A 72089-nucleotide genomic window follows, 5' to 3' on the forward strand; every position below is an offset into this window, starting at 1 on the left:
AGGGACAAGTCCTGGAGAAACAGAGATATATGACATTTCAGACAGAGACTTCAGAGTAGTTTTGAAGAAACACAAAGAAGGAATTCAGAATCTATAAAATAAATTTAATAAAGAAATTTAAATAATTAAAAAGAACCAAGCAGAAATTCTAGAGGTGGAAAATGCAATTGACATGCTGAGGTATCCATCAGATTATCTTAATAGCACAGTTTTTCAAGTAGAAACAACTAGTGAGCCTGAAGACAGGCTATTTGAAAATTACACAGTCAGAGGAGACAAAAGGAAAAAGAATAAAAAACACTGAAGCATGCACACAAGATCTAGAAAATAGCCTCAAAAGGGCAAGTTTAAGAGTTAATGGCCTTAAACTCTTAAGAGATATGGTAAACAGTTTATTCAAAGGGATAATATCCAAGAACTTCCCAAACCTAGATAAAGATGTCAATATTTAAGTACGAGAAGGTTATCGAACACTGTGCAGAGTTAAACCAAATAACTCTACCTCAACGTATGTAATAATCAAGCTCCCAAAAATCAAGAATAAAGAAACAATTCTAAAAGCATCAAGAGAAGAGAAACAAATAGCATACAATTGAACTCTAGTATGTCTGCAGCAGACTTTTCGGTTCATTGTTCACAATAGCCAAGAAGATTTGAAAGCAACCTAAATGTTCATCAACAGATGAATGGATAAAGAAAATCTGGCACTAACACACAATGAAGTACTATTCAAACATAAAAAATAATGAGATTCTGTCATTTGCAACAACATGGATAAAACTGGAGATCATCATGTTAAGTGAAATAAGCCAGGCACCGAAAGACACACATTGCATATTCTCACTTATTCATGGAATCCAAAAATTGTAACAATTGAACTCATAGAGATAGCAAATATTAGAATGGTTACCAGAGGCTGGGAATTGTAATGGGGGAGTGGTAAGAAGATGAATATACTTAATGGGTACAAAAAATCGTTAGGATCTAGTGTTTTCTAGCATGACAGGGTGACTATAGTTAATAATAATATAATTGTACTTTTAAAAATAACAGACTCTAACTGGATTGTTTGTAACACAAAGATTAATGCTTGAGGGGATGGTTCCCTAATATTCCTTGATGTGATTATTAGTCATTGCATACCTATATCAAAATATCTCATATATCCTATAAATATATACACCTACTCTGTACTGACAAAAATTAGAATTAAAAAATTACAATAAAAATGGAAATCAATGCTAATCCCTTAAAATAACAGAATTACATCAAAATTAAACAACTTGCTTCTTGTTTATTTTTTCTTGTCTTTTTTTCTTTTTTTTCTTTTTTTTTTTTTTGAGATGGAATCTTGTACTGTTGCCCAGGTTGGAGTCCAGTGACACAATCTCAGCTCACTGCAACCTCTGTCTCTCAGGTTTAAGCAATTCTCCTGTCTGAGCCTCCCGAGTAGCAGGGACTACAGGCACATGCCACCATGCCTGTCTAATTTTTGCATTTTTAGTAGAGACGGGGTTTCACCATATTGGTCAGGCTGGTCTCGAACTCCTGACCTCAGGTGATCCACCCGCCTCAGCCTCCCAAAGTGCTGGGTTACAGGCGTGAGCCACCACACCTAGCCTAAACAACGTGCTTCTGAATGACTTTTGGGTAAACAATATAAACAAGGAATTCTTTGAAACTAACAAAAACAAAGATACAGCATTCCAGAATGCCAGGGACACAGATAAAGCATGTTAAGAGGCAAGTTATATTTTTAAACGCCCACATTAAAAAGTCAGAAAGAGCTCACATTTACAACCAAACATCATAACTAGAGGAACCAGAGAACGAAGAGCAAACAAATCCCAAAGCTAGCGGAAGACAATAAATAACCAAAATCAAACCTGAACTGAAGGAAATTGAGTTGTGTAAAATTATACAAAAGATCAATGATTCCAAGAGTTTGTTTTTTTGAAAGAATAAATAAGATTGATTATCTGCTAACTTGACTAATAAAAAAAGAGAAAATTCAAATAGAATAAAAGATGACAAAGGGGATATTATCACTGACCCCACAGAAATACAAAAAGCTCTCAAGATGACTATGAATACCTCTGTGCACACAAACTAAAAACCTAGATGAAATGGATAATTTGCTGGGAACGTACAATCTCCCAAGGTTTACATAGTAAGAAATTGAATTCCTTAGCAGACAAATAACGAGTTCCCAAATGAATCAGTAATAAAAAGCCTACCAACTAGAAAAAATCCAGGATAACATAAATTCACAACCAAATTCTACCAGATGTATAAGGAAGAGCAGGTACTATTCCTACTAAAATGATTCCAAAAACGATGAGGAGGGACTCCTCCCTAATTCATTTTATGAGGCCAGCATCATCTCGATGCTGGCAGAGACACAACAAAAAAGGAAAATTTTAGGCCTTGATGAACATAAAGGCAAAAATCTTCAGAAAATATACTAACAAAAGAAGTGAATCCAGCCTGCATCAAAAAGCTAATCTGCCACAATCGAGTATGCTTTATCCCTAGGGTACAAGGTTTCTTCAACAAATGCAAATAAAAATAAATGTGATTCATCACATAGAGCTAAAAAGCAAAAAGCACATGATCATTTCAGTAGATGCAGAAAAGTCTATTGATAATAGTAAACATTCCTGCATGTTATAAACCCTCAACAAACTGGGAATTGAAGGAACATACTTCACAATAATAAGAGATGTCTAACTCATAGCCAACATCATACTGAATGGGCAAAGGCTGAAAGCATTTCCCTTGAAAATCTGCACAAGACAAGGATGTGCTCCCTCATCACTCCTTTTCAACATAGTACTGGAAGTTCTAGGCAGAACAATCAGACAAAAGGAAGAAATAAAAGACATTTAAATAGGAAGAGAGAAAGCCAAACTATCCCTGTTTGCAGAAAATACGATTCTATGCCTAGAAAACTCTATAAGTCTGTCCAAAAGCTCCTTAATCTGGTAAAATATTTCAGCAAACTTTCAGTATACAAAATCAGTCTACAAAATAAGTAGCATTCGTATACACCAACAACATCCAAGCTGAGAGCCAAATCAATAAAGCAATCCTATTCAAAATAACCACCGAAAGAATAAAATACCTAGAAATACAGTTAACCAGCGATGTGAAAGATCTCTACACTGATAATTACAAAACTTCACTTAAAGAAATTGGAGATGACACAAACAAATGGAAAAACATTCCATGCTCATGGATAGGAAGAATCAATATTGTTAAAATGGCCATACTGCCCAAAGTAATTTACAGATTCAATACTATTCCTATCAAACTACCAATGACATTCTTCACAGAACTAGAAAAAGCTATTTTAAAATTCACGTGGAACCAAAAAAGAGCCTGAATAGGCAAGGCAATCTTACACAAATGATCAAAGCAGGAAGCATCACATTACTCAACTTCAAAGTACACTAGAATACTAGAATGATACAGTAACCAAAACTACGTAGTAATGGTACAAAAACATACATTTAGACCAATGGAACAGAATAGAGGGCCCAGCAATAATGCCACACACCTACATCCATCTGATTTTTAACGAAGTAGATAAAAACAAGCCATGGGGACAGACTTTCTATTTAATAAATGGTGATGGGATAACTGGCTAGCCATATGCAGAAGATTAAAACTGGACCCCTTTCTTACATTATATGCAAAAAACAACTCAAGATGAATTAAAGACTTAAATGTAAAATCTAAAACTATAAAGCCTTGGAAGATAGCCTAAGATATACTATTCTGGACATAGGACCTGGCAAAGATTGTATGACAAAGATACTGAAAGCAATTGCAACAAAAAAAAATTGACAAATGGGACCTTATCCTGAGGATAAGGATCAAAAAACTACCTATCACATACTATGCTTATTAGCTGGGTGATGAAATAATCTGTACAGCAAACCCCCCATCACATGCACAGCTTCTGCACAGCAAAACGAAATACCAAGAGAGTAAACAGATATCATACAATGTGGGTAAACATATTTGCAAATTATGCATCTGACAAAGGCCAAATATCCAAAATCTGTAAGGAACTTGAATGAAATCAACAAGCACAAAACAAACAACTTCATTAAAAAGTGGACAAAGGAGATGAACAGACACCTTTCAAACAAAGACTTGCACACAGCCAACATGCATATGAAAAAATGTTCAACTTCACTAATTATTAGAGAAATGCAAATCAAAACCACAATGAGATACCATCTCACACCAGTTCAAATGGCTATTATTAAAAAGTGAAAAAGTAACAGATGCTGGTGAGGTTGCAGAGAAAAGGACACTGGTGAGAATATAAGTTAATTCAGCCATTGTGGAAAGCAGTTTGGTGGTTTCTCAAAGAACTTAAAACAGAATTACCATTTGATCCAGTAATTCCATTATTCAGTATGCGCCCAAAGGAAAATAAATCATTCTACCATAAAGACACATGTATATGTATGTTCATCACAGCACTATTCACAATAACAAAGACATGGAATCAATGTAAATGCCCATCAGCAGAAGCCTGGATAAAGAAAGTTTGGTATAATATATATATACCATGGAATACTACACAGCCATTAAAAAAAAAAAAAAACAGTATCATGTCCTTTGCAGCAACATGGATGGAGTTAGAGGCCATTATCCTAAGTAAACTAACACAGAAACATAAAACCAAATACAGAATGTTCTCACTTTATAAATGCAAGCTAAACACTGAGCACATAGGTACACAAAGAAGGGAACAACAACCCAGGGGCCTGCTTGAGGGTAGAGGGTGCGAGGAGGGCAAGGATCAAAAAACTACCTATCAAATGCTATGCTTATTAGCTGGGTGATGAAATAATCTGTACAGCAAACCCCCGTCACATGCAATTTACCCATATAACAAAGCTGCATATGTACCACTGAACCTAAAATAAAAGTGAAAAATAAAAAATAAATAAATCTTTGTATGCCATAGGACAAAAACCTTATTTTAATACAACCTGAAACAAATCACATAGAAAACAAAAGAACCGAGTTTCAGAAATGGTCAGTCAAATTTACATGAATTGATTTAGAGAAGTTTCAGATAAACCTTCAAACCCCATAAGGTTTATATAAACAAAGACACTAGAGGTTTAAGTGGTGTCATTATAATAACGATGAGTTATACTAAAATACACAGGTAAATAGCTTTTGACTGTCCCTATTATAGATCATTATTTTGTAATCCTTAGAAAATGTTAATAAGCATATCAGAAATGGCATTCTTTTCTTTTGGCATTCTATCTGCTAAACTCAGAATAGAATTTAAAGCAATTATAATGAATAGATTTATCTCTTTGCAAAGCCAAAGTCATAGATAAATTCTTTTTTGTTGGATTAAGGAATGAACCAATGTTTAACTATTTAATTTTTATATAGAAAATGATACAACAGATGCTGCCAAATTGACATAACAAGTATTATTCTCTTATGATGCTTTTAAAGGCTCCAGATGCATATTTCAAATGAGTAGATGTATTGTTAAAGTTACTGATAGAGCATATGCCAATTATAGCAGCAGTATTAAAAAATATGATTGATGAAATAGGTGCATCTTACAAGAAAATTGCTAGCCTTTTTGGTATCAAAGAGTACATTTTGAAATATGAATGTATTTGAGTACTTGTATTCAGGATTTTTAGACTAAAACTTCACTTGAGTCTTGAGTCAGGATTTAAATTTGTTTTAAAATGCCACACACCATTCCACCAATCGCTTTGATTAAGTAGTAAGAAAGTATGTATTCTCAAATTTTTGATGGAAAGGTTCTCAAAATAATTGCTTCTAGCCAAGTGGCTAAAAAGAAGACTACTGGGAATGATCTCAGAGCTTCTCAGTGGGCCACAATGATTATATGTTTCCAGGAGACATCCTCAGTGACTTTCACTTTCCGGCATTTATCTCAAGGACCTGTATCATAAATCCTCCAAGAATGATCAGAAGTCTTATGCAGAGGAATAATTCAGTCATTCACATATTACTCATCTTATAACATTGAAGATTAAGAACACAGCCAAGAAAGAAGCAGACAATTATTTTAAAATGTTAAAAATGAATTCTACAAGTACTTTATTGTCAGGCCAGAATCACTTGTCCATCAATCACAAGTTACTTAATGTTTATAAACAATTCTAGTCAGCTTGAATGTATAGTGTACCAAGTTTTGAATGTTCTTAGTAAATCTTTAGAAGGTGTCTATGGAGAAGATATTCTTAGAGACAGCTATGTGAGCAACACCAAGAAGAGATAGCAGAGTATGAAGCAAGACAAAAGTATTATTAAAGAACAGACAGAGGACTATGCCATGCTGTAAAAAACATAGTCCCCCTTTCTTTCTCACCCTATTTGGTATTTTTGCCTGTATTTTGTTTCTCTCTCTCTTATTGATATCTTTACTGATATATCAACCACCTACTCTCACACCGTCTCAATGATCCATTGAAATGTGTTTTGCTGAGATCAAGATATGCAGATTGTTGCTAGATACAATGACATTTTTCCAACCCTACTAATTGATTTGCTCTGACCTTTCATTCCACACCACCTAAATGGTCATTCCATTGTTTTATGTTTAGGTTTGTTTTCTGTTTTGTTTTGTTTTCTGGGGCTTTAGATAGATAGATAGATAGATAGATAGATAGATAGATAGATAGATAGATAGATAGATAGATAGATAGACTTTTGCCTTTTTAAAGATTTTCATAACAATTATAAATAGATTAATATCAGAATATTGAAGCAAGTGAAGAAACAAAAGAAAGAAATTTAAGTGAATTTTTCTATTTGTAGATCAACTTGGCTTTTCTCCATTCTTTATAGGTCTTGTAATAATCTCCTAAAGATTCACTTAAAGTGTTAATCACGAATAGATTTCTGAAGAAGTCTTTCATTTAATGTCAAAATATGCAATTTGGAGGTATTTTAATCAACCTCTTCAGGCTTTACTTGTTTATTATAAATAGTTCTTAGCACAGGGTTCACTTTATGCCTTTTTGAGGAGAAGGACAACAAATTATTATTGTGTTGCCTGTAAAGCTTTGAGCTAAACTGACTTCCTCTAATATCATTCATTTTGTAGTTGGTAATATGTTCCTAAGATTATAAGTCATATAATTTTCATTGAAAAAATATGTAGCAAGTATGAGAAGAGAATATGATATTCTTCAGGCCTTTCATAATTTATTACATAGTTATAAGACAGACTCTCATGAGAACAGAAGAAATAGATGAAACCTTCCCTTTTTTTATATCATTTCCATGGATAGTGAGGACTTTTTTCCCATCCTGAGGATAATAAACACAGTAAGCTCCTTTTTAAGAATTTCTGTGGTCCCCCGTATTTGAATGTATGCCTTTGCTGACAATTTGTGTGAAACTAAAGTTGTAACCCGCCAAAATGAGTAGATAATATTCTATACTACCTGAAAATAAAGCAACATACTATTGTAAAAATAACTTAAAAGAAGTTTCAAGAAGCTTAAGACTGTCTTTTGGTTTTATACTCTTTCCTGGTCATGAGATGATGGCTGGGACACCAGTCATCAGTCGGGAGAAAAGGCAAAGAGCAAAATGTGCCAGCTGTTAGGCACCATTTTTAAAGATGCCTCAGAAACTTTAATGCTTACATCTCACTGATAAGAATCTAGTCACATGGTGACCCTTATCCTCAAAGGAGTTGTGGTCTTTAATTATACGCATGCCTATATAGAACGGGTAAATGGCTACAGGATAGGCAAGTAGCAATTTGCCCAATAACACTAAACATGTGTCTCAAGGTTAAGTTTACATAAATTTTTCTATTCATGTTTCACAGTGACCCTCCCTATGAGGTAGATATTGTAATCCTCATTTACAGGTAAGGAAACAGAGTATTAGATGGGTTTAATAACTTGCTTGCAGTAATATGGTTGGTAGGGACTGGAATGAGGAATTGAACTTATCTCTACTTAACACAGTTGCTGAGCTCTCCAGCACTATAGCTCACTGCTTTTGAGCTGATGTTCTCTTGTTGGCTTTCTTTCAGAAAATCAGCACTGAATTCCAAGACAAAATAACTCCTCTTAAAGACATAAAAGAAACCTTACCTGATATACAAATATAATAACTTTAAAAAAATTCACAGACCTGAGATGTTTGTAAAGGCTTTTGAATCTGCTTGCTTTACTTTTTGTTGATTTTATTAAGGAGATAAGTCACCCTGACTCGACCTAATACTGTGAAAGGTATTCAAAGATAGAAAGAACCTGTTTCCATGAAGTGATATTTTAAATACTATGTTTCTAAGAGTTGAGACATTCTGGTTAGCTTTTGTGATAAATAATAATAATAATTCTGGATCAGTTGATGGATAATTGGAGTAGCAGCTGCTATGGGTTGATTAACCCAAAACCCATTCCCAATCCTCTTCTCCTTCCCTTCCTCTGCTGTTAGGGCTGAAACAGCTTCGGACTTGCTCTTACAGTCTCCCTTCACACTGTAGGTGCCCAGGTAATACAGTTCTGATCAATGATATACTAAAAGTAGTCTCATGGGAATGTTTCTAGGAAATCTTTTGCTTTCCTGTTAAAAAGAACAGATGCAGCAGGCATCCTCTTTCCTTCTTCTTGCCTGGATTTAGACCCCAAGTTAGAATTATCACAATCATTTGCAACCACAGATATTTAGAGAAATACTGCCCTTGATATCATTGAGTGGCTAAAACAATGCCTACTTTCAGATTTCTTATTTTCTCTATCTACTCTTAATTATGTTGTGTTTTACTTTACTCAAGATGGTTTCTAACAAATATAATTAGCCATGACCTTTCAACAGGGTGCACAACAATCACTGCATTGATTTATTTCAAACATGAACAAAAACTTGGATGTATTGGCTTAGGATGGTGATATAAAAATTTCTATGTAAGCCTTTTGGACCTGGAAAGTAAATGTTATATATCAAATGTAGATAACCACAAAAGAATTACAAATATGGCCCACTACCAAATGATTACTTCGTTTGACAGGATTTTCATGTATAGTCAATGTGAACGTGAGAAAACAACAAAAACTAGATTTTCTTCATAGCATGTTATCAGCTCTTAGCTTTCTAAAATTAAACAAAATAATTGTCTTAGTCTGTTCCAGTTGCCATAACAAAATACTGTAGACTGAGTGACTTGAACTGCAGGAATTTATTTTCTCACAGTTCTGGAGCCTGGGAAGTCTAAGATCAATGTGCTATGTAATTCTGTTCTAGTGAGTCCACTTTTTCTGGCTTATAGATGTCCACTTTCTTGCTACATCCTCCCATGGGAGAGGGAGAGAGAACTTCGCTATCTTCTTCTTCTAAGGACACTAATCCCCTTATGGGAGCTCCACTCTCATGACCTCATCTAAACCTACTTACTACCTCCCAAATGCTCCATATCCAAGTGCCATCACAGTGGGGATTAGGGATTCATATATTAATTTCGGGAGGACACATTCAGTCCATAGCACCAGTCTTCTAAAACACAAAGTCTTAACAGGGGTTCTTAATTGACCCATCTTAGAAAGAAAGAAATCCAATGTATTGTCTGTTCACCAGAGGCCTGAGATTAATAATGATTCATCATGCCACTTTTTCTCCTCTCTTTTCAATCTGAGAGTGTGGGTAATGAGACTTCTTCTAACTCAAAATTTCCTTTGTCAATACAAAACGAGAATTTGTAAGCAAAAAGCAAAGAATATTCTTTTGTCTTTATTTATTGATTTTTCTCATTATGATAATTCTTTCACTTTTTTTTTCCATTTCAGATAGAACCTTTGGTTATAACTAAATTTCTTTTCAGCTTTTAAATTATGATACACATAAATAACTAGCCTTATTACTTTAATTTACAAATGTAATTTTTGTAAATTTATACTACATTTGTTCTCATTTTCTGTTTTATGTAGTTCATGTGAATAGTGGTTGAGAACTCAGTAATGAGACCACACTGATCTTGGTGAGAGAAGGATGAGATTTGAATAAAGACAGAGGGGATGACACAGATGGTGAATGTGAATGATATTTAAGAGACAGCATTGAAAGTTCTTGGTAACATATTTTCTGTGGTGATAATGGTGGAGAGAGCAAAGGAATAATTTAATATATTTCCCAGATTACTGTTTTGCCTGATGATGGAAGGCCTTGACACTACTTTGCCTAGATTTGGGTTAATTTAGATTATCGGTTCAATTTGTAGACATTGTCAGTTTCAAGTATTTGCAGGATTATCTGATAAAGATGTCCAGTAAGTAGTTATGTGGATTTAAGTTGGTAGTTTAGAAGAAACAAAAACCAAAACCAAGAACTAAGCTACATACCTCAATTTGAAAAGCAGAGCCAAAAAAAAAAAAAACAAAAAAAACAAAACAAAAACCCACTGTAGATTAATCCATAGATGTAGATGGATTTTTCCAGAGATAGTGTATAGATTCAGAAAGAGATAAGAAGTTCCCTTGTTATGGATCCTGAGTAACTCCATCGTCTCATAGGCAGATGTGTAGGTAGAGAGCAGAGAGAGTTATATAATAAAAAGCTAAGGGGTGGATTTATTTAAAAAGAAAGAGACCAAAAATATCAAATCCTGCTGAGTATTTATAAAAGGTAACTTCTAAATATTGCCTACTGAATTTGTTCATTAGAAGAACATTGCTTAACATAGCTGGTGGCACAGGCAATAAGGCAACAGAAAAAGGAAAATTATAGCAGTAATAGGGGAGTAAATGTGGGACTACTAGCTAGAGAGAAACAGAGATGAAGGAAATACAAACATTTTAAATTTAAACTTATAATATGCATGTATCTATGCTGAAAAGTGGAGCAAATGGGGAGATATTGAAAATGCCAAAGAAAATGGGAATAACGGAGGATTCTTGAAGAGGTAAAAGAGGCTGTGTGCGCTATGTATTGTGGGTAGGGTGGAGAAGGTCTGCATCAGTAATTTTGTGTGCACTGGTATGTTGTGATTAAGAAGTTGAATTATGTCCTTTATCCAAAAGGGCAATATTAAGTATTTTTAATTAAGATATCAAAGATATTTTCTTTATGTTTTTAAAAGATCATTTTAGTTAACAGTAAGGAGAATGAATTAGAGAAAGTAAAACTTGAGGCAAGAACAATAAAGGAAAGTAAGGCAGAGTAAAATGGATAGAGGTAGTAATTGTAGAAATATTAACCTGGGAAGATCAGCAGTGCATAGTATTAATAATCTACTGGTGTTGGGAGTAGAAGGTGAAGTAGATGGAAGATTTAAGGAGGATCTGAAGTTTCTAATATGGCTACCCAATGAAAGCATGATAAAATTAACTGGGAAAAATTTGAAGTTTGAATAAAGCAGTGCCACTTTAAACATACTTAATTTTGGCTGCCTATGGAATACACTAGAGGAAAAATCATTTAGTTAGTTGAAAAAGTGGCATTGGAAAGTAGACGAACAACAAAGCCAGACACCTCACTATCTGTGGCATTGTGATATAGATGATTGCTGAAAACACCGGGGTGGAAAAGTTTGCCTGGTGAGACTCAGTACAGAGAGAAAATGAGGGTGTTGCATGGAACCTTAAGGAACACTAACATTTAGAGCCAAGTGGCAAAAAGGAAATCAGTCAGCGAGTGAAAATTATACTCAGAGGACTAATAATTGAACCAGAAGAGAACAGAATCACAATAATTACATGCAATCAAAATCTGTTCAAATGCTAGAGTAAGATCAAGTTATATAATTTTGAAGTGTCCGTTCAATTTGCCACTGGAAGGCCATTTGTGGTCTGAAGTGAAGACTTTTTAGTTGAATGATGAAGGAAAACACCAGATTACATAAGGCTAAGTCATTAACAGTAGAGAAAGTGCAGACAGAGTGCAAACCACTGTTTCAGGACTTCGGCTAATAAAAACAATGAAGGAGAACACAGGAACAGGAGAGGAGTTAGCTTTCTTCCTGTGTTAGGTCATTTTTCAGGACAGTTTCGTGTAACTGCAGAAGCCTGTGTTTACTGTGTTCTGACAAGTGGCACATGCCTCAATATCAGGATCAACGATATTGCCTATTTGTGCTTCCCTCTTCAGATCTATGCTTCAAGTTAACAGTATTGAATTACAGATATTTATGCAATAGTTCAATGAGGAAACTGTGGCCAAAATATTCATAATTTACATGTTATGACTTAAAACATATGCTAGTTTGTTAGTAAAAGAGATTTGTAACTTTCTTCCGGGCTTTCTCTGTAGTCCCACAGGTAACTTAATTTGTTCACCCTAAACAAGATTGAGTATTTTAATAAAGTCTTCACTAGTGCTAAGTACACTGTGATGATGACATTTAAGAAATATCAGTTCTATTGCGGGAAATGATGAGTGTCCTGTAATTACTTGTTTTCATCAATATCTTATTATTTCTGTTGTTGCTTGTTTTCACCTGCCTGTTACTATTTCTACCTATATTAGTGACTGTTTTAGTTTAATTTTTATCTTACTGGGTTACAAGTTAAGTTTAACAATTTTATTTTTGGCCAATTGTGAAAACTAGAAAATCTTTAAATGATTATCTTTGAATATTCCAGCTGGAGATTTCATCCTTGCTCACAAACCTAACTATTCACAACTAAATTGTATCTTGAGATATTTGATATCCATATTGTAGTCCTTTTAAATGCCAGAAGTTCATCACCATGAAAATATTATGCTATTCCCATTTCTTAGAACTATTAATTGCATATTCATTTTATATTGCTACTTGGAAACTGGTGATGTTTTTAAATTAGGTTGAAAGGAGCTAAAATATTTTCTTGGGGTTTTCACACATTGAAAAAAAAGGATTTTAAATGTTGTCCATATGTAAATGCATTACATATTTATATATAATATATACTATCAATCATGTATGAAATACATATAAAATATATAATATATGTGAATAATGTGTGGCAAAGAACATGTAACTACATATTAATAGTCTAAGAAAAATATTTTATGTTCACTTGAAGTGTAAATAGGGAAATGAAAAATAGAACAATTTATTCTATCATGCCTTTCTGAGTAATATTAAAATAAGCCATAAAACAATACCTTTTCAATGCTAAAATTCTTTGATATTAGCTGAATGTTAATGTCAAACAAAAAACATTTTGGACAGAGATAAAACCTGATTGATTTTCAAGACACATTATATATCTAAACAATGTAAATTCAGATAGAGATGAAAAGATTCTAGAAGCCATTTACCTCAGGTTGGTTGGTTTGTGTAGAAACTTGACTGTGAGCAGGCTCTGGAGGTCTATGAAGCCCCATCTTGGGCTGACTGTGGAGACAAATGGTTGCAAAGAGGCAGGACAAGGAATTGGGTAGGCCATGACCATTCCTGCTGAAATCACACCAGCTGGGAATTTATTTCTGTTTGTACACTGAGCTTCTCCACAGGCTTTCATTAGTAGAAATAATTTTGCAGGTTAGACTTGTGATAATGGAGCCTCTTACCTCTCCTTCACTGGTAGAAGATTAAGTGATCTCTTCAAGGTCACTCAAGTGAGTTGCAAAGCCAAGCATAGAATGCAGGAAGGACTGGTAACCAATACCCCCTCCCCCAGTTAACTAAAACCACGTTATGCATATATACTGATTTTTTTCGTGTGTTTTTCCTTGAAATATGAACAAATTACATGGAGACTCAGGATCCACAGGATTTTAGCTTGAAGAAAACTTTTGAAATCAAGTCCAAGGCCTCTCTTCAGGCAGGAATAATTCTTACATCAGATAAAAGGGAAATGAGCACTTACTTTAATGTGTCCAGGACAGGAAGCCTGGAGGGTTCACAATATTAGAAATATTGCTAGTTAAACCCTTGTTCCTAGAACATCGACCTATCAGACCTCACTTTTCTCTTTAACATAATAATACATACAAACCATTTTCCACCTAGTAACTGTTGGCTGTTTGAACATAGACTCTCCCTGTATAATTTTCTCCTCCAAGTTGAAAATTCCTTATTCTTCCAACTATTCATTAGGTTTTCTGACCAGGAAAGAATATATGGGATTGTTTCTTTCTGTTTTCTGTGCAATATATATTCAAAACTGCAGTCTAGGACTCTCATGGGGGAATACTTAGGGGTGAGAATGGGCATGTAGCCAGTTACACACATATTAAACTCTCACTACAAAAAATATTTTTTCTTTTCATGTGCACTGTTAAACATTTTGCTGCCTCTCAACCTATATTTGTTTGGCTGATTTTATAACCTAAATATAGAAGTTCTTAGCTCTTTTTAATAAATTTAATCTTGTTTGTTTCAGTTTGTATACCATGCTATACCTATTTTTTGAAATACAGTCATGACATTTATTATGTATACTGTGTTTATATTTTTAAGTCACCTTCAAATTTGGTAAGCTTGACTTTATTTTTTATACAAGTTGTAGATAAACATTGAAAAGCACCACTATGTTAAGAGTAAAACCTACACACACACACACACACACACACACACACACTAGGTAGGAATAAAACCACTACTATTCATTCATTTTCTAAACTTTATGAATTAACCAAATTGCATTTTTGGGTATCCTGTAAGATATCATCTTTTTCATTATCATATTTTAAAATACTTCATAAATGTCATGGCTGAAATTAGAACACACAGAGTCTACTATATGGCCCTGAACTGTTAATCTAGTTAACTTTAAAAGAAGAAATAATAATATTTTTGGTATATCACAATTCTGTGAATAGTTTTGACTTATTTGTTACAACCATTCTCCCAATACTTCTTTAATGTAGATAAGCAGCTACTATAATTTTTATTTTTCAAACAGGCAGACTGGGTCTAAATTCCATTTTCTATAATAAAGAATACCAAAATTATGATTATTTGGAATTATTTTTGGTACTAGTGCTTAGCACAGCATGTATATGATGGTGAATGACTAAATATACACATGCTTATAGAATAAATTACCTACCTGTGACAGTATATATAGTAAGGGGGTAAAATAAAAGCTAGATATGTCCTCCAACACTTAAGACATAATCACATTGGTGTTTCTCCTATCTTACATCAGTAGGTATGTGTTTAATAGATCATTATGTAATTCAGGAGAGGTTCTCATGCGATTATTGAGCTAATGGGAGCATCATGAATAACAGAAACTCTATATAAATGTACCTTCTACCTAAAGCACTTAGGGCTACAAAATTTACCAATATCTCTCATCTTGGCCAAGTGGCCTTCAGTTATAAAGACTGTGAAAAGCCTCTGCAAAGTTAATCAGACGAGGGGTTTCTTTTCATTTTGACTTCTTAACTTTCGTCCATATGTATTGGCGTGCTGAGGTTGATTCTTTAGATTCATAATTTCATAGAATTGATAATATTTATAATGCAAAACAAAGAGGAGAGGAGGAGAATAAGAAGAAATACAAAGAAGAAAATGGGAAGAAACATGAGACAAAATTCTAGAACTTAGAGGGCTATGTACTAAATGTTTTACATGTCTTACCTCTTTTTATCTTCAAAAAGCCTATCTCTCATTCTTACTTTTTCTACTTTCCATGCCCTTTCCTTTTAATCTTGTTAGTTACATAATTTATACATTCAGCAATCATATATGTCTGTGATAAGCACTACTAACAAAAAATTAATTGAAACTAATCGTAACGTTAGTACTCTTTATTACAGAAAATGGACTTTACACAGTCTACATTATAGGAACATATAGCTTGTACTTCCATTCTGTCACTTTTGCCCCAGCCTTTGAAATCTGCCGTTAAATGTATTCACAACTCACCACAGTCCTCTCTCTGGACAAAGGATAAAGTGATCTAAAAATACTACTTCTAGTGGTATTGCCAATCCTACTGAAATTAAAAAAACTGATCTTTAATGGCCTAAGGTCACAAAATAATATCTTTTCTGGATTCTTACCATGCTGGTATAGGAAAAGAGAAAATAGTTTGAATCATTAATTTACGATGAGCTTATGCTTGAAGAAAATTGAAGAAGGGCAGAGGTACCAGAGAGTTGAGAGCATTGGAGATTGGGTAGTGCCACAGATGAACTGCAGAATTCAGGCAAGGTGGAGAAGGGAACTACAAGTTTGGTTGAAATTTATCTAAGGCTCTAAAGCCAGAGAAGGTGGCCAGTAGCAGTCTGCTACAGTGGGAGAAAATGGAAGACCGTAGAATCTCAGGTCTCGGTGAGATCACAGTACCCACATAATGGCTTGAGGGATGAGAATGATTAGATGGTTGTTCCCAGAGAGTAGCATATTGAAGTTTAAGATATTTGACCTGCATGCATTCTGAATAATGAACAATCAAGGAGTGTTCGGAAATGTAAATGAAGACAACCAGGTCTGAGGAGGTCAAATAACTAAAAGACGTGTGGAAGTTGAAATAACATGTTGCTGAGTTGACATTCTGACAAACTTTTCTGTCTATGCTTTTGGTTTGGTAGGTGTGGTAAATGAGAGCCTCCACTGTGGGGGCAGCATTAGAAGTGGCATCTTCATGGTGGAGTCCATGTTAGGGGGAGCAAGGAGGTGGTGATGGATGATGATTATAATAATGATAAAGATGAGAGTTAACATTTTCGGTAGACTTTCTGTGTATTAGGCTCTGTCCTAATTTCTCTGCACATATTTACCCATTAATCTTCACAATACCTTGTGAGGTGAATGCTATCATTATCCCAATATATACATGAAAGTTTAAGTTGCCCAAACTCATGGAGCTAGTAAATAATAGAACACAGACTTGAAAACAGAAAGACTAATTTCAGAACATGCATTCTTAAGCTCTATGTGCCCTGGTGACAGAATGGTCAGAGAAAAGATTGTGAAGATAGTATATTTGTTAACAAGGTATAGAAAATTTCAGAGTGCACACTAGGAAGGGTCGAAGGTGAAGAAGCACAATGGAAATAGGCAAGAATGAGGCTCAGAGCAGTAAGGTTGTGATTAGGGATGTGAGGTGCTGAGTCACCTTGCCCTGGAGAGGATCTCTGCTCCTTTGAGGGTACAGAGAAAAGATGAACACTGTTCCTACCAGGAGCTCTTGTGTTTTGTGTCATTCTTCATTTGGTAATGGAATATGCCTTTGAATCTTCCACTATGGGCATAGGCTCAAAGCAAGGGTTCTTACACATCCTTGTTGAGGATATGGTGAAAGCTTTGCACTTTCTCTCTAGGAAGAAAACTCACAGACGCATAAATACAGATGGACAGTGTTTGTTCTCCAGTGTTGTAGGAGACCTGCAGAAGGCATATGATTTTAGAAGGGTCATATAGGAATGTAGGGACTGGACAATATTTCCCAGTGCTCTTTATAAGACAGGGAGGGCCCTATGTGGTGAACACAGAGATATGGAGAGAATAAAATGTATGAATGTTAACAAGAAGGAAGTGAAATAAATCCAGCAAAATTGTATGAACTGCTTCTCTATGACCTCACAAATTTTATTAGTTCCATAAAACTCATGACACATTTGCTGTGATTGAATTTCCCTGTGGAGGCAAATGGGAGCGGACAGAGCTTCACTTTTGGTTGAAGGTGTTGCAGCACAAAGCAGGCTGCTCTGATTCCATATCAGAACAGAAAACGGTGAAAGTTAGGCACACATATTGTGGGTGGGGCATTTTAGTGCCCCAGGCCCTGAACCGAAAGTTTGGTTGAAATTTATCTAAGGCTCTAAAGCCAGAGAAGTTCTCAAGTGACATTTTTGTCACATGCACAAACTGGCATATTGGAAAAATTGTTTCCCTGTTATTTCAGGGTCTTCTTGGACTCTCTGAAACATATCCACATAGCTTGGGCTAAAGTCTTGATCTGCAAAGATGTTTCTCTAATACTAAGCTGACTTCAAATAATGAAAGTGTGACCTTAATCAATCACCAGCAGTCTCTCCAGTATACAGGAATCCAGGGATTTCTGTCAGTTTTCTTTTGTGTGTGTCTGTTTTTCTCTCATGCTTCACTGAAGATTGAACAAGTTCAATATGAAGCCACTGCCTATACAGACTTGAGCACTAAGCGTGTCTTTCCTGTCATGCCAATTATCTGCTGTTACCATTCTGCTCCCTTTGATGTGGAACCTGTGCCACAAGCATTCTGAGGGAGAATGTTCTGTGGGAAGCTTGAAAGTTAGGCCACCTCTGCTTCCCAGAGAAATGCAAAGCCCCAGCACACACAGGGCTGAGTCCAGTTTTCTTCTGCTGGTAGAAGGGGAGTGTCATTTCACAGACCTTTGTCTGCCTGATGTTGCTGAAGAAGCAAACGTCCTCAGAAAGAGCACTGTGATGTCACTGACCTCAACTGGTTTTGAAGAAACTGTAGCTTCCAAGGCATTTTTGAGTTACCAGATTGAAACCTACATATATTTCTCTCTCTCTCTCTTTTTTTTTTCTGACAAAGAACTAGAACATACTTATTAGAAATGACTAGGGACCAAATTATATAGACTTTTGTACAATATTTTAAACAAATATTAAATATCCTCCTCTTAAGGGACATAGGAGATCCAAAGGTCAAACAAAGTAAATGACCTAAATTAAAGAGAATTAGAAATATGAACTGTTTAGTTGGACGGGCCTTAATTAACTATTGAAATCAAGGCAGTTGGAATATAAAAGTGAATTTGACATTCTCATTGGCCGCCACTAAGTTTACATTCTATCTATGAACAAAGATACAAAGATAAACACAATGCTGAATTTTAAAAATGCTACTTATTTAAAAAAAATAAAATGTACATGCAAATGTATAATTTACCTGACTATCCGTATATGGACTTTAAAAAATAATTAACACAATAAACTATCTGCTAGATAATAAACCTGGAGATACTCCCAGACTCCTGAGTTCATTTGACTTACCCCCTCAAATGCAATTTCTGGGATCACCAAAGTGATATGAGTTGAGAACTGAGCAAAACATTTAGTCTAGAGGTGCCCAGATGTGGTAGACAGACTATGGAAATGACCCCCAAAGAGCCATGACTTTGTATAATCCCCCACCTTGAGTGTGCATGGGACTTGTGAATACAATGAGGTATCACTTCCATAATGTTAATCATGTTAATTGCATGGCAAAGTGGAAGGGATTTTGCAGATATAATTAAGATCCATAATAAGTAGACTGAGTTAATCAAAAGGGAGAGTATCTTGGATGGGTCCAACCTAATCAGGTAAGTCCTTTAAAAGAGGAGCTGGAGCTCTTTCTGAATTCAGGAAGATTCTTTTGTTGGTCTTGAAAAATGAACCGACATGTGAAAGGAAGTCACCTGGCAAGGACCTGAGGCTGGCCTCTTGCAGTTGAGGGTGATCACTGGCTCACAGTTAGAAAGAAAATGGAAACGTCATTTATGTAACTTCAAGGAACTGAATTCTGCCCAAAACATGGGATCTTGGAAAAAGACTCCGAGTTCCAGAAAGAACTGTAACATGACTGATACCTTGATGACAGCCTTGTGAGACCTAGAGCAGAGGCTTCAGCTAAGCCTTACCTGGATTCGTCACTCACAGAAACTGAGAAGTAGAAAATACATTTTGTTCTAAGCTGCTGGATAGTAATTTGTGGTACAGTAATAGAAAACAAATACACCAGAGTCAATCAATTAACCAGGTAGTGAACATTTATTGAATGGTTACTTTGTATAGTAGCTATCCCTATTTAGAAAGCTCTGGAAAAGAGGGAAAAGAGTAATTTAAGGCAACCTCAGTTTATTCATAAGGGGGGCAAAGATCCCTTTAAAGTCTTGCAATGCTAAGGGCTGTGAATGGCAGTTGGCTGGCTCTTTCCTTGGGTATAACAATTAATGGTATACTAGGACATTTTAGTTGCTTCTAGAAGTGTTATATAGATTCTTGATTTTCTTTTAATAAAATACTTTAAAGACAATACATGATAATAAGAGACATAATAGTTAACAAGTATAGAGGCCTTACAAATTCCAGGGCACTGGGCCAAGTATATTATCATGAATAGGTCATTTCATTTTCATAATAACAATATAAGATCAGCACTATTATTTTCTATATGTTACACAAGTTGGATATTAAGATATGAAGTACATTAAGTTGCCCAAATTCACACACAAAAATATGGAATTCCAACTCAGTTTTGTGAATTTAAAGCTGGGGTTTGGACCACATCTGTGACTCTTGAAGCTGGAGTCTCCTTGCCATTTTGCTGACTGCATCTACTTAATTCAAAAATATTACAAAATATATGCAAACTATAAGAGTGATTGTTATAACACCTCTATCCTCTTTATGTAAAGTGCATGCCTGCTATAATTTTGGTTGTTATGTCTATAATGCAAAAAAAGTATGTGAATCATTTAAAATATTAAATTTCATGGTAAGTAGTTTGCATTAGTTTCCTTTCAAAATATTGCTATTTCTGATAACATAAGAAAAGAGACTTCAAAAGGAAAACAAATATAATATAGATTAATATAAGTGATGCAACACAGTGTTAATGACTATTGTATCTATATTCTATAGTTCTATAGGGAAAATAATATCTAGGACCATAGTTCTCAAGCTTCATAGAGTATGAATTCTTTTTGAGATCAATGAAACATATAGACTCTTCTGTCAGAAAAATAGACATATACATGAAGTTTCTGCACACAATTTCAGCAGGACCTTGTCAACTATTCATTGCTTTAGGCTTAGAATTACTAGTCCAAGAGAAATGGTATTTGCTGCAAATTGTCAAAATCATAGCTATAAATTTTGTCTTAATTTATCCATTGATAATTGCTCAATGATTTTAAACTATGAACTTAAAAAAATCTTAGTGTTTCCATATGTATTAGTTCATTCTCACATTGCTATAAAAAACTGCCTGAGACTAGGCAATTTATAAAGAACAAAGGTTTAATTGACTCACATTTTCACAGGGATGGAGAGGCAACAGGAAACTTACAATTATGGTGGAAGGGGAAGCAAACATGTCCTTCTTCACATGGTGGCAGGAAGGGGAAGTGCTGAACAAAGGAAGAAAAGTCCCTTATAAAACCATCAGATCTCGTGAGAACTTACTATCATGAGAACAGCATGCAGGTAACTGCTCCTAGGATTCAATTACCTCCCATCAGATCCCTTTCATGACACATGGGAATTATGGGAACTACAATTCAAGATGAGATTTGGGCAGGGACACAGCCAAAGCATATCACCATATATGAAAAAAAAAAATGATATGTTACCTACACATTTCATAGCATCTTGGTCATTCTAATATTCATTCCATAATTATTTTCTATACAATGCCCTGTCTCATGTTGTAGGATGCAAAGATTAACAAGGCAGTGTATAATACTTGCCTTTAAAGAGATCTCATACTAGTGTGAGAGGAAAAACAAAACACAAACAATTGGAAATAGTAGAATAAATGGCATTAATGAATTTTACAGAATATGATATTAGACCAAAGCAAATGGACTGCTCAGTTCTCCCCAGGTAACACAGCCTATCCTGGGAGAATTCTGTTGGCACTTGAGCTGAGCCCTGATGATGAGTAGGAATTTCCTAAGGGATACAGAGCAGGAGGAAATGACAGCTGAAGAGCAGAGGAGAATGTAAGAGTAACAGAGGATCCATATGAAGCAGCAAGAGATGAGCCTCGAAGTCAGCAAGGCCATAAAACCGATAGTCTCTTATGTCCCACTAAGAATGTTAAACTCCAATACACTCAATAGGAAATAATGAATGTGATCAGATTTATTCTTTTTAAAATTTATTTATTTATTTATTTATTTATTTTGAGATGGAGTCTTGCTCTGTTGCCCAGGCTGGAGTACAGTGGCATGATCTTGGCCCCTGCATCCTCCACCTCCTGAGTTCAAGTGATTCTCCTGCCTCAGCCTCCCAAGTAGCTGGGATTACAGGCACCTGCCACCACATCCAGCTAATTTTTGTATTTTTGGTAGGATGGGGTTTCACCATGTTGACCAGGGTGGTCTCGAACTCCTGACCACCTCAGCTTCCCAAAGTGCTGAGATTACAGATGTGAGTCACCATGCTGGGCCCAGATTTACTCTTTAAAAAATATTCTGAATAAAAATGTAAAAGATGATTGGAAGGAAAAAAGGAAGACTGTAGTAAGGAGACAAATTTAGAGACTCTCCCAATAGTCTAGGCAAAACAAAACAAAACAAAAAGATGGCTTTATTCAAGACAGTGGCAATATTGATGAAGATGAAGAGATGATGATACATGTATTGGAGAATATTTAAGAAGTAAAATTGGTGAAATTTGGTTGGAGAGTGTGAAGTTGAGGTAAGTTTTTGGCCTTGCTGAGTTCAAGTGAGTATCACCAACATAGTGGGAGAAACTAGGTTATAATCAAAGGACAGCTGGATGAAGAAAAGGGATATAATTTTTAGCTGATAACACGTTTTATTTCATTTGTGGCAAGGTGTACTAGACAGTCTGATTTATAGGACCTGTGGCATTGGAGAAGACTCTGATCTGAATACCAAAATTTAGAACTTGAGGATTTAGCTGATCCAATGGGCATGGATTAAATCATTTTGAGACAGTATACAGAATGAGAGAAAGGGCATGAGCAACCAACCCTAGAGGACACCAGCATTTAAAGGGGAGATAGCATAAAAGCAGCCGAATATGTAAACCAAAAGCAGCCGTCAGAAACATGGTGGAGTTGTTAAGAGTAAGATCAAGTTGAACAAGAGAAAATTTCAAAATTGAAGAAAAGGTAAATTTTAGCATATGCTGCAGAGAGTTTGATTAAGTTAAGGACTAAAGGGTATCCACTGATTTGTGTGTTATGGTATTTTCATATTTACTTCCAGTCACCACTCTCCTTTGCAGCATTGCTTGGACAGACTTAACGTTTCCCATTCCTTGTTTATGTGCATTGGGTAAAGCTGACTGTACCTCAGGATCCAGGGGTAAGGCACACGGCTTAGCCCGATTCAACAGCATGTACGAGCCTCCTGATCATAGTGTAAGGATTGGTTCAGGGAAGGCACATAACACAAGTTAGGCTAATCAAGGCCAATAAGGTAATATTTCCTGGACTTTTTTTTTTTTTTTAACTATAGGAAAATTTCTGTTTCTGGTTAGGTACAGAGTACATGTGGGAACTGGAGCTGATTCTGTCATATTGTGACCATGTTCACCCTGGTAATGAAGCCAATGCTGAAGAATCTTACTTGGGAAATGGAAGGAAGACACACTCTAGCTTGAAGCTAAGCTCAACCATAACGTTTAGTTACATGATCTGATGTATTCCTTTTGAACCCTTGAAGGAAGGTAGGGGTGTTGGTTCTCTTAGAATAAGTATACCTTGCCTGAGCACGGTGGCTCACACTGGTAATTCCAGAACTTTGGGAAGCCAAGGCGGATGGAAAACTTGAGGTCAGGAGTTCGAGACCAGCCTGGTCAACATGGTGAAACTCTGTCTCTACTAAAATTACAAAAATTACCCAGGCATGGCACACACCTGTAGTCCCAGCTACTTAGGAGGCTAAGGCAGGAGAACCGCCTGAACCTGGGGTGGTGAAGTTGCAGTGAGTCGAGATTGTGCCACTGCATTCTAGCCTGGGCAACAGACTGAGACTCTATCTTTTTTTTTTTTTTTTTTAAAGCATACCTTTAATGCGCTGATTTTAGATTTCTCTAAAGAAAACAAATTTATTTTTTTCATTCATTCAAAGAGCATACACTAAGAATCTACCATGTTCCCTGCACATTTCTAGACAGTAAGGATAGAGACCATAGCAGTAAGTGAGACAATACCTTTATTTCCCTGGGACATACATTTGAATGAGAGATACAGAAATCAACGTAAATAAATACACATGAACACATGCATAACATAATTCAGAGTATAATAAGTTCCATAAAGAAAATAAAGAAGAATAAAAATTAACATGATTGTATGTGTATTCAAGGAAGAAAAGACAGGGAGGTCAGGAGAGAGAGAATTGCCTCACATACTGTCAGTGAAAGGGAACATTTTATTAGAAAACTAAAGAGTTGAAATTCACTCAACAATCTCTCGATCTTCAGGAAAGGGACCTTCCCTTACCTCTTTCCTAACCCATACTCCCAGGAAAATTTGAAGGAACATCAGTGTTTCTCTTTTAGAAACTCAGACCCAACTTTAAAAACTATTTAACTGTGCAATATGAATTGCACCTGAAGAAGCATCTAAAGGATTTGGTTGAGGCCATTCTGAGTTTTATGACCTTAAATGATAAATGCAATATTAATCTTAAAAGATATCACCTGAGTTGGACAGACTTTGGAATGAATACTCTGTGAAAGGTGAATATTCAATCCCAGTCTTCGGATTTTGTTTTTTAACATGTTTCTTTAAAGCCGGGTTAAAGAGGATGGCCAGCCATAGGCTCACACGAAAAGGCTGTCTTGGCAAGGAAAAAGGCCCTAAGCTGTGTCCCTTTCATCCGTCTTTACAATTAAAGTGAGGTTCAGCAGATACCTTGAGGAAAGATATTAAATTGCAGATTGTGCAGTTTTGTTGTGCCTGCAATTTTCCAATGTTGCTAGTAAGAAGCTGAGAAGGCCCTTAAAAGCCTTTGTGCTTGGCACCTGCAGAAATCTAATTTCTGATGAATAGGGCCCTAATTGGGTCAATTATTCTATTATACTACACAAGAGTACTTCAAACTGCTGCTTCAGTAAGGAGAGGCGCTTCAGTCTCCCCATTGGTGTTCTCCAATTTGAACAGAACTCAGAATCCTGAATTTAACTTTTACTTTCCCAGCATCAATTTTGTCTTTCCAATCTCAGTTTATCATATACAAGTCAACTGCCGAGTTTAAGTGAAATTACTCTTTCACCTCTGATACCATAGGTTAGATAACAAAGGAGATTGTTTTCACTCCTATAAAAATTGTTTCTCATATATTTACAAATATAGGAGGCAATTACTTTAGAACATTGTATTCAAAGGGGTAATAGTCTTTTGATTAATTATTATCTTTGGGAAGAAAGAACAAAGAGAAGGGAAGTGGAGTTTGCATTTTATTTGTAGATTGTATTATACCTTTGCACATATGTAAGACTCTAATTCTATTTCCTTATTATTTCAAAGGATTGCACCAGTTTCTTCTTCATAATCACCTATAACTTGTAAGTTAGCAAGTAAAATAGAATTTTGAATCTGACACATGATGACACTTATAGACTCATTATTTTAATGAGATTTATTACTTAGACTTTTCCTTTATGCTGAATGTTCTAATTTGTGACTTAAAAGAGAAACTTTTAAAAATTAGTATGAATACTTTCATTGATGAGTTTGTTTATGGGAAGATGGAATTATGCTGTTAGTGGCTATTTATTAAAACTACTGCACTACTGTGCAATAACTTGTACCCTATGAAGAAGCTTTTTCTGGGGCCTGGGTGGAGTAGAGGAGATGTCATCTTAGCTTTTGTAAGAGGCCAAAGAGACTCACATCACTTTTAAGAAATTAAATTCAATAATGTATTTAATGAGATATTTTATAATAGACTCCACGTTTAGTGTTTGGCATATATAAAAAACTCAAAACATTAATTTTCTTCTTTTTCTTAAGCTATGCCAAGGATTAGTTCCTGATGTTGGCATAACAGAAAATTGAACAGTGAAAAGATAAGTAAGGCATAGTCTTTATTTTTAAGTAGTTTGTGGTCTAAAAAGAGATTAAAAATTGCATGCTTGGCCGGGCGCGGTGGCTCACGCCTGTAATCCCAGCACTTTGGGAGGCCGAGGCAGGCGGATCATGAGGTCAGGAGATCTAGAGCATCCTGGCTAACATGGTGAAACCCCATCCCTACTAAAAATACAAATAATCAGCCGGGTGTGGTGGCGGGCACCTGCAGGCCCAGCTACTTGGGATGCTGAGGCAGGAGAATGGCGTGAACCTGGGAGGCAGAGCTGGTAGTGAGCCGAGATCGTGCCACTGCACTCCAGCCTGGGTGACAGAGCGAGACTCCATCTCAAAAAAAAAAAAAAACCTGCATGCTTAATTGTAATATAAAGTATTCTATGGTGCATATCATTGGGGGTACAAACAAAGAGCCAGGAGGGCTTTAAAAAGTCCCATGAAAATGGGTATGTGAGTACACATATTTGTGTATGAATGTGTTTGTTTCCATTTTGTATCATCTTGGTATATTCATTTTGCAAATGTTGAGCAGATGCATGTCTGGACTTACAGATATCAATTCTGCATCTTTTCTAAGGTATGCATTGATAATTCCCATGCACTACACTGGAATGAATTTATCTCTGCTTGCTCTGAAAACCATGAGTCTAGCAAGGAACATAGTTTGGTTGATTTTACGGTAAGTTAGAGGGAATAAAAATTAATATGCAACATTTTATGGCTCCTTTCAAGAGGGGCTTGGAAGAAATCATATGACTAGTGCTTTATGGGAATTCTTGGTGTGTTAGCTTCCCTATAGAGACAGTCAATTGTGATTAACTCTTCTTCGTCAAAAAATTTTGAAAGTTTAGGGCTTTTATTTTTAAGTTTTTTTCATTAAATTCAATTAAGTATCATAATACCTTGTGATATTCTCTCATAAACATATTAGCCCTCCTCTTTTAGGTAAAACAATATTTTAACTGTATTTTGCACTTTCCCCATTATCATATGTGGTTCTTTGCTGTCTATTATTATTTAGTTTTGCAACTCCTTTAAACTATTACCTTACCAGAGAAATCTCATTACCTAATTGGTCATGCATTTAAATAAGTATTAGAATATTTGTTACATCTGCCATTGAAATAAATAAATTCTAGAGGTGATTTACGACAACTATGTGTTACATATCTGAGGTATTCTACATAAGAGTTCTCAGTGAATTCATATGAATCTCTGAAAGAGTATCAACATCCACATTTTAAAGAAGAAACTGAGGCCCAGAGAGATTAAGTTACTTGTTCAAGTTCATGCAGTTAATAAGTGAGCATGTTCATTTTGTCTGGGTCCAAAGCCCTTGTCCTTTTTGACATTCTACTCAGCTTCAGTCCCTAAATTACTGCCTTTTATTATATCTACTTGCAGAATCATACCATTTTAGAAAGTCTGACATGCTTTACTGAAGAATTCCCTTTGAATATTCATTCCCACAAACTTAGAAAGAGTGGCTTAAAGATTAACTTTTTCCTATCATTTTTGAAGCTCAAACTTCAATGTAATGTTGTTCCCAAAATAAGTGGAACAGATATGGCTTTGATCATTAAATATGTTTCTTTGAAGATATAAAGTAAGAGGAGGCATGCCTCCTTCAGGCAAAGAAGTTTCTCCTACCATTCTGAATATAGCTGAGCAGATTGGGTCAAACATGCTATTGGCTTGAAATGCTCATTTCTAGACTTCAAATGCTACTGCCACTCAATCACCTCTCCTGCCTTCAGTCAGTGAGTCAGAGTCAGTCAGTAATTTTGTGAAAGAAGAAACAGTCTTTGCCTTCAGGGAGCTCTTAATCTCTTAGGTGAGGCCAGGCATGCACGCAAATACTTATAAGGCAGAATGTGAAGCAAAACTCAAGAGGCAAAGTAAGACTGATGGGAAATGTGAGAAGCAGAAGAAAGTATCATAAAACAGAATGTCCTCTAATATTTTTTGACTATAAATGTCATGAGGGCTGGGACCGTGTCTGCTTATTAATGATTATGCCCTGACATACAGTTCAATGCCTGGCACATAGGATATTCACTATGTAAAATTAGTTGAATACATAGATAACCCATTATGCATGCCCATAATGTCCAGGAAAGTGAGGAGGCCCAGTCCCTTAGCCAATTATTCGTGCACACAGAGTCCAGAGTAAGGTGCAAAATGTATCCTTTCTTCCCTTATCAAGTCCCAGTAGTCATGTAAAGTTCATCTCAGATAAGTATCCACAAATTCTCTTCACACTCTTTGATCTCTTCCTCTTGTTCCTTAAGATTTCCTTGATATTTTCTGCCCCCTCTCCACTGCCCTCTTCTATAATGGAGTGACGGGGTCTTCACATATTTCCTAAGGAAGTTTTCTATCTTTTAAATTGTTCACAATGAAACATCCTGAAAGGTAAATAAAATGTTTTCTTGCCTATTACTGACTTCCTTTCAAAGCATTACTCAGATGTGCTATTATGGGAATAAAGTCTTTTTCATTATTTTCTATTGTGTTAGTACGATCTCCCCCTGGGATGGAAGAGGGGAGAAAAAGACCTTGAGAGCATTTCTGCGGCAAGGGGGTGAAGGTGGGGCAAGATGGCTTTTCCTCATCTACTAGCATGAATGAACACTGGTAGAGAATCTCTTGACACAGTGGAAGGGAAGGGATTCTTGGTAGAGAGAATGGGATATGCAGAGAAAGGGATTTGTATCTCTTGGTGCGTGTTTGGTGAATGGCACACTCGTTCTGCTGGAGTCTACATATAGTAGTAATGCACTCAAGTTGCCAGTAAGGAGAGCATCCACTTTTTCATCTTCAGAGCGTCTAACCTTTGATGTCCTGCCCCAAATCCTCTCTATCAGCTCTGAGTTCACCTGCAGCTGCAGCAGACCATTATGAAGGAGTTGACAGCTTTCACTACTAGCACCCTCTGCCTGAAGGCCTTCTCAGGGGCCAAAGGAATTTCTTCAACCCAAATTCTGGCAAAAAGAAAGGTGAGAAAGGTTGTATTTAATGCATCTGAGAACAACCTTCAGCCAACATAAGACAAAACTTGGTGGCTAAACGCCTCATCTTTCACCTTTGTGTAACAATTCTAAAGGGTGGTTTACATGATTTCTTCAAGTGTCTCGAGAGGGTTGAACCCTGTAGAATGGTCATAAACACATTTCTTATTGTCTTTGTGTTTTCTATAGCCAAACTCTTCTGCAGGGCCTGCTTTGGGAGGAAATTAAACTAAAACACCACCCTAAAATGTATTATTCACCTAGCCTTTATTTTCCTTAAGAAAAGAAAGAATTTTGTGTATGTAATTGTATATCACACTTTGAGATCTTTTCTTCTTCTTCCCTAAGACCCCGTGGATCTTTTCTGCCCTCTCTCCACTACCTCCTCTATAATGGAGGGACAGAGGCATCAGATATATATCTGTATTTGAATCAGTCCTCTTTCTGTTCCTTTCCGCACCCCCACTCCAATTTCTTTTCTTCTATCTCTGGTCATTGTTACCATTACGATACCCTTGCTTTGCTATGTCTTCAATTTTTCTCTTTGTTGGTTTCTTATCAGTTTACTCAAGCCACTTCTAGGCAAGAAAAGCAGAAACACACACACACACACACACACACACACACACACAAGCCTACTTCCTTTGATTCTGACCACACCGAAGGCTTCACTTTTATCTTTTCCATGTCCTTCTAGTGTCTTGAAGGAACAATCTACATATTTGTCTCAACTTTTCAGACACCATTTTTCTTCTTGATTTGCAATAATCTAATAATCCCTACAACTGATTGAGCATGTTTTTTGAAAAGTTACCAACAACTGCCAAACTGGAAAATCTAAGATTTCCTCTCAAATCTCATCTCATGCAATTTCTTAGTGTCATGTGGCATTATGAAACATCCTTTTTTCCTGAATGGTTTTCTTTTGCTAATGTTATACCCATTAATCTTTCCTGGTGTTTTCCTTCTTCTTGGCGCTTCCAATAATCTCTGCTTAGTGATTCCAATCCCTTCAATGTCTTTATCCTGATGTTGTTGATTTACAATGTCTTTCACTCCTGAAAATTAGATTCCTTAAATGAATTGGCATGAAATTAAATTTTTTATCTTCTTTCCAAACCAAAACATTATTCATCCTCGAGGTTTTCCTATAGTGGTTGATAGCATTACTGACTCTGCTCATTAAACTAACAGCTTTCGGAATCTTTCTATATCCATTCTGCTTGGTCACCACATCCTGATGGCCACCATTTCTCATCATTCTACTTGTGGAATTGTTTGAGTCCTACTCCACTATCACATTTCTGCTTCAACTTCTTCTACTACTTCTTTGGCCTAACCTCCTAAAAGATTTTCCTGATTCTAGTCTCTTTCCTCTCCAATAATTTTGTTTAGTATGCTAGAGATTACTAACGCTAGTAAAGCTAACACATGAGTATGATAATCTTGTAGTTAATTTGTCAGATGAACACTGGTAGAGAATCTCTTGACACAGTGGAAGGGAAGGGATTCATAACTTCATAACCCTATCCTAACTTCATAACTCTATCCCCAACTTTGTTGGTATTTTTCTCTCTTTCTTTAAGATGAATTTTGAGTCATAGCTGCTGTATTAGTTCATTCTCAGGCTACAAATAAAGACATACCTGGACTGGGTAATTTATCAAGAAAAGAGGTTTAATTGACTCACAGTTCCACATGGCTGGGGAAGCCTCAGGAAACTTACAATTCTGGTGGAAGGGGAAGCAAACAAGTCCTTCCTCCTATGGTGACAGCAAGGAGAAGTGCAGAATTAAGTGGGGGAAAAGCTCCTTATAAAACCATCAGATCTCGAGAACTCACTATCAGGAGAACAGCATGGAGGTAACCGCTCCCATGATTCAATTACCTCTTACCTTGTCCCTTCCATGAATCATGGGGATTGTAGGAACTACAATTTAAGATGAGATTTGGATGGGCACACAGCCAAACCATATCAGATACTGTATTTGAAATCACCTAGTTCTTTCATTGCAGACAATTATCAAATGATTTTGAGCTTTAACATGTTTACTAGTAGAAAAATGTACTTTTTAAATTTTGATTTCCTAGTGTTATAGATGATTTTCTAATTTATTCATTTTCAGATTATTCTGCTTGATATCATAATAGGTAGAAAAGAATGGTCTTTAGGATATCTGTTCGTTTTTTAGGGTATGAAATTTAAGTTGAGTTGCTAAGTGACTTCCTACTTTTACCCTTCGGTAGTAACCCCAACCTTCTTGGCAAGAATAAAGGCAAAGAGGACCTGCTAAATAGCATACTTCAATGGATTTGAGCCCAGGCATCATCCTTTTCCTGGTGCATGTTTTACTCTAAGCAGAGACGTAGACTAGCAAGGGGAACCAGAGAGGGAATTGAATCTACAACTTTTTGATTTACCACCACACTGTCTGGGTCAGCAGGGAAAACTATACTCTATTCCACCTCAGATGTTCTAAACATACTTCCTTGAATTTACAAACATATACAAAATCTAAAGACCCTTTTTAAAATTTTCTCTGTTGTCTTCATTTGAGTTCCTCTTTTTTTTAGGTGGCCTTATAGTGCCAACTATTTGAGACCATTTTAAGCCTATGCTTATAAATCTTTTGATTATCATATTATGGCAAATATTTTGAAGTCTTATAATACCACTTTAGAATCTACAGTCTTTCCTGACCCTAACTTAATGTGTGCAGAACATGGTATGTATTAATGTAAAGAATATCCTACTTTTTATTATATCATGTGAATGTTAGTAACTATGAAATTAATCTAAACCTTTTTCACCAGTGGTAATTTATTCTTCTTTTTCAGTATTAATTTGTTTTTTCCTCAGATTATTGTCTTCTATTACTAAACCACAATTTCAACCAGAAAATTTTTCTTTATTTTATTACCAGTGTAATTCATCATGATTTAACACTTTCTAATAATTTACTGACTATGCTACCTACTAATGGCTATATAGTTTATTAAAATTCCATACATTATTATAAGGTATATATACCAAAGCATTTTTTATAATTAAATGACTTAGAGATCTAAAACCAAACTTTAATAATGTAATTATTTTGTTAATAGTGAAACAATTATTTTAAAATTAAAAGACTTTGCAAGGGCTTAGAACAAAAAAGTTGTAAATGGAACATATAAATATTAATGCTGTGTTGCTCCTAGTATCTTAAATCTGGACTTTTTAATATTAGGTTAGAAAGATAACTGAAGAATTTACGAAAAGAAAAAGATTAACCCAGCAAAGACCAAGAAGGCTAAGATAAATGGAGAAGCAAGACATGTTTAATCTAGGAAAGTAATGTTTTCCAAAAAGGATTTATTTAATTTCTAACATCCTATTACCCCTATCACAGTTTTGGTGAGAGACGGAATTTATTCTGTGGTAGAAAATAAGAATCAGGTTTAGAGGAAGTTACTTTTCTGTCAAATGGCTTATAGTCACCCAGATTATACATACAATAACACCATATGCTCAAAAGTGAAAATTTTATCAAGCTGTATATTAGGTGATCTTTGTATAAATTCTGTTATTTGGGTTCACAGGGATACTCCTAAAATAGGCAAGTATAAAAGCTTATTGGTGTACATTAAAGTTAATAAAACCTAGAATTTCTCAGCCTCACATATTGTATAAATTTTTTAAAAAATCACTAGAAATCATGTTTTCCAATGAGACCTTTTAAGAAGTCAAAATAAAATATGTTACAACTATTCATTAATTCATAAGAACTGTAAGCATGTTTATATATATTGTTTAGATGTAATTGCATGGTTTCTAAAATTTTATGCTGTCTTACTTTCCTTACTCCACTGCATTACTAAGCAGTACGCTAAAACTTAAATTTTGGGGGAGAAATCAAAGTCAGTTTCTTGCAGAGAAAATGCTAGATTTGGGTTCAGGAAGCAAATGGATATTTTTGATCTCTAAGTTTCCCCTGAAGGTGATTACAGTTCAAACCATGATCTAAGCCTCTGGAAATTGTATTAAAATGAGGATTCTCATTTTCACTGGTAAAGCGAATGCTTTGCATAACATATACTGCCCCAGGTACAAATACTATTTCTGTAGACAGAAAGTGTTGGTACTTTTGCTATCTAAACCATGGTTCTTCAAAACAGGAATTTTCAAATGAACAAAAAAGTTTGTTTTACATAAGAAGAGTTTCTTAAATGTACAAATAAATGCCACCAAGATGCATGTTAAAAAAAACTTCTTCAAATTATTAGACCAAATCTAGACTCCCAAAGAAGGTGAGACTTGCCACATAATCTTACCTAATGCTGAATCACATTGGCTTTTGACAAAGTACAACTGATTGGGAATTGCTTCCCTGGTATATCTACTTTTATATCAATTATAGACTTCTTTGTGTTTATATTGCATTCAATAATGTTCAATCTACTTTCACAGGCTTTATCTGCTTCAGCTTTCTCATTCGATCTACTTTTTTTCCCGCATGTCAAAACTAGTTTCGAATAAAAATCATTAAAATGTACTTTGTTGCCTTAATTGATCCTGATATATAGTCAACTCAATGTGCAGGTAGATCAAATAGTCTCTTCAATGTTGTGCTTTGTAGATATATTTGTTTTCTAAAATCTCCCTCTCTGGCCTGCTTCATCCCCAGAATGAATGAAATAAATAATTTTTCTCTCTGTCTTTCTTTCTTTCTCTTGTCCATGGATTTAATCTTCAGATATTTATTGAGGTCTAATTTAGCACAATTCACTGCAATTCTAGTCAGAGTCTAAACCTTAGTACTTGACCCTATATAACATGCACTGAGTTCATTTTTTTCTCTGATGCTTTAATTGGAAACATAAGTAACAAACACAGTCATCTCCATTTAGGAGATTTTGCTTAAGCAAAACGATATTTATTACGCTAGAAATACTGTTCCTGTCAGAAGAAATGAATTCTATTTTTTTTTTTTTACAGATTGTCAGTTTTCCAATTAAAGTTCCAGTTTTGTGATGTTTGCTATATGATCATCAAATAGTGTGTCAGCTAATAATCAGAAAGAGACAAAAATGGATAGTAAACTGAGATATCCTTGACCTTCCAGTCAAGGATGTGATATTATTTATTTGATTAGGTCAACATTCTAGTTACACAGAGTTGAAAGGCTGTTTCCAAAATTATGCAAGCTAATTATTCATTAGATGGTCCAAATATGTGCTAAAATGGCTCTTCCACTTGCTATTAAGCAAAGAAGGGAGGATAAATTTATTGTCTGGGCTTCAGTGAGTAGGATAAGGCTTGGATGGACTGATGCCACTTGGAGCACTGCTTGGTAAAACAAGTGAACTGTTTGCTGGGAGACAGAAATATAGCATAAACAGAAATTAAACTGCATCTGCCTTTAAACATTCAGAGATAAGTGCAGATGAAACAGCCTAAAAGAGAGGATAAAATATAAGTAAAATGTTATGGAAAGTAGGAAGGAGGACATTGTTTTGTTTGATGATATTAGTAAAGCTTTATGGACTATGTAACATTTAAGCTTCGTAGCATGGAGAATAATTGAATATATGAATATTGGAAGGGGAAGGCATTAAGCCATGACATATAGAAGGAATAGTTTGAACAAAGATAAGGGAGTAGAAAAAAAGGACTGAAAAGGAGAGTGGCAAGTTGCTAAATTTTCCTGAAGTATAAGTTGTATATGGGGTTGTAAAAAAAGTGGGCATGGTCTTGCATGCAGGTTAGTGATAAATTTTTTAGGTAGGATTCAATTGCAGAAAGCAAATTCTACTCTAGCTGGCTCAAACAGAAAGGGTATTAAAGAAATGACTAAATATTTTACAGCATAATTGGAAAGCCCAGAGAAGGTGTTCTCGGCTCTGATTCCACAGTTATTTCACAGCCCCAGAATCTCATTACTAAATTGGCTTAGCAAGAAAACAACAGCCACAGTAGTCACTACAGGAAGCCCCCTTGCTCATTCTAACATAATTAAGAAAGAGACTCAGGTAAAAAGACCTGTCACTGCAGCTGAGTATCCACAAATGGGAATTGACTGTACAGTAGGGATTCTCCTACAGTTGCAGCATGCTACTGGCACACTATTTACTGAAGAACCACATGCCTACCTTCTGATGTTCTCACTTCCTTCCAAATTCTAAAAGGGCATCCCTTTCTTGAAGCTAACTCATATGCAGAGACACCTGCAAGAAAATTTGAGGCATGTACTTGTTCTTTTCTAGTCTCTGACAAAAAGCTTCATGAAAAGTAGTTAGAGAAGCATTGTGTTAATCAGTATGCATATGTCTTAAAGAGAGTGTAAGTGGCAAGGCTAAATATACTGGACTTTGCTTGGTGCCCACTGGAAGACCATCAAAGTTTTTAAGTAAAAGAGGACTATATTAAAGACTGGGCTTTGGGAATACTAATCTGGTAGATAAAAAATATTTTAATAATTTATTTCATGCTTCTGACTAATATAAGTCATATAGTTTTCAGATGTCAAATGAATATGTGACATATTTGACATTTAAAAATATCCTAGAAAAAAATATCCTTCATGAAGAACCAGTTAGAGATTTTGATTTTCTTGAGACAATTGAGTCTAGGCAGACAAAGAGATGGACAAGTAAGAGGAAAGTAAAAATTAAAAGTGAAAAAAAAGTAACTTAGGAAAGAAATGTTGGAAACATTAATATTTAGGGGTTAGAATAAGCTATAGGAAATATAAAAGAAGAACTAAGAGGTAGGAAAATCCATCAGCACAGGCATTTAGAAAAAATGACAAAAAGAGAGGGAAGGAGGGAGGTAGAGAGAAGGAGAAAGGAAGAGCTGAATCAAGAATAGAATAATTAATAATGACACATACTATGTATTTAAATTGAGTTTTGAAAATTGACAATTGGATAAAATGGAGCTGCTATGTTTTAAAATATCAATTCCTGTACAGTGGTGAGGATATGAGTCTACCGAAAAGAATTAGAGATTGAGTGCCTTTGAGAAGTCAAGGAAGGAAAGATAGTGAAGGCAGACATCTTGTAAATGAGAGAGAGAAACAGAGAGAGAAATAGACACAGAAAAAAATCTCTGTCTTTTAATGGGAGTTTTAATCCACTAATGTTTATTTTAATTATTGATATGATTGAATTTATATTTACCTTTTTATTATTTATTTTCATTTGTCCTTTTTGGTTTTTGTTTCTCTTTTTCTTATTAATTTAAAATTAATTTTGGATTAAAATATTTTAGAAATATAGTTTATTTTGTTGGCTATTTAAATATATCTGTTTGAGCTATTGTATTATTTTTTACTTTGCCCCAGAGAAAATAATATACAGTCCTTACTCTTCATAGTCTATTTAGAATTGATATTTTACCAATTTACATAAAATGTAAGAGCTTAGCAACTACATATGTACATCTACCTTTTTTTTTTTTTTTATTTGAGGTGAAATCTCGCTCTGTCACCCAGGTTGTAGTGCAATGGCATGATCTCAGCTCACTGCAACCTCTGCCTCCCAGGTTCAAGCAGTTCTCCTGCCTCAGCCTCCCAAGTAGCTGGGCTTACAGGTGCCCGCCACCACTCCAAGCTAATTTTTGTGTTTTTAGTAGAGATAGGCTTTGACCTTTATTTCTATAATTTTTGTTATCATCATATATAATATATCTGCAAATTATACAAGCCATGCAATATGTTAGAATATTTGCTTTAAACAGTCATATATATTTTAATTAGGAAAAATATAATACTTTATATGTAACCATGTATTTACAGTTTCCAAGCTCTTCATTCTTTTTACTAGATGCAAATTACCATCTGGTATTATTTCCTCTCAGCTTGAAAAACTTTAGAATTTCCTGCAGTGGTGAAAAAATCTCTCAGCATTTGCTTGTCTGTAAAGGATTTTATTTCTCCTTCACTTATGACACTTAGTTTGGCTGGATATGAAATTCTGAGTTGAAAATTCTTTTCTTTAAGAATGTTGAATATTGGCCCCCACTCTCTTCTGGCTTAGAGAGTTTCTGCTGAGAAATCTGCTGTTAGTCTGATGGGCTTCCCTTTGTGAGTAACCTGACCTTTCTCTCCGACTGCCCTTAACATTTTCTTCTTCATTTCAACCTTGGCGAATCTGACAATTATGTGTCTTGGAGTTGCTCTTCTCAAGGAGTATCTTTGTGGCGTTCTCTGTATTTCCTGAATTTGAATGTTGGCCTGCCTTGCTAGGTTGGGGAAGTTCTCCTGGAAAATATCCTGCAGAGTGTTTTCCAACTTGGTTCCATTCTCCCTGTCACTTTCAGGTACACCCATCAGACGTAGATTTGGTCTTTTCACATAATCCCATATTTCTTGGAGGCTTTGTTCATTTCTTTTTACTCTTTTTTCTCTAAACTTCTCTTCTCACTTCATTTCATTCATTTGATCTTCAATCACTGATACTCTTTCTTCCAGTTGATCGAGTCGGTTACTGAAGCATGTGCATTTGTCACATAGTTCTCATGTCATGATTTTCATCTCTGTCAGTTCGTTTATGGACTTCTCTGCAATGGTTATTCTAGTTATCCATTCGTCAAATCTTTTTTCAAGGTTTTTAGTTTCTTTGCACTGGGTTTGTAATTCCTCCTTTAGCTCTGAGAAGTTTGATTGACTGAAGACTTCTTCTTTCAACTCCTCAAAGTCATTCTCCGTCCAGCTTTGTTCCATTGCTGGTGAGGAGTTGCATTCCTTTGGAGGGGGAGAGGCACTCTGATTTTTTGAATTTTCAGCTTTTCTGCACTGCTTTTTCCACATCTTTGTGGTTTTATCTACCTTTGATCTGATGATGGTGACAAACAGATGGGGTTTTGGTGTGGATGTTCTTTCTGTTTGTTAGTTTTCCCTCTAACAGTCAGGACCCTCAGCTGCAGATCTGTTGGGGTTTGCTTGAGGTCCACTCCAGACCCTGTTTGCCTGGGTATCAGCAGCGGAGGCTGCAGAAGAGAGAATATTGCTGAACAGCAAGTGTTGCTGTCTGATTGTTGCTCTGGAAGCTTCATCTCAGAGGTGTACCCGGCTGTGTGAGGTGTGAGGTGTCAGTCTGCACCTAGTGGGGGATGTCTCCCAGTTAGGCTACTCGTGGGTCAGGGACCCACTTGAGCAGGCAGTCTGTCCGTTCTTAGATCTCAGCCTCCGTGCTGGGAGAATCACTACTCTCTTCAAAGCTGTCAGACAGGGACATTTACATTTGCAGAGGTTTCTACTGCTTTTTGTTTAGCTGTGCCCTGTCACCAGAGGTGGAGTCTGCAAAGGCAGGCAGGCCTCCTTGAGCCGGGGTGGATTCCACCCAGTTCGAACTTCCCCTGCAGTTTTGTTTACCTCCTTAAGCCTCAGCAATGGTGGGTGCCCCTCCCGCAGCCTCGCTGCCACCTTGCAGTTAGATCTCAGACTGGTGTGCTAGTAATGAGGGAGGCTCTGTGGGCATGGGACCCTCTGAGCCATGCGGGGGATATAATCTCCTGGTGTGCCATTTTCTAAGGCCCTTGGTAAAGCACAGTATTAGGGTGAGAGTGACCCGATTTTCCAGGTGTTGTGTGTCACGGTTTCCCTTGGTGAGAAAAAGGATATATGATAAATGCATATGGGATCTTCTTCAATTTGATTTTGTCTGATACTTTTCTCATAATTGAACTGGGGTTATTGGCTTTTGAAATGAGAAGTACAGAGGTAAAATGCCCTTCTCATCACATCAAATCAGGAGGTACATGATATCCACGTGCTATCTCTGGTTAACTTCATCAATTATACAAGATTTTGTTTGCCAGATTTATCCATAGTGAAGTTATAATTTTTTCCCTAATGTTTGGAAATAAATTAGTAAGCTTAACCCACCCTCAAGAGCGGAGAGATTAAGCTTCAATTCCTAAAGGAGAAAGTAGCTACACATATTCCTTGGAAATTTTCTATTTAAAAAGTTTGTCTTTTAAAAAAAATTTTGAGGAAATTCCATACTGTTTTCCATAATGACTGTGCTGATTTATGTTTGAACCAACAATATGCCAGGGTTCTCTTTTTTAGATACTCCTTATCCTTCATCTTTTTGATAATAGCTATTCCAACAGGTGTAACATGATGTTTCATTGTGGTTCTGATGTTCCTGGTGTTTAGTTGAGCATTTTTTTCACATGCTTGTTGGCCATTTATATGTCTTTTGAGAAGTATCTATTCAAGTGGTCCTTTGCCTATTTTAAAATCAGGTTATTTGTTTTCATGCTATTGAATTATTTGAGTTCCTTAGATATTTTAGATATTATCACCTTATCAGATGTATGGTTGCAAATATATTCTCACATTCCATAGGTTGTCTCTTCACTCAGTTGATTGTTTCCTTTATTGAGCAGAAGCTTTCAGTTTGATGTAACCTCATTTGTCTATTTTTGCTTATGTTGCCCGTGCTTTTGGGGTCATATCCAAAGAAGCATTGCCCAGACCAATGTTGTGGAGCTTTCACCTTTGCTTTCTTCTACTAGTTTTATAATGTTGGGTCTGAAATTTAAGTTTTAATACACTCTGAATTTACTTTTGTATATGTTGTGAGATAAGAGTTTAATTTCTTTCTTCTTTCTCATTTCTGTATTTATTCAGTCAGTTATATATATCAGTATGAACTTATAGATATTTATTATATACTTTGGGTTATAATTTAACACCACATTATTTATTTTGTTCCTCAAATTGCTCTAGAATTGACTATTGGGAGTACTTTCAGGTTGGTTTCTGTGTCACTTTGACATTTCCCAACCTGTTTTGTGATCACTATATTACTTTTTGGTAGTATAAGGTGCTCTAGGGCCATCTTATATTTTCTCTGTTCTGGCCCTACAATCAGCCATTTCTCTGAGAATATCTGGTTCCTTTTATTGGAGAATAGTATTTGAGCACCGGCTGCTGTTCATATTTGTCATTTTTTTCCTCACTGTGTGATTCATATTGGATCCTTTGTTTCCATCTATCTTCATGTTTTCTGACTCTTCTGGTCTTTCTATTCCACTGTTAAACTTTTTCCTCTCAGAGATCTGGTCAGACTATATAGGGAATTTTCTCAATCCAGACTTCCAACTAGTTTATTTTTTATGTTTTTTTTTTCTTCTCTACTGAGACTCTTTATTTGTTCATTCATTTAAAATATATTTTTTCTTTTTTTTAAATTTCCTTAAACATAGTTATGGCTGCTTTAAAATCTTTGTTTGCTGCAACCAATATTTGGGTGATCTTGAGGTTTGTCTTGTGTTGGAGGCCGAAAGATTGAGGGTTGTGATCAACTCAGTATACCGCTGGAGGCTATGTAAGTAGCAAGCTGTTTCTCATAAATGCAGATTGTTGGCAGACCGGCAAACTGCGTCTGCCACCCAGAAGGGATGCTGAGGGCAGTCACACCCCAAGTGCAATGTTTCTTGTGATTAGGTGTATCTGAAGCCTGTTAGTAATAATATGAACCTGTGATCAATGAAGCAGCTGACCAATCGTTACCTCCTCCTCCCTGCTCTTGCTACCCAATAAATATGAAGGGCTGTAGAAGTCAGGAGCTGCCTTTGCTCACTAGAAGCAGGGAGCTCTCTTCTTCTTTCCTGGTTTCCCTTCCTTTAAAACAGTTTATTTTGTCTTAAGTTTTCATTTATACTTTCGTCCCTTTGTTCAGTCTTGTAATGATAGTCCCAAGCAGTAACAGTTGTAACTGCTGTAATGACGGTCTCAAGTAGTGACAGTGGCAGTCAGCCACAGTCTCGGTTGACTTTCTTCTTTTGAGAAAGGATCATATTTTCCTGTATTTTTTAAATGTCAGCCTGCTTTAAATTGTGTCCTGGAAATTGTGAGTCACATATTGTAAATCATTTGGATTCTGTTATGTTTAAGAATTAAGATCTTTTCTTCATTGCCCTCACTTCCCGACTCCCTGTTTACACTATAATTTAATTTGTTTACACTCAAACTACAAGCTCTGTATTTCTTAGTTTGTGCAACTACTATGATCTGAATGTTTGTATGTTCCTAAAATGCGTGTGTTGAAATTCTAACTCTCAAGGTGATGCTCTTGGAAAGTGGGACTTTTGGAAGGTGATTAGGTCAAGAGCAAAGTCCTCATGAATGCGATTAGTGCCCTTTTAAAAGAGACCCCAGAGAGCTCTCTGACCCCTTTCACCATGTGAAGTAACAAGGAGAAGACAACCGTCTATCAGAAAGAGGACCCTGACTACATACTATATATAGCCCACACCTTGATCTTGAACTTGTCTCCCTCCAGAACACTGAGAAATTTCTGTTGTTTATAAGCCAGTGTAAGTCATTTTGTTATAGCAGCTTAAATGAACTAAGATAGTAGCATCCTTAATTCTCATTTATTTTTGAGTCTTATATTGTAACTTGGAGCCTACCTTATGTATGTATGATGCAGAGAACAGCCACATGGGCAGAGTTTATGTGCAGAATTGGGACTCCACGTCAATGATTTGCTCCTTTCTTGAATTTTTCTTGTCTGGTTCTACAAAGCAGTAAGACTGTAGGTTTTCTATCAGAATTTTAGCTGCTTCACATGGTGCTGACAGGGTAAAATTCAGGCTAAAATTATTTAAAGTTAAAATTAAAAATTGACACACTGCTATTCTCTTATTCTAAGGCAGAATCCCCTCTTTTTAATCACTCTCTCGTGTCTTCAGGTAATTGTTTCTTTCCTATTTTGACCAGAATGCATAGTTATTATATGTGGTCTATTGGTCTAAGAGGACAGTAGTAAAAACGGAAACATTAACATGACACAATTTTAAAGAAAAAAATTACTTAATTTTGGAATATATTGGGAAATAACCAAATTTTACTTCCCAGGCAAGATATAATATACTGAATTTACTAATTTGCATTTAGAATTGACAGAAAATGAAATATACCAAGAACAATAAACTAGTGAAAAGAGAGAGGTATGCTAGAATTTAAAAATCCCTGCTTAAAAAAGAATTACAATAAACCCATTTTCATTTTTTAAGTTTCTCAATAATGTGGACCACTAAAATATAGAATATGTATCTGTGTTATGGTAGAAATTTTAGACTCTAAGGATAGTAGAACTACACAAATGCAAATATATCTGAAAGAAACAATATCATTTTATTGCATGTTTTCTCTATTTTACTTCCTGGCTATGAGAGAAGGAAAATTTATAATTGTCTGTTCATTCTGCCTATTTTTGTTATCTAAAAAAAAAGTCTTGTTCATGAATAGCATTGCTTTAGAAAACTCAGAAGTTAAATATGTGGCTTTTTTTTCTTTTTGCCAAATGTACTCGGTGTGGACATTGTCAGGACAGATTTTTTTGTTGTGTTTTTTTCCCCTTCTTTTTGTAACAGAATTTAGCTTTTATTAATAAAAGTATATTCTTCTAAAACACTTGTTTTAATTTGGAATTCTTGTTTAAGTGGAGAAAAGACCAACTCAACTCACTCTTTGCTAAATATTCATGTTATAATTTTACCAAATTAATTTTTATAAGATGAAAAATGCTGTAATTTTTTAAATTCTTACATGGAATTCAGTTTTTCTTAAAATTGAAATTAGGCAATATTGTTGCTTATATACTAACATAAAAAAATCAGATGATATTTATTGCTTTCTTTTCCTGTCAAATTAATCAATATCAGTAATAATGGGAAATTCTTTCTCTTTATTTTGTAAAATGGAATTTTTTTGTGCTTGCTCATTATTATTATGTATAATGCTTTTTGAAATATTAACATTTACCATTTGTATTGTGCTTTAGATTTTGAAAATTAATTATTATCATAATGTTATATCTCTTTTTACCAAAATAACCACATACAGACCTACATTACAGTGTTTTTCTATTTTATATTATTGGAAGTGTGTGGCAGGGAGGCTGACTAGTTTGAACGTGTACACTTTTTGGAGGAGCATGTGAGAATAGCTTTTTATATTTTGATCTAAAAACTGATACTAAATTTATTTCAGTTCTTAGTCTGTGCAGTTACAAATTGTATAATAATGAACATCAGAGAAAATTATAAAATAGCAGGCTTAGTAATGCATGGTTTTTAACTCAAATAATTTTCTTTTGATTTCTCCTTAAGGATTCCTACTTTCCAATGTACATCCTGCCTAATGTTGCTTTTCTGGTAATTGTTATTGTTTAATCAAAGAATTCTGTCATTTATTTGATTAAAGAGCGCAAAAACTGGAAAAATTCCCTTTGAAAACTGGCACAAGACAGGGATGCCCTCTCTCACCACTCCTATTCAACATAGTGTTGGAAGTTCTGGCTAGGGCAATCAGGCAAAAGAAAGAAATCAAGGGTATTCAGTTAGAAAAAGAAGAAGTCAAATTGTCCCTGTTTGCAGATGACATGATTGTATATTTAGAAAACCCCATTGTCTCAGCCCAAAATCTCCTTAAGCTGATAAGCAACTTCAGCAAAGTCTCAGGATACAAAATGAATGTGCAAAAATCACAAGCACTCTTATATACCAGTAACAGACAAACAGAGAGCCAAATCATGAATGAACTTCCATTCACAATTGCTTCAAAGAGAATAAAATACCTAGAAATCCAACTTACAAGGGATGTAAAGGACCTCTTGAAGGAGAACTACAAACCACTGCTCAGTGAAATAAAAGAGGACACAAACAAATGGAAGAACATACCATGCTCATGGATAGGAAGAATCAATATCGTGAAAATGGCCATACTGCCCAAGGTTATTTATAGATTCAATGCCATCCCCATCAAGCTACCAATGAGTTTCTTCACAGAATTGGAAAAAACTGCTTTAAAGTTCATATGGAACCAAAAAAGAGCCCGCATCTCCAAGACAATCCTAAGTCAAAAGAACAAAGCTGGAGGCATCACGCTACCTGACTTCAAACTATACTACAAGGCTACAGTAACCAAAACAGCATGGTACTGGTACCAAAACAGAGATATAGACCAATGGAACAGAACAGAGTCCTCAGAAATAATACCACACATCTACAGCCATCTGATCTTTGACAAACCTGAGAGAAACAAGAAATGGGGAAAGGATTCCCTATTTAATAAATGGTGCTGGGAAAATTGGCTAGCCATAAGTAGAAAGCTGAAACTGGATCCTTTCCTTACTCCTTATACGAAAATTAATTCAAGATGGATTAGAGACTTAAATGTTAGACCTAATACCATAAAAACCCTAGAGGAAAACTTAGGTAGTACCATTCAGGACATAGGCATGGGCAAAGACTTCATGTCTAAAACACCAAAAGCAACGGCAGCAAAAGCCAAAATTGACAAATGGGATCTCATTAAACTAAAGAGCTTCTGCACAGCAAAAGAAACTACCATCAGAGTGAACAGGCAACCTACAGAATGGGAGAAAATTTTTGCAATCTACTCATCTGACAAAGGGCTAATATCCAGAACCTACAAAGAACTCAAACAAATTTACAAGAAAAAAACAAACAACCCCATCAAAAAGTGGGCAAAGGATATGAACAGACATTTCTCAAAAGAAGACATTCATACAGCCAACAGACACATGAAAAAATGCTCATCATCACTGGCCATCAGAGAAATGCAAATCAAAACCACAATGAGATACCATCTCACACCAGTTAGATTGGCAATCATTAAAAAGTCAGGAAACAACAGGTGCTGGAGAGGATGTGGAGAAATAGGAACACTTTTACACTGTTGGTGGGATTGTAAACTAGTTCAACCATTATGGAAAACAGTATGGCGATTCCTCAAGGATCTAGAACTAGAAGTACCATATGACCCAGCCATCCCATTACTGGGTATATACCCAAAGGATTATAAATCATGCTGCTATAAAGACACATGCACACGTATGTTCATTGCGGCACTATTCACAATAGCAAAGACTTGGAATCAACCCAAATGTCCATCAGTGACAGACTGGATTAAGAAAATGTGGCACATATACACCATGGAATACTATGCAGCCATAAAAAAGGATGAGTTTGTGTCCTTTGTAGGGACATGGATGCAGCTGGAAACCATCATTCTTAGCAAACTATCACCAGAACAGAAAACCAAACACCGCATGTTCTCACTCATAGGTGGGAACTGAACAATGAGATCACTTGGACTCCGGAAGGGGGACATCACACACTGGGGCCTATTATGGGGAGGGGGGAGGGGGGAGGGATTGCATTGGGAGTTATACCTGATGTAAATGACGAGTAGTTGGGTGCTGACGAGTTGATGGGTGCAGCACAGCAACATGGCACAAGTATACATATGTAACAAACCTGCACGTTATGCACATGTACCCTAGAACTTAAAGTATAATAATAAAAAAAAAAAAAAAAAAAGGAGACCTTCTAAATACGAAAGTAGAGTAAGGTTGCATATTACTGCCTAAGCTTGCGTTCCAGTTCCACCGTTGATTGTGCAATCATGAGCAACTACCTCACTTTTCTCTTCTATTAAATGGAGCTAATATTAGTACTTGCCAAATGGGTTTCTTAGGACGATTAAATAATTAAGTGAAATATTCCCTGTAGAACTCTCAGACTGGCATCTCCCACATAGCAGACATGCCATAGTATTATGCACTGATTCTATGTATTATGAATTTTCACACTGATTGGAACAACATGACATTACATAACCATTACATGTGTTAGCATTTATGTAGAGTGAAAAAATCCCTTTTACTTTGTTGAAAATATTAAATACTTCAATGTATGGTTTTTGTTATATTAGTGTATATTATGGTATGTGATCATTCCTCAGTGATAGAGAATTCCAATGCATCCCCCAACAGAGAATTGAAATCTAAATGCAATGAGGGATATAGTATCCTTGTCTTTAAACTCATAAATAATTCCTATTTAAGGTGAGGAGATTTATTTATAAGAGAAGAAAATAGTCCCTTCAGTGTAGATTTCTCTTTCTCCTCTCATGTCTTACAATATCTCTGATATTTTGCACTAGCGATATATTTCCAAACTGTGCTTTGCAAGACACCTAGTAATTTCTCTGTCCCTCTTAACACCAGGTAATTTTTAAAACTCTTCTCAGCAACATTGCTCCCAACTAGACACAACCCACTCTGCTTTCTCCATAAAATAGTGATAAATGAGTGGAGCAGTGACCTTTTATAATGAGAAATATCACAAGACTGCCTTTCTCACGGTATTTCAAGTGCATTTCCTCCTGAAAGATCATAAGAAACTACTTTTTATGTGCTTCTCACTGTAAAATTGGTCAGCTCTTGGATTTTGTGCTGATTCTTTCATGTGTAGAAACAAATGGGATAACATTCATCATATTCTATTAAAATAATCAATGACTTTAGAAGCCTATTCATGTTTTTAAGTGAACAGAATCATAAAAATCATGTGGGGATATTTTCTTTATTATATTTCTAAATGTTAGTATTTCCTTATGTTTTTAGACTTCTGAGTTGTAAAATTCCATCTTAAATACCCTAAGGATTTAAGATAGTAAGAATAATATTATAATAAATTGAGCCTTTGATAAAATAGGCTTTTGTTTCCACAAGTGTAAAAGCAGCATTTCTATTAAATTATAGTTTTATGCTCTTGATCAACCCAGGCAGAACTGAAGCATCTGGATTAAGTGAGTTTATAAAAAGCTTTCATTTAATGTTTCATGGAAAAACCCATGCTACTCCAGTCATTTTGGACCAATTGACGTAATTTTATTCTTTCAGGAAGGAAGCTATTCCTGAAATTTGCTTTAGTTATCCTTTGTAATTTTGTGAATAAACTGTACTTAAGCCTCTGTGATAGACAATATGTATAAATTTGGAAAAAACAGTAAATTCTTATCAGTGTTTCTGAATCTGGTAAGACACAATACTGTCACCATAATAATACTAGGCAGTATGGGGTAAGTTCTTTTGATAAGAATAAATGTACTGGAATTCAATGACGAAAGCTTTATCTTCTGATTAGAGCACTTAGAATTCAATGATGAAAGCTTTTTCTTCCGATTAGAGATCACAAGACATAAGGCATGGATAAAGTAACTTTTCAGTTTGCAGTAAGACAAGACAGAACTTTGATATACTATTACGCGGAGCAATATTCAAGCTTGGGAGCATTATAGGAACAAAGTAGGCATGTATGGAGAGGTGGTGAGTACAAGTTCATAAAGTCACAATATGTGTATTGAGAAACAAGTTATTGGTGGGAGTAAGCATCCTAGAGGAATGCATGTGCTCCCCCAATCTCTTGGCATAATAGTGAAAAGGAGACTTATATTAAACATTGCTGGGTATACCATGATTGTGCTCCAAAGAAGGGTCCTTGTCCCCTCTACCCTTACTTTTAGTACAGATATGAGAAAAACCTTATAAGTAGAAAAATAAATATTTGGATCTCAGCCATCGAAGAGTCTGAGTTTAGATCCTGGCAATTTTTTTTAACATTATGAAAGTGATCTGTGCAAGCTTTGAAGAGCTGGGGGACTGTGGAATGTTGCAGTCCCTCGTGCTGATGGGAGAAGGCAACTGACACTTTGGAAATTGGCCTTTAAGTGCCATCTCTTATGCTGGAAGAAGAGACAACTTCAATTCCTGTCAGTCCATTACTATCCACACCAGAGAGAGATCCTGGGGGCATTTGTTATATAAAATACATGTTTATAGGATAGTGACAGTCCAATTTGCATGAAGCATAGCATATGAGCAAGAAAGTGACAGAAAACTAAGAGATAGTTTCAGGCTAGTTTGTAATTGGGAAGGAGACTTTTTGATTTTGAAAGGGCAATCATGAGCCAGCAAAAAAAGTTTTAAGCCCTAGAACATCGTAAGTGTTATGATCAAAGTGTTGTTTCTGAAATTAGTCTGGGAGTAATGTACAGATTGAGATACATGAAGGAATGCCTGAAGCCAGGATACCTACTTGGAAGCTACTCAAGGCTATCCATTAATAAGGGTTTGTACACACAAAAAATTGACAGTGGAAACTGGGAAACAGATAAAATAAGGGAGGTTATAAATAATGAAATTATAGATGACTGATATAGGGGAGTAAAAAATTCTTAGTTTTCAAACTGGAATTATAAAATCCAATGGAAAGACATTTTGAAGAAAGTACATTAGAGATAGATGAGATGCTTTGATTAGATGGGCAATTTTATGAAGCTAATGGCACACCTAGGAGACAATGCTCAGAAAACTGTTAAGTACATTGTACTAAATCTTGGAGAAAGATTGAAATTGAAGGTACAAATTAAAAGTCATCTACCTACATACGATGACTTCAGTCTAAAAAGACTGCCTAATCCAATCGAGATTGACAAACCAAATAAATTAGCAATTGATGGACTAAGACTGCCCACAGTTTCTAATTGGAGAGTGGGGAAAAGTCTTTTTAAAAAAAAATCTTCTTCATTGAAGGGCAAGTAATTCTGGGGACTCCATCTAAATTATCCAGGTAGATACACTGACACTCAGGGAGAACTTGGCAGAAAATGTATGAGTGGATAGGAACTTTTAATGCATACTTTATTTGATGTGAATGCCTTGGCAATGATTTCTAATATTGTGAAGCATTTTTTTTCTCTCTAGAGGCTACCAGTTCTTCCTCTTTAGAGTAGGTGTGTACATTTATTTAAGGTGACTATGTCATGTCTTTGCAATATAGCCTTCAACAACTGCACCTGGGTTATTATTGTGATGGAAATAAATGTAATATGTTTTCTGCAACTTTGGAATAGGGTCTTTTGAGAAGGAATTTTGACTGAGCACTTAGTTAAGACAAGCTGGCTTGAGTTTCATAGTTTTGTCAGCATGGTTTATGAGTACCACTTATAACATGCTTGCATCCTGCGTACTGTAGAGGCCAAAGGCAAATATTAAACTAGTTTGACTTTCAATCTTTGTCTTATCATATAACAGTTATGTGACTTGATGAAAAAGTAATTTGGGGGAGGTTTCTAAAATGAAGCTAGTAATATTTTTCTCCCAAATTTTTGTGAGGAAGAATGAGTTTACAAGGAGAATAGCATAGAGACTGGTACATGTTGAACACTCGGTAAATACTTGTTTTCCTAATATTAATTAAGCTATCTTATTATATGCTACAGCCTAGGGCTCTAATAACCTATGAATAACTAATTTTGATTATTTATTATCTTGCAGTTTCCAAGGGTCAGGAATACTGGCACAGCTTAACTGAGTCCTCTGCTCATGACTCACAAGTATGCATCCAAGGTGTCACTGAGTCTGGGTTTCCTACTGCAGCTCAGGGTTCTCTTCCAAATTCGTGTGGTTGTTGAGAGAATTCAATCATTGCAACTGTAGAACTCACGGTGGCTTTCTTCTTCAAAAATAACAGGAAAGAGAATTTTTAAATTTTATTCATCTAGGACCTCCAGACCCTCTTTAAAGGGCTCATCTGATTAGGTCCAGCCCACCCAGTATAATCGCCTCTTAAGATTATTTAACTTTAGCTGATTAGAGACCTTAATTGAATCTGCAAAATCCTTTTAACTTTGTCACATAATATAATGCAATCATGGGAATGATATTCTAAAATATTGCCATGTTTTATTGCTTAAAAGAAAGTTATATTTGAGATAGGCTAAGTTAAAAAGGCAATTTAGTAACTCTTTAACCAAAGTAAGAAACTGGGGATAAAGGAAAAAAAACAGCAATTTCAAGATTCTCCCCTCCTCTCCCGTCCCCTCCCTTTCCATCCCTTCTCCTCTCCTCTCTCTCTTCTCTCCTCTATGTGTCAACGTCAGGCTCTCAAACCAGCTATCTCCATAAAGCTAAAACTATGACTAAAGAAGCTTCTGAGCTCATGTAATTGCAAACTTGGAAGCTGGAAGAAAAGAACTCTTTCTCTTTCTTCCAGTTTGGAAAAATACCAAAGCGATACTCTGGTTTGCTCCATCATGTGTCATATCCCCATCTCTTTGGAGACAGGTGAGTTACTGTCATTGGCAGCCCCATCAATACTATTTAGATAAGAGGAAGAGGAGAACTTTTCAAAAGAACAATGGATAGCATTGACAATTGTTGTGAATCGAGGAACTACCTCTGAAATTTATAAGCCAATGGGTGAGCCAAAACTTTTCCTCTAAGGTTGAGAGGAACTACTGGAATTCAGATCCTGGAAAGGTATAAAAGAATGTGTGCCTCGCAGAAAAAAAAAGCACTGTGTTTACTGATGGAAGTAGCAAAATAATTGAAGTTGTTACTGATTCTACCTTGTGAACTGTTCTTGCAGCTTGTTAAATATTGGAAATCTATTACCCATTATGAAACCTTATGATTCATTGAAATTAGAAAGAGTAAAAAGCTCTCCTTGTTCTCCAGCAAATGGCCCTACAACATAAATGTTATTCTGCTCATATTTTTAAATTTACTATTAGCTCACCTTGTCATTTTGAACAAACTAAATAATTTATTTTTTGTCTCAATGTCTCTGTGTACCTGTGTGAGTAAAAGCAGAAAAGATGCAATATCAGCTCTTTCTGAGTTTCCAGCTTTCTGAAAATGTCTCAGACAGAGTTACAGTAGTTTTATATTTTGGCAAGAACATTCTAGTTGGGCATACTTGAAACTATACTTTTTCAATTATTCAAAACCTCCCAGTATACTTATGAATATGCAGCAACAAATCCAACAGTTACAAAGTAGTGCGTTTTAGTGTTAACAGTGCTTCCCTTTGGAATGGGAGCAAGTAGGGAGCAATATTGGGGAGATTATTTAATCAACATAAAAACTTAAGAAAAGAAGTGAATTAAATTAATTTCACCAATAGGGCCTATAAGATATATACCTTTTAGAAAAATCCTGCAGGTTTTTTCTTTTTTTTCAAACTCCAAATAAATACTATCTTTGAATTCCCAAGGACACAATGGATTCATGTTTCACTTAGTAAAATCTGGAAGATGCTTTAGAAAATGGAGCAGTACCTAGAAGTAGGGTGGTGCCAAATCCATCATCCTCCGCTAAACATGAAACAGAGGAATTTAGTACATATTAAACACAAAATGAAATACACAATGAATCTCTCTCTTTACTTTTACTTTTTACTCTGTCTCTCTCTTGTTGCCTATGAACTTCCAAGCGCTTTGTTTCTGATCTTTAAACCCGTCTATGAAGGAGTCAGAGAACTGGTAATATTATTTCTGTTTTGCAAGTGGGAACATGTAAATACATTTCCTAGAACTGTAGTGCTGTTGAATTATAATCCAAACCTGTGTTGACCCCTGAGCTGGGGCTACACCTGAGGGCAACTATTAGGATGGTGCAAAAGTCATTGCAGTTTTGCCATTACTTTAATGCAAATAACAGCAATGACTTTTGCACCAAACTAATACTTTGTGTCAATATTCCTGACCCAGCCCTGACTTTGCGTCATGCCTTGTTCTGGTCACCACTTTGCTGTGGTTGGTTGTGCTATTTTTGGCATGCTAATTTCTGCCATTTCTCCATGCCTGTGAAGACTGGATTTTCCATATGATTTGGGTGGTTCATCTATTTGATTAGGGTCTTTGTACTTGACGTTACCTCTTCTCCAGAAGCTATTCCCATAGATATTCTATGAATTGCTACAGTTTTTATTCTAGAGCTCTTCCAAAATGGTAATTAATAGGAAGGAGATCCTCTCTGAGCAGCTTATGAAAGAACACACCTCGATCATTTTCTATCCCCCTACTTTGGTTTATTTCCTGTCACTGCACTCACTGTCTCCTGACATTGTATCCTATGTTTATTTCTCTATTTCTCCCCTAGGATATAAACTCAGTAAGAAGAAGCCCTTTGTTTTGTTACCTCTCTGTTTACAGTACATAAAACTTTGGGAGTGAGGAGAGATTGGTTGTATAAATTGATACCACATCAAAGAGAGCTATCAGAACTGGAATGTCACTCAAGAATTATGAAAAAGAGAGAAAACTTTATTCACACCCAGACAATGGCTGAATTAACATGTTCCTTACTTAATTATGTGATGAGAACAAGAGACAATTCAAATACAATATGCCTGCCTAGTCATAAAATCCAGTGTGCCACTCTCACCATATTCCCTTTAGTTTGGAGCCATCCCAAATTATTGTGTCTGACTACTGAAGAAATTAATAAATGGTTATTAATAGGTGCAGAAAATGACAGAAAAGTAGGAAATGTGGAGAAAGTGTGTTCAGATTTAAGGCCAACTCACCGTTTTTTCTCTAATTTCACTGATTTGTTTTTAAGGTCTCATAACCAGGTCTTGGAATATTTCCTACACTTCTTTGTTTATCCTTTGCATTTTCTTTATGTTTTTTAGTTGACAAATAATGCATACTTGTTGCAACAAGTAAAATAATTCCGAAATATATAAAGAAAAAAATAAGTTTGCCCATTTATTTTAAAACATTATTATTATTATTATTATTATTATTATTATTTTGAGACAGAGTCTCGTTCTGTCACCCAGGCTGGAGTTCAGTGGGGCAATCTCAGCTCACTGTAACCTCTGCCTCCCGGGTTCAAAAGATTCTCCTGCCTTAGCCCCCAAAGCAGCTAAAATTACAGGCACGTACCACCAAACCAGGCTAATTTTTGTATTTTTAGTGGAGACAGGGTTTTACCATGTTGGCCAGGCTGGTCTCAAACTCTTGCCCTCCAGTGATCTCCCCACCTTGGCTTGCCAAAGTTCTGGGATTGCAGGTGTGAGCCACTGTGCTCAGCCTACCCACTTATTTATATATTATATCCATTATACCCTCTAATATCACTCCATAATGCAATGTGGTATGATTCCCTTTATATTATTCTCCAGGTTCTTAAGCAATTTTATGTACATATATTTATAAAACTTGAAGTATAACATGCATACTACTTGACAATTTGCTTTTTTTTAGTTAATGATATATCATGGTCATCTTTCTAATTGAGGGATAAAAAACTATCTCTTATTAAAAGCTGAACGTTATTTCACAAGGATACACTGTCATTTATTAAACCATTTTCTTATTGATGGATATTATAGTTGATTCCAGATCTTTTCCATTACAAAAGCTTTAGTAAATACATTGTGTATATATATTTTATTTCCGTATAGCATATTCCCCAAAGTGAGATTATATATCAATGGCATTATGTGCTTCAAATTTTAAAAGATAATGAGAGTATTTTCCAGACAAATTGCAAAATAAAACATTTATGTTTCTTTAAATTTACAAATATTGGCTAGCTACCTCTGAGCTTCCTGCTGTTTTAGTAGGAATTCCAAATCATTCACCAATAATTTTCAAATTAAAAGAAGTCTGATATCAATAATCATTGGCATTACATGGACATATGCAAATATCTATACATGTTTTTCAAATGCTACCAAATTGCCTGACAGCACGTTATTATATCATGAGTATATGAAACTTAAAAATGTTTGCATAAACCAGCATCTTTAATTTCTCGCTATAGAAAATGTTAAGGAGCAAAAATAAAGAATTAAAAAAATGAGCAGGCAAAATTTCTTTGCTATAAGGGTTGTCAAAAACAGTAATAGGACATAAACCATATAATAGTACATATAAGTTGTTGAGAGAATTCTCAGTAGTGTAGCAGCATGTGTCAAAAAGTCATGTGCATTACTCTCCCTAACAAGACAATTGCGCTGTTCTCAAAATATATCTTTGCTTTCCCTGGTACCAAAATTAGGATTAAGTCACAGCATAATCAAGTCAGGGCCAGGATTTTTTAAAAAGATGGTAAAAAGAAAAGGGTCTTTACTCTGAAAGAACTACAAAATCTAGTCTCAGGAGCTGGGGTATTATAGGCAGGACTAGGTCTCCAAAGGATGCTTTATCAAAGGGGTCAGGATGTAAATCAAATAATGGAGAATGTATTGAGTTGGGAGCACTTTCCTGAAATACAGGATTTAACAGGTTGACAAAGATCACGGGACACAGGGACGTATGTGCTATGGCTGTGTTAAGTGAGTTCAAAATGCCATTTTTTTTTTTTTTTAATGTTAGTGGAGCAGCGATGATAAACTCAGGGAAGTGTTCATGCTGAAGTATTACCATGTAAAACTGGAGAACCCACTAGATTACTACATACTATGTCCTGTGAGAATGCCCAAAGGATGCACCATTTATCAAGGTCATAAAGCTAGCACTGGTAAGAAAGGTACGAGGATCACTGGTAAGTACAGTAGTTGTTCTTTATTGCTCAGGAATAGTAGTAGGAGAGTCCACTACCTAATTAGACTCACTGATAGCAATAGGAATGATAGTCACAGACAGACCCCTGTGGAGCAGGTAGGTGGAGCTTACCTGTCCAAAGTACAATAGATGCAATTATTGTGATGAATGGCAAGGTCCAAATGGAATCATACACAGAAAATTATGGAGATTGTTGATAGAACATGGTGTCTCAAGGGGCATAATAGATAAACAATCAAAAAGAGTACCAATCAACTAGTATCCTCAGATGTATTTAAGAATGGATGATTGAGGGCAATTGCCTCAATTAAAAGCCACAGTCCCAGCCTAGTTAACAAACATCAGCCAGTTTTCATACCTGGAATCTGTTAATTAAATAAAAGACTATATCCCTTGAAGAAATAACTCTGCAATACCATGACAAGTGTACAAAGTAGTAAATCCCCACATTCTTCCCTGAAATAACTTACAACTATTTACTTGAGTAACTGTACACTGGAGAAAGGGGAATGTTATAAGGACTCTGATACAAACTCCATGTTAACATTCATACCCAAAGATCCAAATAGTTTTCATAGTCCCCTTGTTGTTAAAGAGAGGGGATGCGGGGAGAAGGTAATGAGTAGGGTCGTGGCCAATGTTTAACTCACAGAGGGTCTACTGCAGACTTATTTTGTGATCATTTTCATGGTATCTGAATATTTGATGGGGACAGACATACTTGGTATTTGGTACAAATCCCACATTGGGCCTCTGGCTGGTGTGATAAGAGCTATAATAGTGTGGAAGGCCAAGTGAAATCCTCTGAAACTGACCCACCTCTCGCCAAGGTAGTCCATCAAAACAATATGATATCTGGGGTAGGGAGGATAGAGATTAGTGCCACCTGCAAAGATCTAAAGGATGCGTGAGTGGACATCCACATCATAATTGCCTTGAATTCACCAGTGGAAACCAATGGATCCTGGAGAATATCTCGAAGAATTGCAAAATAATAAAATAGAACAAACAGTTCCATACATTGTTCAAGAAAAGACTTTCTTGGGGGAGAAAAAAAGGTAAATTTAATATTGAGAAAGGGTACATGTCAGAGAAAATGGACCCAGGTGAACAACATGACATTTTCTAGTAAAATTATGGGACACTAGAATAAGAAATAAAAAAAACTTTTAGCTTTTAAGAAGAAATATCAAATCTCTTGTAAGGACAAAATGTCAGTTTGGCGTCAGATTTCCTTTCAGCAATATTCAACATCAGCAGACAATAAAGAAGCATAGAAACAGAAAAAGAAAAAAGTATGTTCTGAAGAATACAAATACGTAAAGCTGCTCTTCCATTAGAAAGGTCACACTCATGCCACTCTAAACATGCAGGCTTATGGAAATTTCTTGTACATCAGTTTTTCTTGAGAAATTGCTAGAGGTCACACTTTAAGTTAATAAAAGATAACTGGAAACCGCTGGGCAAAAGGACTGGCAATGAACATTTAAAATGATTAACTCTAGAATTACAAAGTGTAACAGGTAGATTAGGAGGCTAGGACAGGATGTAAGTGTTGTATGTCTTGACAAAGTTGAGATTTCATGTCTAGAAATATTTGCTAGGAAGAGGGACTAAGAAGGTGTGAATTAAGTAGTTTCCCAGAATGCCTCATTTCAAATAGCTGAAATTTAAAATATATTATTTTAGTCTGACAAGCAATATAAGCATCTTCAAGATTATAAAGGTACTAAATTAGAAAGAAAATATGTCTGATTAATATACATTGCTGAAGAATAGGTATCGGAACCAGAAAAAATATGATTTTATGATGGCAAATATTAAAATATAAAATTATTTCATAAACAGAGAACAAAATGCATCATATAAAATTATAAAGCTAAGCATACTAGGACAACAGTACTTCATACATGTAAAAATTACACACACACTCCTACACATACATATTAAGAAGCAAAGAAACAGATTAAAATGAAAAAGAATGATTAAATACACTATGCAAACAAAAATTAAATTTAAAAAATTGCTGAAATCAGATGTGTTTGTCATGTTAACAGAACATAAATGTTTTCAATCCTCTACTCAATGACAATCTCAGATTGGATTGAAATGAAACAGGTAACTCTGAACTGTATTCCAGAGGACTGAAAAAAAAATAAAAGCAGAGTTCATGATCTTAATATCAGACAAAGTGGAAGTCAGGCCTAAAAGCAATAAATGGGTTTCAGCTTCTGCCCATGAAGGATTAATTGCTATGGCAATTGCTTTTCACTGTAAACAACTAAAAAGCTGGAAAAATGTGAAATAATGGTTTTCAGACAATGAACAGTAAGAAGCAGGCAGAGCTGGGATCTCTGGGATGTTAAATTAACTTTAGCCTAAGCTGCCCCCTTAGGTATTTTTAAGTTCAGCCAAAGGTTTCGCCACATATAGTGAACTGTAACCTAAATGGATGTGTAAAGGATTGTAACCTACTCTTGTAAGAAGTAGCCAATTCTCAGCCTATCACAGCAGCCAAGTTTCAATCACCATCACCGGGAGCCAACTGCTCAAACCATGTTTGAATAAGGCAAACACGGAGCTGTTAACTAATCCAGCTGTTTCTGTACCTCACTTTCATTTTCTGTATGTTACTTTTCTCTTGAGGTCTGCAAATGTTATCCCACCGTGTGGCAGCCCCTGAGTTGCTCTGAACGTATTTTGGTTCTGTGGGTTGCCCAATTTGCGAATTGTTCTTTGCTCAGTTAAACTCTGTTCCATTTAATTTGTCTACAGTTTTTCTTTTAACAGAGAGAAGAAAAACAATTGGTTGGGCCCTAGTTTGCTGACTGGAGATTTCCTGATTATGATGCAGGGAGAAGAACAGAGACAAAGCTCAGCCAAATTGCAAAGACAGAGATGAAAATTCTGGTCCCCTACTGAGGGGGCTAGAATTTGAAATTTTGAATGAGAGTGACAGGAAGGAGAGGATAGAGAAAAGAGAGAGAGAGAGGGACTGGGAAAGTGCATGCCTTGGAGAACTTCAGAGGGGGCCTCCGTTTTTGAGTACTGATATGTGCATGTGCATGCATGGGATGAAACACTCCGATGCAAAGGAGAGAACTACTGAAGAGAGTAAGCAAAAACAATTCACAGAGCTCTTACAGGTCCAGGAATAATTTGTGTTTCATTTTTCAGAGTGGTGAAAACTTGTCAGGCATGGAACATTGGGCAGAATCCTCAAGAGGCTCCTCTAAATCTACCATAACAAAGCTTAAAATCAAATCTCAAATGATCAATTCGATCCACAAATAATTTAACTGTGCCAGTACAAAAACCAACACCCTTTATAGGAATACATCAAAATCTAGGGCCAGAAAATATAAAATTTACAACATCAGTATTCAGTAAAAATGAATAAGCATGCAAATAAAATACAACCCATAACCAGGAAAAAATCAGACAAAAAGAGGACTCAGAAATGACAAAATATGGTAAAATTTGTAGATAAGGATTTTAAAAGTTTATTATAACCTAAAAATATGTTCAAAAATTTAAAGAAAATATAATCAGAGAAAGGGAAAATAGGAGATACACCTAAATGGAACTTTTAGAGATACATAAACAATGTAAAAATAAATATACATTGAATGAATAACATCAGATTTGATACTGAAGAAGAAAAGATCATGAGGTTGAAGACTAAACAATAGAAATGATCTAAAATGAAGCACTGAGAGGAATAAAAAAACAGAAAAAATGCTGACTTGCCTTTTTAACGTGTTGGGATTGTTCTTGATTGTGAGTTTGGTACTTGAGCTTCATCTGTGCAAATTACATGGCTTAAATTAGATCACTCTTTTTGTAGAGTTGATTTTTGTCTACTTCCGCTGAAATCTTTGATTTACTTCTGGACTTACAACAATTTCAGCCATCCTTGATGTCCTGGCTTAATTTGAGTTACAGTTAAAACACTAACACTTTGATGCTAGTTTAAAACTCAGTTTTCCTGTTATAATGCTATTTAAAAAAAAAAAAATCTAACTACAAGGCAATCTGCATGCCTCTGTGTAGCCAAATATCATTACTACTAACTCTGTAATCAGCTCATGAGTTTTGCTTTGTTCTGTCTACAGTCTAGCTGTTCTACCTTGGAGGAGTGTCTCAGAGTACCTAATGCCCTCCATACCAGAAATTAAAGGTTTATTTTTACTTTTCAAATAAATAGTGATTATGTATATAGTACATGATATTAAAGAATGCACAACAAAATGTTTATTTCCAGTGATTGGATTATGGGTGATTTTTATATATTTGTTTTTTCACATTTTATTTTCTAATTCTTTTGTATTAAGCACAAATTACTTTTGTAAAAATATATCGCTTTTGGAGTAAATAAAGTTAAAAAATGTGTAAAGCGTTCTTGATTCTCTGCTTCTTTCTTTATAACTAGACCATCAGTAGCTATGTAATATTTGTTACTTAGAACCAACCAACCCTTCTCAGAATTTTAGCCTTTTGAGTGCTGTTATTTTCTCTCACCTGTGTCTTCAAGATTTACTCCATCTACTGAGAGTTCCTCTCATTGAAGAGAATCAATGAGCCGTTTCTAACTGGCCTGTTTTATACCTTTTCCCATTTCTCTCAGTGGGGACTTCCAACCTTCTGGATGAGAGATTATGAATATTAATTCACCCTATCTGCCTATGCTACAGACCACTGGATCACTTCTGTAGTCATAGCAACCTGTTTTGAGACCTGTTCATGTCCTCTGTAATTAAAACTAGGTGCTGTCTTTTACAGACTAAAATAGTTTGAAGCACCAAGAGTAGAGGCTGTATTCGCTGGTTTTGTATCACTCTATTTTATATGTCATCTGATCCTTATGAACAATGGTTCACTACATTAATGGGCTCATCACTGCTTGACATGTCACTTTGCTTAACCATGTTGATGCCTAGAATATTTGCATCCAGGAGTATTTTGACAGGAACTTAAAAATAAATTACTAGACTTTTAAACTTTTATTTATGTGATTAGTTCTATGTGTGGTACACTTTATCTCCAAGTTTCTGATACTTACTCCAGAAGATGAGAGATGAGGTGAGAAATTCAGCATTAAATTCATGGTTCGTGTGATGTTTGGGGATACAATGAGACTCAGAAGAGGCTTGAGGCTCAGGGATGAGTGAAGGATCAGAGCCAGGGTAAAGAGTGAGATGATAACGGAGGATGATGTGTTTATATTTTGAAGCAGGCATTTTGACTTAGCTGAGTTAAAAAACAGCCATTTCAATATTTCTACTATACCTTAAAATGACTGAGTAGGACAAAGCCACCTAGTCCATATAGGGCTTTGCATCCCTTGAAACATGTTCTATCCAGCTCATAAAACTCTGAGGCAAACAGATTGGTGAACAGCAGAATCCTGGTCCTGGGACCAAGAGGCATGCTGTCTAACTTCTCAACCCTTTGAACTTGAACCACCTCTACTAATCACGACTGATTTGGTACTCTAAAGGGGCCATTACTGATGGCTATTCTGATTAATGCTGTGTGGCAGTAGTTCCAATTCCCTGTGACTTTCCATCTGGGTAAATAGCTGTCATCATTAGGTAATGGCTGCTTTGCTAGGCTATCAAATTACTAAGCAGTTACTACAATCTAGTGCTGATTTAACATGATTTGATTTAATAATTAGTTACGATTCTCCCTTTTCTACTTCTAGATGATAACAATTTAAAGTGTACTCTTTTTGCCTTCTGTTCCTCACTCTTCTTGTATTTGTGTATTCCCTCACAAATGTACTGTATCATTTTTGAGAATGAAGTAATAGAACCACTATAATAATATATAATAATAATGGCCACTATAATTTAACTGTCATGATTATCTTTCACAGTCAGAATATAACCTTTTCTCCCCTTCTTATTTGCATAATTTCAGGGGTATAGTGGCCTGTGAGAAATAAGGAGTGAAGTTTTATATTAAATCTCAGGAAAAAACCTGAACTGGTTTATGTGATTAGAAACTCTAATGCCAGCTCTCATGCTCATTAGTATCAGGAATGGCAGATGGTTAAATCTATTTATAAAAATATGTTATCTCTTCTTACACAAAAAGAGTTATCAAAATTATTGCTTCCATAAGTATTCCATAATATTGATTATTGACTTCCTCAGGAAATCACCATATAACCTATTGTTCAAGCAAAGACAAATGTATTGCTTACTGCAGAAAGAGAGGACACTACCTTGAAAGAATTCTACCAAAGAGGAAGTTTAAAGACAAAATATTTACAACTTTTGGGTGGTGTGGTTCAAGGCATATCTTTCTGTGTAAAATACCGAATGAGACTGAGAAAATTGTATAGCAATTTAGAATTGTGGACACAGCACAGTGAGGGTTAGAAGGGAGTCCTTGACGAGTAACCCATCATGTGCTGAACCTGGTTGAGTTATCTGTTGGTTAGAGAATGGTTTATTTTAACTAGTCCTTAAAGAGAACCAGTTTAATAGTCTATAGTTCTGATAAATATATTTTCAAAAAAGTTATTTACAACTCCATGTTCCTGGGGAAATATTTTCTGGACTGGCAAAGTTATGCCAATGAAGACAATAAGTTGGTGACTGTAAATGGTTTTTGTTTCCAATACATTGACAGAAAATAAGTTCATAAAAATTGGAAATAGACAGAAAGCGGAAAAGAAAGGCTACTTTTCAAAATGCTTATAGTCACATTAGTTGTATGATCCATATCTCTTGTATTATCCTGTGGAAAGTATTTGAGATGAGGAGTATCAGTGAAAGCTTTAAAGTTTATCCTTTTGTCATATTTGGTAACGTATGTTCTAGGTCATCTGTAATATTTGACTCTACTATCACTGCTGTATCTCATTTTGTACACAGAGTAATACTTCTTAAATATTGAAACCTATATGATGAAAATCTTTGAGTACACTTAAACATCAGAGCCATCTAAAATAAAAATTGAACTGGTAAGGATTTCTGTTTATAAAAAATATAACCCAACTTTTGCTAACCTAAAGAGAAAGCTAATTTATTCTAATGGTTGTCTAAGACAAAATGCCCTGAAAAAATCAAGGAGAGGATTTTATTCAGGATATTCCAATAAGCAGATTTTTTTTTTTTTTTTTTAATGAAGGATGTCTCAAGGAAAAGGAAAGAAGCCTGGGGTTTTACCAAAGCTAATTGGTAAAGAAGGGAGTCACTTGGAGTCAGTCATGACTTAAGGACATCTGATACTACCACGGGAAACTGGAATGAACCCAGATTGATCCCAAATCCTCATATAACATTTTTGAAATTAAAAATACAAGGTATACAATTGGCCCAGCCTAGGGCATGTACTCACTCTCTATTTTCTAAGGAAGTGAGAGTATATACTATGTGTGCCCTTACAGCTTCCGTGATGGAATAGGATCCCTGATTTGCTCTTTAGTGGAACTACCAGCAGAAAAGTTATTCTAGCACTGGAGCAGGCACAACCAGTATATAGTTATCCCTCAGTATCCATGGAGCTTGGTTGCAGCAATGCAGCAAGCCCGCAGATACCAAAATTTATGGATGCTCAGGTCCCTGATATAAAATGGTGCAGTATTTGCATGTAACCCACACACATCCTTTCATATACTTTAAATCATCTCTAGATTACTTATAATACATAACACACTGTAAATTTATGTAAATAGATTTTATGCTGTATTGTTCAGGGAATGACAGGTAAAGAAATCTGTATTTGCAAAGTTCAGAAGCAATCATTCATTTTTTTTCCTGAATATTATCATACTTGATTGGTTTAATTCATTAATGCAGAACACATAGATATGGAGGACTGACTATACATACATACTGATACATAAGTGTGTGTGTGTGTGTCTGTGTGTGTGTAAGGAAAGAAGGAAGGAGAGAAAAAAGGAAGGAGAGAAGGAAGAAACTAGAAAACAATTCATATAAAAATTGACTCAGTTAATACTTCTTTAAAACAATAAAATCCAAGGGTCACTATTCTTAAGAAAGATTTATCTTGGGTTTGCTTCTGCATTATCTGCTGGCTGTTGGTTCTTCTCCATGCTCTCCGCACACCTTTCAGAGCTCCCAGGGACCAACTTTTCCCTGTGGTTGTTCTCACTGTTTGGAGCTCCTGAACGTTGCCTCCTCCTTCCTGCAGTGGGAACAACATCAAAGGGTGAATGAGGGACAGGACACACTTCTCTTTATTGCTCCACGGTGTTTTCCTCTATATTTGCATAGATCCCTGGATTATACTGAGATTTTAGATGTCATTGAGAGATTGTAGGAAGTAAATAAATTTACTGTAGTAGGAGAGGCATATTAAAACTGTGCTCTTATATGATTGTCCTCATAGTTGAAAGTAAAATGAAAGACTTAAGTAAAATTCTTCAGATGGGTTATCTCATCAAGACACTCTAGGTCCTAGCCTCTCAGCTACACTCCCCACTCTAAAGAGTGTACATCTCTGTTTTTCAGGAATACTATAGGCAGGGCCACAGTATTCCCAACAAGTTTTGGGGTTGAAATCTAGCCTTTTGTGTTAACTTCTTGTGGCTGCTATAACAAATTACCATAAATTTAGTAGCTCAAAAGCAACAGAAATTTAGTTTCTCACAATTCTGGAAGCCAGAAATTCATCATCAGTTTCACTGGGCCAAAATCAAGGCATTACCAGAGGCACACTTCCCCTGAAGGTTCTATGGGAGAATTCTTTCCCTTCTTCCAGCTTCTCATGGCTGGCAACATTCCTTTGCTTGTGTCTGTATCATGCAGACACACAATGAAATTTCTGCCTTCATTCTCACATCACCTTTTCCTCTACTTTGCCTGTGACCTTCTTCCACCCCTCTGTTATAAAGATAATTGAAATTGGATTTAAGGCCCATCCAGATAATTAATCTCCTCATCTCAAGATCCTTAACTTAATCACATCTGCAAATACTCTCTTTCCTTATAAGGTAACTTTTATAGGTTCCCGGGTTTAGGACCTAATATTGGGTAGCTGTTATATAGCCTATTACACCCTTGCTCTGTTTACGAAGCCATCCACTTACTGTGACCCCTTTCCTACTTTGTTCTTCCAAAGGTGGTGCCTTTTTGAAATTCATGATGCTGAAATTCATGATCTCTGTGGACTTCTAAACTGCACAAGTTAAAATCTCACTCTCCACTGTTAATTTAGCCTTTGGGCCCATACACCAATTATTAAATTGGGGGATTGAATTGTTTACTCTTGATTTGTTCTTCTCCAAATTTGGTCTGCTAATTCTTTCATCACACCCCTTTTTTGAAGGCATATAAAAGTGTAATTCTTGTGCTTCATGCTAGATGTAAGAAATAAGAGTGCATTTTGAACAGATATCTCCAGTAATTCTTATGAATCTTGAAAATGAGTGGCTCTGAATGACAAGTGAGGTAGCTCTAGCTGAAGGGTCAAAGGAAGATGTTGGCACCCTTACCCGATTTTCCTTGAGATGTCATTGTTAATGCCCTCCGGTGGGCACCTACACACACACACACACACCTAATCCAAAGACAATATTATCTCACAGATCTACCTAACCTGATCAGATTAGAGCTTTATATCACAACAAAACTCTTCTTCACTCCTTCCTTTCTTCACCATTGTCTTACAGGCTATAGTGTGGGGCAACACACCTAAGAAATGCATAACAATGATTCAATTTCTGGGCTGCCTGTAAATTGTTTCCTATATAAAGACAGAGCTGAAACTCTGAATGCTACACTTTTCTATGCTTTAGATTAAATCAAATCCTCAAGGTAGAGAATCCCTCTCTAAGTTATGTCTTAAAAAAAAAAAAAAAAAGGAAAGAAAACTTTATGAGGATTTGTAGTATATTATGATTCTTCCATAACAGGATATGGAGAAATAGGGGAGGGGCAGAAGTTATTTTACTCCTCCAATGGCAAACCTAACTTTTCCATCACCTATATTTTAAGAAGTTTTTTTCTATATTGCTATTTTTAATCAAACATTTAAAATTTTAGAATAGTTTTAGATGTACAGAAAAGTTATAAAGATGTTACAGAATTCTCACATCCCCTACACCCACTTTCCACTGTTGCTAACATCTTACATTACTATGGCACATTTACCATAGCTAAGAAACCAATATGATACATTATTATTAACAGTCATCCATATTGTATTCAGATTTCCTTAGTTTTTACCTAATGGTCTTTTTCTGTCACAGGACCCCAACTAGAGTCCCACATTACATTTAGTCACTGCATCTCTTTAGGGTCTTCTTTGTAGTCACAGTTTCTCAGACTTTCTTTGTTTTGATAACTTTGAGAGTTTTGAGTACTGGTTAGAAATTTTGTACAATGTCCCTCAGTTTGTATTTGCTAATGTTTTCATAATGATTAGTCTGGGGTTATGGGTTTTGGCAGGAGACCACTGTAAAGTGCCATTCTCATCACATTATTTCAAGAAGTACTGAGGCAGGAGAATGGGATCTGGAGTCAGGGAACCTAAGGCCAATTTGTGCTGACTTCCTAAAACTGAATCAAAAGGAAAACCCCAACTTTCTGCACCAAATAACAAAAGGATCAGAGGCAACTTCTCTTGCAAACCTCCCCCACGTTTTCTTCGTCATAGATGAAAAATGGAAAGTACTCTGATTCCTCCCCTCCCACAACAAATCAGACTGGTTGTGGGCCCAGTCTTTATTTGCAGAGGGGTGGAACTTTGTGACTTCACTACAGCCTCTGATTGGTTGCCTTTTGTGACCAATCAGGCTGGTCACAGACCAATCCTTCATTTACATAGGGTGTAAACCAAGTAACCAATGGAAAAATCTCTGGAAAGTATTTAAACCCCAGAAAATTCTGTAACTAGTGCTTTTGAGCTGCTTGCTTGAGCCCTCTCCCACTCTGCAGTGTATACTTTTGTTTCAATAAATCTCTGCAGTGTATACTTTTGTTTAAATAAATCTGCTATTGTTGCTTCGTTCTTTCGTTGTGTTGTTTGTGTGTTTTAACCAATTCTTTGTTCAAAATGCCAAGAACTTGGAAAACTAGCATTCAAGACACTCCACAGGTAACAGTACCTGCTATCAACATGACTTGTCACTGTTGGCGGTAATCCTGACCACCTAGCTAGTGTTAATCAAGTTTCTCCACTGGGAAGTTACTCTCTTCTCCGTCTTCCTGTACTCTGTGGAAAAATGTCACTATGTGTGGACCACATTTAATGGGGCCAGAGGGAGAAGTGCTCTACCTCCTGCAGGAGGCATTATTACTTAAATAATTTGGAATTCTGCATAGAAGGTTGTCCATTCTCTCCCATTTTTTAAATTCAATTATTTAGGTCAGTATGTGGTTACACTCTAATAATACAACATCACTACTTTTACTGTATTTTCCTTGTCGTATCTTGATTTTCTAAATGCATGGGACATAAATATTTTTCTGCAGTAGTCTGTATTTATTTCTCTGACTTCCTTTCCTGTCACTCCTCTACTCATCAAATAAACTGAATTACATGAAATGCTTCAAACCAGCCATATTATCTGCCCCCTATGCCTTAAAGCCTACACTCTCTTTGGCCTGGAATGTTCTTCCCTTTTGCATCCAGTTGTTTAACTTCTACGTGTTCCTCAGGATTCAACCCCACATCACTGGGAAGCCATTTCTGTTACCTTCCATATCCACAGTCCTTTATGGAACACTTTCATCACTCTCATGGTATTCTTTTTAGCACCTATAAAATTATCTTAATTATTGTTTTAAATTTAAAATTATTTTAAATAATTGTTTTAAATTATTGCTTTACTTGTGTTGTCTTTTATCAATGGAGAGAACCCAGTGAATAGACATGTCTTGATTTCTTTTTTTTTTTTTTTTTTTTTTTTTTTTGAGACTGAGTCTGGCTCTGTCGCCCAGGCTGGAGTGCGGTGGCCGGATCTCAGCTCACTGCAAGCTCCGCCTCCCGGGTTCACGCCATTCTCCTGCCTCAGCCTCCCGAGTAGCTGGGACCACAGGCACCCGCCACTTCGCCCGGCTAGTTTTTTGTATTTTTTAGTAGAGACGGGGTTTCACCGTGTTAGCCAGGATGGTCTCGATCTCCTGACCTCGTGATCCGCCCGTCTCGGCCTCCCAAAGTGCTGGGATTACAGGCTTGAGCCATAGACATGTCTTGATTTCTATATCCTTATATTACATGTATCTGGTATATTAAACTCTATAATCCCTCATCTGCAATTCCAAAATTGAAAAATTCCAAAATAGCTGTTAAACCCAAAACGTTTTTGTTATTTATTTGGTGGCAAAACTTAACTTGACCTAAACTTTGGTGTTCAACTTTCTTTCAAATGATTGAAAGACCATATGCAGTTGGGCCCGGCATGCCTATAGTCCTAACACTTTGGGAGGCCGAGGCGGGTGGAACACCTGAGGTCGCGAGTTTGAGACCAGCCTGAACAACATGGACAAACCCCATCTCTACTAAAAATACAAAATTAGCTGGGTGTGGTGGCACATACCTGTGATCCCAGCTACTCAGGAAGCTGAGGCAGGAGAGTTGCTTGAACCTGGGAGGCAGAGGTTGCAGTGAGCCGAGATCACACCATTGCACTCCAACCTGGGCAACAAGAGTGAAACTCCATCTCAAAAAAAAAAAAGAGAAAAACCATCTGTACTTATGTGAGGCTATTGAGTCTTTGTTTTTGCCATTGTTTTGTTGTAGAAATGTTTTATTTGATTACTGAGTACCGACTCAGACTCCACTGTTGGTATTAGAATATTTGGAATTTTAGAATATTTGGTATATGTACCTTTCTAAATTTGAAAAGTTCTGAATTTTTAAGTGCATAGGGTCCCAACAATTTTGGATTATGGATGGTGGCCCTGTATTATTTTCTTAGAAAATGTTAATATATTTGAATTTTAACAGCATAACAAAAAGTAACTTTCAGCCAACCCTGTAGAAAGATGAGACAACCCCATGATATCTGAAATAAAAGGCTGAATTTATTACTTAAGTAATCAAGAGCTATATTGGTTCGACTCAGTCTACTGACAAAAATTGATTTCAGATGGTGATCGGGAGTAACATTCTTTCGAATTTCTGTTTACAGCTGAGGGAGGGGGTCAACACGGCTTCTGAAGAGCATTCATTGGAGTGAATCTGCCATTTATTGGCTGTTCTTCAAACCATAATACTGATATTGATGGTCAGCTTACAGAGGCATGTTCTCTATAGGTAGGTGCCTGATTAATTATATAAGCTTAAAGGCAGTTCTGGGTTATAAAACTGATATTAATTGATTAAAAGGTATTAAAATGAGATCTGTCAGATCTGCTTTAATGACTGACAGTCTTTGTAGAAACCTGGAGACACTGTAAAAAAAATTCTCAATGCAGACTAAAGTGTTTTTTCTTTTCCTCACAAAGTACCTCTTTTAGAACATTATTCTTGAAAACCAAAAATTGACTCACAAAATATTTTTCAGTGTCCAACTGATGAAATAATCCCTCATTTTTATTAATTCCATCTTGAAATGGATGGAACTTGAACATGGCAGCTCTGGTAAAAGTAATAGAAATATTCTGTTCCACTGGTCTATGTGCCTATTTTTATACCAGTAACATGCTGTTTTGGTGACTATGGCTTTATAGTACAGTTTGAAATCATGTAATGTGATGCCTCCAGATTTATTCTTTTTGCTTAGTCTCGCTTGGGCTATGCGGGCTCTTTTTCGGTTCTGTACAAATTTTAGGATTGTGTTTTCTAGTTCTGTGAAGAATGATGGTGACATTTTGATGGGAATTGCATTGAATTTGTAGGTTGCTTTTGGCAGTATGGTCGTTTTCACAAGATTGATTCTACTCATTCATGAGCATGGGATGGGTTTTCATTTGTTTGTATCATCTATGATTTCTTTCAGCAGTGTTTTGTAGTTTTCCTTTTAGAAGTCTTTCACCTCTTTGATTAAGTATATTACTAAGTGTTTGTTTGTCTTCAGCAATTGTAAAAGAGGTTGAGTTCTTGATCTGATTCTCAGCTTGGATGCTGTTGGTGTATAGGAGAGCTAGTGATTCGTGTACTTTAATTTTGTATCTGGAAACTGCTGAATTCTGTTATCAGTTCTAGGAGCTTTTTGGAGTCATTTAAGGTGCTCTAGGTAAACAATTGTATCATCAGCAAACAGCGACAGTTTGACTTCCTTTTTACCAGTTTCTATGCCCTTTATTTCTTTCTGTTGTCTGATTGCTCTGGCTAGGACTTCCAGTATATGTTGAACAGATAACCCAGAAATAAACCAAAATACTTAAAGCCAACTGATCTTTGATAAAGCAAACAAAAACATTAAGTGGGGAAAGGACACCCTATTTGACAAATGGTGCTGGAGTAACTGGCAAGCTACATGTAGGAGATTGAAAGTGGATCCTCATCTCATACAAAAATCACCTCAAGATGGATTAAGGAGTTAAATCTAATATCTGAAACTATAAAAATTATAGAAGATAACATTGGAAAAAGCCTTCTAGACACTGGCTTAGGCAAGGATCTCATGACCGAGAACCCAAAAGCAAATGCAATAAAAACAAAGATAAATAGCTGGAACTTAATTAAATTAAAGAGTTTTGCATGACAAAAGGAACACTAAGCAGAGTAAACAGAAAAACCACAAAGTGAGAGAAAATCTTCACAATCTGTCCATCTGACAAAGGACTAATATCCAGAATCTACAATGCATTCAAATGAAGTAGCAAGAAATCCCATCAAAAAGTAGGCTAAGAACAAGAATAGACAATTCTCAAAATAATATATACAAATGGCCAACAAACATATGAAAAAATGCTCAACATCACTAATTATCAGGGAAATGCAAATCAAAACCATAATGCAGTACCACCTTACTACTGCAAGAAGGGCCATGATCAAAACATAAAAAAAAAAACAGATGTTGATGTGGATTCAGTGAACAGGGATCACTTCTACACTGCTGGTGGGAATGTAAACTAGTAAAACCACCGTGGAAAACACTGTGGAGATTCCTTAAAGAACTAAAAGTAGATCTACCACATGATCCAGGAATCTTACTACTAGGTATCTACCCAGAGGAGAAGAAGTCATTATACGAAAGGATACTTGCACACATATGTTTATAGCAGCACAATTTGCAATTGCAAAAACGTGAAAACAACCCAAATGCCCATCAATCAACGAATGGATAAAGAAACTGTGAGAGAGAGATATATATATGCATAAAACTGTGATATATATGTGATATATATGATGATACATATAAATAATATGTCATATATAAATTATATATATCATATATAAATTACATATATCATATATAAAACATATATGATATATATGATGGAATACTACTCAGCTATGAAAAGGAATGAATTAATGGCTTTCAAAGCAGCATGGATGAGGTTGGAGACTATTATTCTAAGTGAAGTAACTCAGGAATGGAAAACTCAACATTATATGTTCTCACTCATAAGTGGGAGCTAAGCTATGGGGATGCAAAGGCATAAGAGTGACACAATGGACTTTGGGGACTCAGGGGAACAAGGTGGGAAGGGGGTGAGGGATAAAAGACTACAAATTGGGTGCAGTGTACAGTGCTCGGGTGATGAGTGCACCAAAATCTCACAAATCACCACTAAAGAACTTACTCATGTAACCTATCACCACCTGTTCCTCAATATCCTTTGTAAATAAAAAAATTAAATAAAAATAATTAAAAATTAAAAAATTAAAAAGTAATAGAAATAATTTGAATAACAATGTTGTGTCATTTCAAGGTTCTTTATAAAAGAACACTTAAGTCTACAAGTTAGAAAGTCCTCTATTCTTCAATATGTCTTGTCATATAGTTTCACTACTATCTTAGCTTTATTTACCATAGAAATTATTACAGACTTATAGCAATCAAATCAATACTACTATTAATATGGTTTTTGTTACAGTGAAAGAATCTCTAGTGAGTCTGGTATCTCAGTCAATTAGAACTTGAAAGATATTTGCTAAATTCAAAGCTTTGAGTGCAGATGAGATGTCTAGGAGAATGAGAACATGAGGTAACATGACCAATGTGGGCATTTCTAATTAAAATATTAAACAAGGCATCTTTAAAGAATGTCGAAACATTTAGTACTATAAACATCTGTTGCTTTTTTCTAATATGTCCTCGGTTTCTCCTGACATTAAACTATGGACATGAATGTAAAAGCCTACAGAATATACAGTTGCTCTTCATTTCTATGTGATAAAAATAATTTAAGAATAATTATATAATTTTAAATAATTTTAAAAATCTGTGTGGCAGGAAGGTGTTTTATTACTTATTCCTCTCTCTTTTCTTTCTTATCCACTAACTACCTACAGGAAAAAGGGTCTTTGGTAAGAAGTAAAATATAGTTGTAGATGTGATTAATCTATGATTATTGTGCTAAGAAATGGTGTTAGAAAGGGTGATGTGAAATGTATATATCTTGAAAGACTTAAAGCCTTCTCCTACAACGCATTGTTGAGCTGTGCCTCACTGCAGGGAGTCTGGCAGGCATTTGGAATGTTGAGGATTGTGCCACTTCTTCAGAACCTTAGAAGGAGGGCAGAAAAGTAGAAACACACCAATGATTTCTGGGGAAAATGGCAGGAGGAAAGAATCCCTGAGTTCCAGCCTCAGCAAACTTTGAATTAAAAGGTGAATAAACAAGCAAGGTAAATAAATATTTTGCATCTCCTAGACTCTGCATGTATTGGTGATTAGCAGGAAGTTGGGCGGCTTCCCAGAATATGTTTTTCCTGACTGCCTTCCCCATGCTGTTTTTTCTCTGCCTGGGATACTCTTCCTCCAGCTCATTTTTATCTCTTAGTGCCTATGTCATCACGGAAAGCCATGCCTACTCCACTTTAAGTAATCCTTTCCCAGTAAACCATAGTCTGTTATCTTTCCTTTATAATACTTATACCACAATATATAATATCTTGTACAATTTTTAGCATTCTTAATAATCTGCCTTTCACAGCACAAGATGCTCCATGAAGGTCCAGTGGTACAGTGAATCCAGCTCATTCTGGCCTTTAAAGGCTGATAGTTATCCTACGGTGTGATGGTGTGTTACTGTGCATGTCTTTCTGATTTCATATTCTGTGATGTCACACTGGTAGTTTGAAATCAGCCAAGGTGGAGTATTTATACTATGGACATTCATTAAATGCTATAAAGCTGGACTTCTTTTTCTTAGAGAGTTGATTGTTAATCATTTACCAGCACAGCACTGGTAAGGAAAATGGTATTCTTGGTTCCCAGCACAGTGGCTGGCATGTAGTAATGCTCAACAAATATTTGTTGAAAGAATGTATAATAAGTTGAGGGGTTAAAATTATTTTCAACTGCAACAGATACATTTTTCTTAGGTTCTAGGACCTTTCTCATTTAACAAGTTCAATGATTTAATTTTTTATTAACAACCAACAGGTAGGAAAACAACACAGTATTTATACTTTTAAACATTTCCTTACTTTAAATAAATATTTTTAATATTATGTTCTATGGGAGATTTTTGTTGCATTTTGATACATTTATAAAGTAATTTTGAGCTTCTTAATTACACTGGATTACTGAGATTGCAATTGTTTAGTGTAATTGGGTGAGGAAAAAAATCAGCCCTCTGATTTTTTCTGGAGAGGTCAGTTGGGTATATCATAGAGAGCATTGGCCCAGTGAATCGATTGAGTCCAAGCTCTAACTCTGCTACTAACCAGTTCTGTGACTTGAAGCAAGTCATCACGTGTTCCTGAGCCTCATTTCTCTAATCACAAAAATGATAAAATTGAATTAGACAATACTTTAGCTTCATCCAGCTTTAAAATCCTGTGTTTAATCTTCCTTGCTTCCTTATCTTTAAGAAATGATTAAACCTATATCTAAAAATTACTGAGAATTTATGTCCTGGGCATATCTTGCCATTTATTAATTATGCCTTTCTCATTATACCTACATATCTCTATGATGTATACATTATATACATATGTCCCTTCTCCCAGTGTCTTGCCACTGTACATGGTAAAACTTTGGTAACTAAATGTTTTTATAATCCTCCCTCTTTCTTTCCAGATTCTGAAGCTTCCCTTTCCTTAAGGCTTCCCAATACTCATTTTCAAATTCCCCCTTAATCTATTTTCTACCAAACT

This window comes from Theropithecus gelada, chromosome 3 (genome assembly GCF_003255815.1).
Source record: "Theropithecus gelada isolate Dixy chromosome 3, Tgel_1.0, whole genome shotgun sequence".
NCBI classification, from domain to species: Eukaryota; Metazoa; Chordata; class Mammalia; order Primates; family Cercopithecidae; genus Theropithecus; species Theropithecus gelada.